The 71,870-nt window shown below is 36.5% G+C and overlaps 5 protein-coding genes across 11 annotated transcripts; 2 read left to right on the plus strand and 3 right to left on the minus strand.

Annotated features, from left to right (window-relative positions):
* Positions 1–4,385: 4,385 nt before the first annotated feature.
* LOC113072760 (testis development-related protein-like) lies at positions 4,386–14,589 on the plus strand. The gene is made up of 4 exons (XM_026245724.1): positions 4,386–4,714; positions 8,897–8,944; positions 10,672–10,787; positions 12,051–14,589. Exons 1-4 carry the CDS (start codon positions 4,628–4,630, stop codon positions 12,478–12,480), a joined length of 681 nt encoding a protein of 226 aa, XP_026101509.1. The 5' UTR covers positions 4,386–4,627; the 3' UTR covers positions 12,481–14,589.
* Positions 14,590–15,014: 425 nt separating this feature from the next.
* LOC113072761 (F-box only protein 25-like) lies at positions 15,015–23,491 on the minus strand. Of its 5 annotated transcripts, none has more exons than XM_026245726.1 (11): positions 23,343–23,491; positions 23,168–23,266; positions 22,460–22,560; positions 21,636–21,685; positions 21,376–21,468; positions 21,168–21,261; positions 20,859–21,043; positions 19,841–20,023; positions 19,425–19,568; positions 17,532–17,558; positions 15,015–15,940 (listed from the first exon to the last, which is right to left on the minus strand). In XM_026245726.1, exons 1-11 carry the CDS (start codon positions 23,468–23,470, stop codon positions 15,851–15,853), a joined length of 1,194 nt encoding a protein of 397 aa, XP_026101511.1. In that variant the 5' UTR covers positions 23,471–23,491; the 3' UTR covers positions 15,015–15,850. The 5 variants fall into 5 exon arrangements, with proteins under 5 accessions (XP_026101511.1, XP_026101514.1, XP_026101512.1 ...); XM_026245728.1 differs by having other exon boundaries at positions 15,887–15,940; positions 17,532–17,606; XM_026245729.1 differs by lacking the exon at positions 23,168–23,266.
* A 1,704-nt stretch (positions 23,492–25,195) lies between these two features.
* Positions 25,196–27,518, minus strand: LOC113072762 (protein FAM110C-like). Its single transcript, XM_026245731.1, has one exon. It carries the CDS (start codon positions 27,402–27,404, stop codon positions 26,415–26,417), a length of 990 nt encoding a protein of 329 aa, XP_026101516.1. The 5' UTR covers positions 27,405–27,518; the 3' UTR covers positions 25,196–26,414.
* Positions 27,519–39,950: 12,432 nt separating this feature from the next.
* Positions 39,951–51,910, plus strand: LOC113072763 (low molecular weight phosphotyrosine protein phosphatase-like). Of its 2 annotated transcripts, none has more exons than XM_026245733.1 (6): positions 39,951–40,077; positions 40,969–41,042; positions 41,685–41,798; positions 44,447–44,508; positions 47,715–47,820; positions 51,553–51,910. In XM_026245733.1, the coding sequence occupies exons 1-6, from the start codon at positions 40,035–40,037 to the stop codon at positions 51,628–51,630; spliced, it is 477 nt and encodes a 158-aa protein (XP_026101518.1). In that variant the 5' UTR covers positions 39,951–40,034; the 3' UTR covers positions 51,631–51,910. The 2 variants fall into 2 exon arrangements, with proteins under 2 accessions (XP_026101518.1, XP_026101517.1); XM_026245732.1 differs by lacking the exon at positions 41,685–41,798 and adding an exon at positions 41,859–41,972.
* Positions 51,911–51,941: 31 nt separating this feature from the next.
* Positions 51,942–55,714, minus strand: LOC113072765 (protein ALKAL-like). 2 transcript variants are annotated; one of them, XM_026245735.1, is made up of 5 exons: positions 55,235–55,714; positions 54,462–54,515; positions 54,296–54,376; positions 53,990–54,063; positions 51,942–53,058 (listed from the first exon to the last, which is right to left on the minus strand). In XM_026245735.1, exons 1-4 carry the CDS (start codon positions 55,458–55,460, stop codon positions 53,999–54,001), a joined length of 426 nt encoding a protein of 141 aa, XP_026101520.1. In that variant the 5' UTR covers positions 55,461–55,714; the 3' UTR covers positions 51,942–53,058; positions 53,990–53,998. The 2 variants fall into 2 exon arrangements, with proteins under 2 accessions (XP_026101520.1, XP_026101519.1); XM_026245734.1 differs by having other exon boundaries at positions 51,942–53,061.
* Positions 55,715–71,870: the final 16,156 nt, after the last annotated feature.

Genomic DNA, 71,870 nt, shown 5'->3' on the forward strand with positions numbered 1-71,870 from the left:
AAAAAATGCATTGAGAATGCATAACAGGCATAAGTGTCCTTCTGAATCATAAAATGACAAGTGGGATATTTTATGGTCTTGTGGACCTCAAGGATGCTTCAAAGTCTACTTCAATTAAACACTGAGTACAGGTGTCCACTTAGAACTGGATTATATTTTTGATATAATATGTAATTAAATTTTGGCAATCCCAAAAATAATTCTACTCTTCGTATACCTGAAGATCCTAAAGAAGACCAACAGAGTCTCCAAAGTCAATGCAAACCAGCCAACAACAAATCCAGCAGCCAATAAGACTAGCACAGCTGTCTCAGCTCAAACATCACGCTGAAGTATGTCTCCAGTTTTTATTGATTTTCTTAAAGAAATTTTAAGAGACATATTGCTCTAATGAATAGAGCCATTTAAGCAGGTCACCTTCATAGCTATGACTCACAGTCACTATTTACAGGACATGGATTCATCTTTAATATACATTTAGCATTTAATATCCCATTTGTCTATATATATATATATATATATATATATATATATATATATATATATATATATATATATATATATATATATTTGCTTTTATGTATTTAAAATATTTAGATTTTATTTTATTTTCTCATATAATTAATTAGATATTGTCATATTTGTGATTTTGTTTGTATAAAGTGTTTTTGAGTTTGAATGTACATATAATGTAAATAAGTTTATTTAATGCATATATTTTTATTTGATGTGTATTTATGTTTCGTAAATAACAAAGTGTGTATTTTGAAATTCTTTAGCTTTGAGAGTAGGGCAGTGTTTTTTGATGGGCCTCCATTTTACCATTCACAAGCATGAACAGAAATCCTCGTCTGGATTTTCTCTTCCAATTTGGGCTTGGTACTCTGGTTTGCCAACCTCGGTGTCACCCAGACTAAGCAGACTTAAATCTGTAACCCCCCAAAAAGCCCATGAAGGACACTGACCTATCCGAAACTCTCTCCTAACTAGACAACTGATCAATACGATCTCATAAAAGTGTTTATTTATTAAATATTGTGTGTTTTGGCATTGACGTATGTAATAAATGTCTCACCGACAGTTAAATGTCATTGGTTTTGTGAATGGGATGGGATCGATGTGAACTTGAGCGCTGAGTCATGTAATGATGTCATGACATCTCAGAGCAGACACTCAAGAAGAAGAAGAAGAAGAGCTTATGTTCTTATAACGGTCTAATCTGCTCATCCAATTACAGTTGGCTGCTAACATAAGGTCAAAGACCTTTATTTGGAGAACAGATGGCCAACTTGAATTGGGGAAAATGTGGTGTTTTCATCTTCTGTGGACGCTATGACTGATTTGCAGTGATTTTTGTTTTATTGTTCTTATTGTTGACATTATTGAGTATAATGATTGTTGCCATTGTGACCATTTTAGCACTTTATGGGAGGATTGATTGTATTTTCACAGCTCTTTTTGAATGAAGAGAGTATATGTCTTGTCTTGTAAATTGTGTATTTATTTACTAAATCAAATATTCCAGCATGTAAAGAGACTTAATTGCTTACATGGTCGTCTACATACCTATTGAAAGTCTACATACCTATTAACACAGTATACATTTCTATTGATTAAAAATTAGAACTTTAATTTCAGAGCTAAAAAAAAAACTTTTAGGATTTTTTGAATTGTTAATATTATTTTAAGTGTAAAGCAAACATATTCATACTTAATTTAAAAAATATAGCATGCACAAAATTTTAACTGATAAGCCAAATATTGTTTTAAAGTAATGCAGTAGGGGGCAGCACTACACTAAAACCTCTAAAAAAAGTAGCAATAACTTGAACTTTAAAAGTAAGCAGGAAACATTAGTCCACTAAAATCTGTTTACAGTCTACAAAACTGTTTATGTTTATGTAAGACAGAGATGCACTAAATAAGAGTTGTTATTGAATGTCTGATCTTCCGGACAATCACCTGTGGTTTTAGTAGCTGTGTTGTAAATGCACTGACTCACTTTAGTTACTAAACTCTGCAAATCCGAACCAGAACCAACCTGTCGAAATTACTTCTCCTTTATACATGCAACCACATACATTCATGCTGCAAATAAAGGGATATGCAAACCTATACATGTGTGCCCAAACAATATCTTTCGTCTTTGCACACACAGATTTGTTGTGTTAGGTTAGTGCAACTTTCACAAAGGCAATCTGATTATGTTTGCTTGCCTGTCGTTAAAGAGAATTGGTCTTTGCCAGCACTTTATGTGTGCACTGTAAGTGGTTGTGTATGCAGAGAGAGAGAATAGGGGTTATATCCTCAGGATGAGTCAGCGTGTGATCAGACTGTCTTATGTCTTTGACATGGATGTGGCCTGGAAAGAAGATTTAGAAATGAACTAAGCGCTTTCTCTCACGGCTCACTGCAGTTTTATACATTACGTTTAGAAGTCAATATGAATCTTAAAGCAACTGTATGTACTTTTTTGCCTTTTACTTTGATATATCAGTTTTAAAATCATTCTGATGCTTCTCTGAATTCTAATAAAGCAAAAGGCTTCTGTTTCAATCCCCAAACCTGTTCTGGGTAATTTGGTGAGCGGGTGCGAAATTCCTCAAAAGAGCGGATTGTTTTTGCAACAAATACACGTAAACAGCTATCCACTGTAATTATGACAGTTATATATATCCTAATGAATGAAATAAAATCCAATCCTTGTTTTGTTTGTGTGCGTGTGTGTGTGTGTGTGTGTGTGTGTGTGTGTTTCCTTGTTGAATACCTTGTTTCAAATTATGTAAAGAAAATGAATGAATGCAGTTTACTGACTTGAAATCAAAGAGTTTCAGAATTCAAAGTCCCATGGTCACAGAGGCTGCATTTATTAAAAAAAAATTATATATATATATATATATATATAAAAAAAAAAATACAAAACCATACATGCTGTATTTTTAACATTGTAAACTATTTATCTATTAAACTTAACTGTGTTCTATTTTAACATATTGTTAAATGTTAATTATTTATTAAATGTTAAATGTTTTTATAGTTGTTGTTAATAATGATGATGATGTTGAAAATGGTTGTGCTGCTTAATTTTTGTGAAGATGCGTTGTAATACTTTTTTTTTCAACAAAAAATCATCCTGTATTTGAAATACCATTTTTTTTTTGTAAGATTATAAATGTCATAATGTCAATTTTGATAAATGTAATATATCCTTGCTGAATAAAAGTATTGATTTCTTAAAATAATAATAATACAACTCGCAGATGATTTCTGTGCACATCTTAAATCAGACAGGACTCTTGTCACACCAACACAGGTTCTGTTTATGTATTTACTGTAAACATGCCTGTATAAAGATGATATCTGATGACCCTTCTGATCTGTAGATTGTGTGTGTGTGTACGTGTGTGTGTGTGTCTTCTCAGGTAAGGTCAGCTTTTCTGTCTTGTTTGTTGTGTTTGAATTGTAATATTATAGTGTAAGCTGCTGTTTCCAAGCTATTCTTGAAGTCTTCCGGAACCCACAGTGGTGAAACAGTCAACTTCTTAAACAGCTTCATAACCCTCATAAGTTCATAATCCCCTTAATGAAAACTTTAGAAATGCTCTGCATGTGTTACAATTCTTTAAACAGTTAACAAAGAGTATATTCTTTACAGTTAAAGCATGGGAACATTCACATAACATGAACAAATACATTATATATCCAGCTAATGACCTTTATACTGAAAGTCAAGTGGGCATGTTGCTTAGCTCTTCACAAAATAATGTATTCTTCACACTTACATAATTATAATACCTAAAAACATAAGATAAATTAATGTGCCCTATAAAAGCATTTGCCATTTCTCGAATATGAATTTTAAATTTTATGAATTTAAAAGTTTTATTCCAAAATATATTCACGTAATATATATAGGGAATAAATTAAATCCAATGTGATTTTTTAGTGCATGGATGAAATGAGTTCTCTTCAGGTTCACACAGGTTTGCAATGTAACCGTAGATGTAGCCTACTTTTTCAATATTTCTTTATTTCTTTACTTTAAAAGTGTACTTTTTGCCATTTGTTTTGAAATTTTGCATTTAGTCCTATGCCTACATTTTGAAAGGTGTGTGAAGTATTAAATTTTTCGGTCTGCTTAGAATTTAATTAAAAACGTATTTTTTTATTATTATATTCAAAAATAGGACATACAGTAGGAGAACACAAATTACAAATTACAAATAAGCCAAGGAGGTCAAGGGGTTAATTAATTAAAAACGTCTACCCTGACTGAACCTCCGTCTGATGACGTGATAAGACCTCCTGTCGGTGTGGGAGGGCACGAGGGGCGAACGCCACGCCCATGTTGACAGGACAACTAGCTGTTCAGCGGCAATCTGATCCACGATGGGAGGAGCGGCGGTCCAGGTGCTCCAGCCAACCGTGTGCCCCGACGTTCATCAAAGAAAGATAGTGTGCCGGAGGAAAGTGTGCGTGTGGGGGTATCGTGATCACAGACGAGTTATTGTTCTGATTTAACCGCTGCCTCCTCGCGATCTCCTCATCAAGAGTCTTCACTCGCGTCCCATGGACTGGGACAATCTCGTGCTTCTGAGATACAGCTGAACCCCGAGCGCGCATAATCATGTTCAAGAAGAGCAAGAGCAAAGTTCTGGTGGATGAAGCGTCGGAGGAGGACGAGGCGTCGTGGCATCACGAGCGCGCGAGTCAGGTGAGGTGTGATGTTGCCCGTGGCCTTCAAACCTGAGAGATCAGATGTGATCGAGTTTGGCTGGGTCACATTTCTGTCTGTACAGTGACTGTATTGTTTACAAAGCGGATGCTCCCCCGAGCGAGTCGTGAAGTAAGATTATACAAACACCAGCGAAATGATAAATATCATCTTCTATAATTTAACCCGCTTATTAATGTGTCACCTTACTTTTGAAATCGCTCTCGTTTGACATTTTAAATTTCAGGAGGGTATTTCAGTATGAAGCATATGGAACGTGATCAAGGGAACATTCTGAATATTCCGAATATGCAAATAAAGGATTCAGACAGTTTTTATTATTATGAAAGTATGAGAGTGGAATATAATATTAAAAGTACTAAGAGAGTGAAAATAACTGTTTACATGCTTTTTTCGGTTATTTAAATATAATTTGCATTAATCAAATTTCTGTGACTGGATAAAAAGGCCATATTTTGGTTTTGTAAATCAGCTGGCTTGTATTTCTTAGAATTTGGGCTCATGGAAATGATTTATTTGGAATTTACATAATAACTGAATGTTCCTTTGTTTTTGCTTATGTCATCGGCCTTTAATAATAAACCTGTATCTGTTGACCAATATGAGTATGGAATGTGAGAATAGGGCCATGATATACTACAGCAGAACAAAATGAATATAATGTAATATTCCAGCAGAATAAGAGTCTACAAGAATATGAGAAGATTCTCACATTTAAGTTTTGTTCATGATTCCCTGCATGTTTTTCTGAGCCAGTGCTGAGATATGAATGATCATGTCGTTTGTGTGTGTGTGTGTGTGTGTGTGTGTGTGTGTGGTTATGATCAAATGTATCTTAATTAAATGTTGCTCTGCTGTGGCTGAGTTTAAATACAGATTCATGGCATTTGCTGCCGTCCTTCTTTTCAGATCTAATGTTCTGTCAGCTGTTAGACTGCAGGAGTCAGATAAGGTCCTACAGTGTAACAGCAGGAGACGGTTGCAGATAAGCTTGCTTTCTCTCCCCCTCACACTTTTTTTTATATATATATATTTCAGAAGCTTGCAGTAAAAGAGTTCAAGCTTCCCACTGCATTCTGTGGCTAGTGTGATATTAGACGGCCTTGACTAAACCACGGTTATGTTCTTCCCAAGAGAATCTGTTCCACAAACAGATTTTTGGTCTCAGAGATGGGAAAGAGTCTAGTCAAAATCTCTGATATCCTCGTCTGATTATGAAAGACATTATGACAACTAGTCTAGCTGCTAGACCAAACTGTCTGCTGGGTTTTGATCTCAAATCCTGATTTATAAATCGTATATTCAGCAATCAAAGCTGTTACATGCTGCTTGTTAAATTAATTGATGTGCCAGAGTACCATGGTATTACCATTTGATACCATCACTGTACCATGTTGTCATATATCATGTACTTTGATATATATACACTCAACCCAAAGTTGGGTTGCTACTTTGCAGCTACTACTGAATTGCTATTTATACAATTACAAAAAAGAACAGAAAACATTTTTAAGACCATGGTAGTTTGCATAGCGGGACCTTCAGACTGACGACAGAAGGTCTGGAAACCTTGGCCGCTATGAATGGCCAAGGCCCGCCTTTTTGTATTTAAAGAGACAGGCACGAAAAAGAGCGTGTTGCGATGACAACTTCGAAACTCCCAAAGTGTTTCCCATTTTGTGAGCCGTATGCATTAAATGCATGTGGTCATGACATCTGAGGCTGAGACTAAGACCATGGTAATACCATGGTATGGTTCAAATACCGTCAAGTAAATACCATGTTAAATCCTGAATTTCAGAATCCTAATGTATATAAAAGTAAAATAGTATTAGCATTTGATACTGGACTGTGGTACTGTCGTGCAAGGCATAAAGAATACCATAGTACTCTCACAATACAAAAAAAAAAAAAAAAACACTATTATTGTGGTAAATAAAAAAATAGATATTATTTCCATTGTACCCTGCCCAAAACCATGGTAGTACAGCACCATGGTCATTTTAATAATAAAAATAAATAATAATAATTCATTGCATTAATATAACGCTTTTCTAGGCACTCAAAGCGCTTTACATTTTGAGGGGGTATCTCCTCATCCACCACCAGTGTGCAGCATCCACCTGGAAGATGTGACGGCAGAACGCTTACCACACACCAGCTTACTGGTGGAGAGGAGACGGAGTGATGAAGCCAATCAGCGGATATGGGGATTGTTAGGAGGCCATGGTGGTCAGAGGTCAATGGGCGAATTATGTTGGTGAAGCTCATGGCTCATTACAGTAGTGATACTACTAGGCTTGTGGACTGTATGTTGGAGAAGGAAAGGAATGGTCTTGTGTTGTTCAGTCTACAAAGGGATATTTCAGTGAGATCCGCTTCCTTCAGCTGCTAGACAGTTTGTTCACCCAGAACTTGGAATGTAGAGCAGGAAGCCCGACGGATGAGGCCAAGCGAACCTTCGCTTACAGTTAGCTCCAGTTCTATTCCGGTCCCGTCAGGACCTCAAATTTTATAGAAAGTTTCGATTTTCCTCTGATAAACAAGTTTTCATGGAGATGAATGTCCTCTCTGTTCCAGCAGTTTATATCGAGCTATTTTATGAGCATTGGTTTTATTTTAAACCATGTCAGGTTGCCAGTAGGTAAACATCAGTATTCAGAGGTACGGTTTTGTTGATACTGTGGTTAGGTCCTTCATAAATAAATTGAAGGCAGAATAAATTGACTCCTATGACCCTGTGTTCTTCAATCATACGCTTTTTTTTTTCTTTTTTCAGTGAAGTCAGGTCTGAGCTGTCCCCAATATGCCACAATCATAAGAAATGGCGGAGTCCAGAGGGTAAAGGACTTAAAATATCCGAAACATTCCTCTTTGCATCTTAGCTTCAATCTTTCATGTAGAAATGAGCACTTCACTGTAATCAGGCCAAGCGCTTCGGTAAGACGGGGTGGAGGTGTGTGGCAGTGATACAAGGAGTGAGAGGGAGTAGAAAAGGTGGAGGCAGAGGGAGGAATGACATGGACATTGCAGAACAGAGGTTGATCTTTCTCTCTCTCTTCATATGAATCAAATTCTGCCTTTGAGTCATGTCAGAATAATAGTGTTTGCCCTGGATTTGCCTGAAACGTTGTCTTATTGTGTTGGTGGAAGTGTTGGCCATAATCAAGGGTAAAGATATTACATTTTATATATGCATGTGTGTGTATGTATGTATGTATATATATATAAAATAAAACAAGTGTTGTGTGAAATCAAATCATGTTTTTTAAATAAGTCACCCAGGATGCATTTGTTTGTGCAAAATAAAGAAGAATATTATTTCAATTTTAAATGACCGTTTTATGTCTTAATATATATTCAAATAAATTTTTAGCATCATTATACCAGTGTGAAATGATGCTTCAGATATCATCCTTATATATGCTTATTTGGTGCTCACAAAACATTTAGTCTAATTATTATTCTTATTATTATTATTATTATTATTATTATTATTATTATCAATTGCCAGAACAGTTGTGTTGGTTAGTCACATGATACTTTTAGGTGTTTGGCTCAAACAGGTCCGAAGAGCAAAGATGGCAGATACATGTATCAGTTCTTGAGGGCGAAAGTTTTGTGTGACAGCTCCGTTTCCCATAATTCTCTGAGGCAGATAAAGCATCAGTTACACACCTAATGTGCATCCTTTGCTCTTCAGTTTGTTGCGCTAGGGCTAAAAGTCTCCTGCCTTTTTAGGGCAATGAAAAAGTGAAGTAAGAACTTTCCAAGAGGCAGCAATAGGTGGGGCAGGAAGGAAGGGGAAGAGGTCAGACACTTAACAGGAAGTTGAATGCCAGAGCAGTTATGATTGATCCCCCAAAATAGTCAGAATTAATTATAACATTAACTCTAATAGATTGGATTACACTTGAACCTAGTGGGATATCTATAAGAGGAGTGTTTTACTCCTTAACCACAGTCATGTTCTGACTCTTTGTCTTGACAGAAAACGATCATTTTCAGGTCCCTCCTTAAATGTGCAAGACCGTGTTTATGTAGCATGCTAAAAATATCCCTCACATTTTTCAGTGTCTGTTGTGTTCGCAGACATTAGCGTGTGTTTAAGTGTGTGCGTGTGTTCTCATTGTTTTGTTCTCCTTGGCATTTGCCCCTTAGGATAAAGACTCCGAGGGAACAGAGGAAGTTCTGAGCCCCTCAACAAAGGTAAACACGCCAACACACACATGCATAACGTTTTGTAATGTGTTGACAGTGTCCGAAACAATACCATAGCAGCATTGTTAGGATGTGACGAGAAAAGCCTGATATGAAAGAATTTTTATTTTTGTCAGTTGTGTGTGAATGAACGCGATGAATGGAGGGAATGCAGTGGATGGGAGAAAATGTGTGTGTGTGAGTGTGTTGTGGATAATCTGATAAACATGTAGAGAGGATGTGACATTCTTTCAGAACAATCTGGACAATAGCAAAAGTAGCAAACATTCAGTGCTGTGCTTTCCTACTGATGTCATGTCATATTTTAAATGATTAAACAAGTATCTGAACTGTTTCTGACCAGTAGAAATATATATATACGGCACAATGAACTCTTTTAATCTCAAAGGATCCTGAGAAATCAGTTTTCCTTGATTTGACTTCTTTATAGATGCTAACAGAGACTTCCAGAGAGTTCTGCTGTTTCCTCCAGGGATGGCAGGTGCTGAAGTGTAGTGCTTTCTTTGAGGTCAAAGACGAGTCCAATAGTAACATCTGTTTATCTGATGGATTGAATAATGTGCCCGAAGACTCCTAATGCTCATAATAACAGCTGGTCCCGACATAACAAGTGTTTATGTGCATAATCAGATGGCATGTTTTAGCACAGCGGAGTGATAGAACACAGAGGTCTTTGGTTTGAAATAAAACAGGGAGTGGCGAATAAAATTAATCTCGTGCTGTTACCTTTTTTAGTGTTTGGTACATTTTAATTCCTCCAGACATGTAGCAACAGCTACTAAATATCTGGAGGATACAGAAATGAATGCAATTTAACTTGTAAATGCAATATTCCTATATTTCAGTATGAAGCCTATTTTAGAACCGTTAAGATTATTTGCATATAAAGTAATTCTCTATATAAGCATAAACAAATCAAACATTAAAAAAACATTTAAGGAAGTTATAATTTTTAGTCAATTGCTAAAAGCTTCTCCTTTGGATGCTAGAATGATTTAGTTGTTTGAAATGTATGATTTACCACGTAAACATGTTTCACTTGTTTTTTAGGTGCTTAACAGAAAATCCCCAGAAATTCTCATTACCATAATTCAAAAATTATTCTCATTGCTGTAATTAAAATCATCCAGTGCAACAAAACTACTATGAAGTGCTTACAAAATAATAATAATAATAAAAATTTAAATTCTAAATTTTGGAAGGAAATATGATACTTTTTTCAGTCGAGGGAAGAACATTCTGTACAAGGCCAGTCAGAAAAAACTGAACAACTTGTGAAAGTGAGCGAGAAATTGTGTCAAAGGTACTTTTCTATATAATAAGCTGCAAAGCCGGGTCGGTATTTCAAATCCTGAGGGTCATACTGGAAGCAGGCAGGAAGGAGTCTGAAGGAATGCGTCAGATTGCAGAATGACCCAAAACACACACACACACACACACACGTCTGCTCAGATGTCTGGCCTTCTGTCCGTCAGACACCGCTTTCTGCTCCTGCATCCAAGATGAAGTGTGTCTTTGTGATTAGCTGTCTCTGTGCCAGGCTTAAACCTGCAATCATCTCTTACCATCTGTATTTCTGTCTCGCTGAGAAACCAAAGCTGAGCCTTTCTGACACATAACACACCAACAGTCGCTTTACTCTGCCCAGAGTCCTATTGTATGAATAAACGAGCAATTTCTGCATGGTTTGTGACTCTGTTTTTGACCTTTTGTAGGATTCGAAGTCAAAGAAGGTAAAAACAAAGCGAGAAAAAGGAGACAAGAAGTTGTTTCCGTCTCAGGACGATGAACACTTCTTGCTGACAGGAGTCACCGTCTCTCACAGAAGAGGGTAAGCTAAAGCTAAATTAAGTATGTTTCGCAAGTCCCAAAATTCCCATATGTATTTTTGAGATGATTGCAATAAATTTAGATGATTGTACATAGTTAACAGGGATGGGTAACCTAAATTGGTTTTTATATTGCATAACCATTTATTGATGCATTTTTTCTATTCTTATTCTTATTTGTGAGGTTTCATTTCATTACAGCTTCCAAATGAAAATGTAGACATTATTTTTTTTTTCTTCTAGTCATTTCAGGAGCTTGAACATTCTATTTTTTGATGTTTAAGAAATAGAATGTACATCAATCAAATGTTTTTGAGATGATTATCGGATGTTTGTACATACACACAGACACAAAAGATGTTTAAAATAGAATACAATGATTTATGTGCTTCTTTACAGGCGTCTCTGCATTGGATGAGCTTGGTGGGAAAATTCAAAACCACATTGTTCAAATCTTTTGGTCTGCCTCAAACTCACACCATTAGTTGAGCCAGAAATTGACATGTTGGGCTTCTGAATCCAACAAAGCCATGTTGTAAAACCAGCACAGAGCCGCGGTGTTTACAGTCAGTCTGTGGGGGAAATGAACTAGTGGCTTGTTTAGAGGTGACTCTGCATATTAAAGTTGGATTAGGAAAAAGTATTTTACCAGCAGAGACGTACAAACGGCACATTTGAGTGCCTAGAAATGAAGATACGGCTACTGTATGCAGTAAAAATAGAGATAAATATATCTTTACATAGCAATGGAAAATCTAACATATATGTTTTTGGACATAAATATAGTCTTACGTTAAACTGAACCATCAAGTAAGTGTCTGAAATGGAAACCGCACCCTGTGGCCCGGCATCTGTCCTTTCTGCTGAAGCATACTGTACAGTATGTGGCTGCTTGTGCCATTATGACACATAACCAAACATCATACTGTACATACAGCATAATATACTCACTGTTGATCCCTTTACACTTTCATATAAGCAAATATTAAGATTGAGTGTGTGTGTGTGTATTATATATATATATATATATATATATATAGATAGAGAGAGAGAGAGAGAGAGAGAGAGAGAGAGAGGGAGAGAAAGAGAGAGTTAGTAGTAGTAGCAAAAACAATAATAATTGCTGAAATTTCTTTGAATTCAATTAATTTGTTTAATTTATGATTTTTTTTTCAGCTATGCAAGCAGTACAAGTGGTTTTAATCATTTTTGAGGGTAGAACATTTTCATCTTACAATAAATCCTGCTGCTTCATTCTCTCCCAGGTCTGCTAAGAAAAACTGGGAGGACGACAAGAGTAAAGCCCACTCGGAAAAAGACAAAGCGCACTGTCTGTGGGACAGCATCACCATGACGATGAAGCAAATCACACCTACGAGGAAGATTGACAAGATTGAGGGCTGGGAGCCGCCTCAGCTGAACGACGGGGTGGAGGAGGGAATAAATGAGCCGGAGAAGAAGAGTGACTCGTCCCCGCTGTCTTCCCCGTTGTCACTGTCTCTGCCGCACTCTCTGGGCTTGCCGTCCTGGGTTGGCTTGGGTTCAGAGGAGGACTCGTCTCGTTACGCTAGTCTGACTGAATCACAGACCGGTGGCCCTGCCCAGTGGGCGGCTCGGGCGCGAGATAAATTAGCCGCAGTTCGTCGCCGAAGTCCAGCCAGCCTATCAGAGAATAACTGGGAGGGGCTAAAATAATTTCCATATCAATGTCTAAACGGATGGCCACACCCCCTTGTAAACTAGCTCTGATTGGACAGCCCACTGATATGAAGATGTGAAGAGTAGGACCCTCAGACCAAGAGTGCCTGCTTCCAGTGCCTGTCAACTTTCCCATTTGATATAAAATGCGCTTCCAATTTTTGAATGAAGCCTCCTCGTTTGAAATCACTGGATGTACTCCTAGTTGGTGTCTGACATCACCATGGCGTTTTGTAAATTACTTTTAAAGGTTAAATGACATTTAAACACTCAAAGAGAGAGTTCAACCAAAAATGAAAATCTTGTCATTGTTTATTCCCCCTCTTTTCAAACCTGTTTGTTTTTATCTCTTTCTTCTGTGGAGCACAAAAGATGTAGATTAGCCGAATGTCCCAAGAACCATAATAGACTTAGTCAGGCTAGAAGCATAAACCTCAGTCAGACGCCATATTGAATAATGATAATGAGGCTGTGGACAGTGGTACGTACTGTATACAGGTCCTAGATCACATAATTTTTACAACTTTCAAAACTGCTTTATTTCGTTTTTTTATCTTTTTATCTTCTGAAAGCTTTTCAGAAAGACATTTTGTCAGCTTAACACTCAGCATGTTTTAAACCCAGTGCAGAAGTACTTCTGTACTTCTATCCCCTATAACCTCGTTTTCATCCCTGCCCCAAAAAAAATGGTGCTGCCCAGACCAAGACTTAACAGCTGCTAAAATGACAATAAAATTATAGTAAATACAGTCCAAATGACTGTATTATGAGTTTTTTTACGCAATAAAGTTATCTGAGAAACAGCCTAAAAATAAGTCCTTGTTTACAGCAATAATTCTCCATTCATTGTATGAAAAGTCAGTCATTCAGTCATTTAGCTAAACTTCTCTTTTTCACAGAATAAAATCAAACAGGTTTTAGATGACATAAGGGTGAATAAATGATGACGGAATATCTAATTTGTATGTAAACTCTGTCTCTTTAAATCTACATTTTATCAGCGCCGATTAATCTCAGTGAGATTCTCAGTCGCGATAATCACTCGTGACGAGAGATCGACGCTTTGTGTGTAATGCTCGAATCTTCGATTCAGCTGTGGTTAATTTATTCCGCTGTGTAAATCAAGAATGAATGTGAAATGATGTAGAAACACCTTCATTCGCAGATTTACAGTCGCTACTGCCTGCTGATTCACAATCGTAATGTCCTCTAATTACTCTATGCAGTCATTTCCTTGCTATAATCCCAAACTACTCGCTATATTGATCATGCTAGCAATATATTCAGTGCCACTTTTCAGTAACAAAGAAGAGTTTACTGCGGCTTTAGACTTTAACAGGGAACAGTTTTCAGTTGTATGTGCTCGGTCCTGTCGCTGGAGATTTTGAGCTTTAATCAAACTGCTAATTATAATCATTGGACTCATTTGGGGGGGAAAAACACAGTCTTCTAGGGTTGAAACGAAGTTCTAAACTGGTTGGTTTTTCAGGAAAGGAATGAGCATCCAGGTCTCATTAATAATGCTTAATAGTAACGATTGTTACAAACATTATTAGTTGAAGCCTTCCAAAGACCTCAAGAGCTGTGCTGTTTTATCATGAAGTGTTTTTCTTGCAGTGCCTCGACTTAAAATTCATTTTTTAGTGATCACATGACAATTAGTTATTCTCTTCCAACACCCTGAACATGATAAAAATGACAATCATCATTTATAAGACTGATGTAAAATGTATTGTGTATAAACCTTTGGCCGATCCCATTGAAGCGCCTCTAAGATCTTTGGTTTGCTAGAAGAACATGACTGAGTGTCTTGTTGCAGATTTCAGGAGATTATTTTTAAGCAGATTCTGAACGTAAGTGGGTTTGCTGCTCTTAGTTGTTCATAGTAGCTTTATATAATTAGTATCGTACAAATATGTGTTTGAACTTTGAACGATGATTACAAATTGTTAGTTTCAGATTTTGCTCTTTATATTTAGGGACTTTGATTTTACTACTGAATGTTTTTTTTTTTTGTATTATGATTTAAATATAAACAATAAGATGCTGTAGTTCCAGGGGTTCAGATAAATTGGTGAATCTGAATAAAATTTACTTTATAAACAAGCACCCCCTCCCTCCCATTTTTTTATGTTTATGAAAAATGTGTTTATAATAAAACAAATCCATCATTTAGGCTATTTAACTTTAAACCTTTTAGCTTCAGATGAAATCCACATTTTATTTAGAACTGCTTTTTAAATGTTTTCGCTTGTAAATGTTGCATGATCTGTGTATGTTGCTCTCCCGATTCATACGAGATGATTTTATACTGAAGAAAGCAGTATTACAGATAGATAAGTAATGGTTTAAGGTTAAAACATCTTGATGGATTTGTTTCTTACAAACATGCAACTTCTTTTGACAAGAAAATAACTGCTTGATTGGAGTTGCATGGATTATTGTGATGTTTTTATCAGCTGTTTAGACTCTCATTCTGACGGCACCCATTCACTGCAGAGGATCCATTGGTGAACAAGTTTGAGACCATACCAATACAACAAGACTTTTAATTATTTTAGGTAACTTTGTTTCTTGCAAATGCTTGATAGTACCAAACACATCATACACAACCATTTCAGTGACATTTAAATTATTGGGATAGTAACGGAATATTACAAAGTTCAGAAAAAGGATATAAAATACATTTGTTCATAAATAGCAAGGCTTACATTGGATTTTCCATCTGCCCTCACGACAGATTTGACAAAAGTGTATCGTAAAAAGTTGTCTTGTGCAGTAAATGTACACTTTAGTGTTGACGCATCAAATATATACACGCAGCATGACAAAACAACACGAGAGCTCACGTAAACATTACCTAGGACTACTTCTGACGTGCATTTCATTGGTATAGAAATGAAAATACATACATGAAAAGACAATATAATCTCTGCTTAGGATCTCTTTTCACTTCAGTTTGTCTTTCCCAAAATCAAGTTTTTCTTTTTTCCCACAAACACTCTTAACTTCACATATCCCGCCTTTTCTTGCTGTTCATCTCCCATCTTTCTGTGCTTAAAGAACAGATGAATTGTCTAAGAACACAACGAGGAAAAAAAAAAAGTGGACAAATATGTAAGGAACATTAATATTATGACATCTTTCCATAAGCCCTTAAAGTTTGGGTGAGGCAACAGAAAAGTCAGTCATTGGTTACACTGTTAGACATTTGACATATTAATCACAGTACAACTGTCTGGGAAACCTAAAAGAGGAGAGGAAAAGGAGTTGAAAAGTTGAAAATGTTCTATGAGTGTTCGAGGTCTTTGTTTGCAGGTGATCCAAAGGAGATCGCAAGACGAGAGGTCCAACAACATTCTGGATTTCAGAACTTGAAGAGGTCTATAAAGTGCTGGGGAGAGACGGGGGTGAGGCAGCTGTCTGGATCATTTGCTGTGCAAGGATGTCCCGAGTCCTGCGATGGAAAGAGAAAGCATTCAAAATCAGATTGAAGCATTTTCTGATTCAAATGTGTGTGTTTTTGTCCATGCAAAAGCTGCAACTACATAGGTTGGTTGCTAGGGTCCCTTCCCAGTGAAAAACATTTTTAATAATCTAAAGAAATGTTTTTCACTATAAAGACTTTAGTGCACAAGAAAGATTCAATGGATAATAAAAGGCCTTCATGGAACCATCGTGGCCAATACATAACATATTTTTAAAAGTGTATGGGATTTACCCTTCTTATAATCCACCTGGCAAAAATTGTAAGTCTGATGGCACAAAAAAGTTCTAACACAACTCTCCTCTACTAGCCGTATTAGTTGTGGTATTATTAATGTCTGAAGCACAAACAATGTAAGATGAATTACAGTACCAGAGCTGAGTCGGTTAATTATCAACTGTAGACTGTTACTGATTTGTAGTTGGCAAATTATTATTTAACCAAATCTATTAGAATACACATTTTAGGTAATGCATTTTGACTTCTTTTTGATTACTTTTACTTTTGACTTAAACCATTTATCACATAATTTAGATGATTATTTTGTATCATACTCATTTTCAAAAATATATTCTATGGAAGCCCGTTTCCGCCACTAAATATGAAAGAAAACAAGGTAATTGCAACTTTTTATAAAATAAAGTCGAATTGCAAGTTATTACATCAGAATTCTGAGAAAATCGGAATCGCAATTACAAATTAAAAGTATTCTTTTTTATTCAGTGGCAAAAATGGGCTTCTATAATATTTTCTATCATAAAAATATTATATATATATATATATATATATATATATATATATATATATATATATATATATATATATATATATATATATATATATATAATAAAATACTAAAACAGGAAATTAAATATATATATTTTTTTTAAATATATATTTTTTGTTTACCTACATGTCATGTGATCATTAACCTACATCAGAGAATCAATAAATTATGAATAATTTACTGCCGTTGTGTGAATAATATGTAATCATTCAAAAAATAAAATGATGCATAAGTACATGCAATAATCCTACACCAGACACTAATCCTAACCCTACAGCAAGTACTTGTTGTTAATTAATATTATTTTAGTACTTAAATGCACAATTATATATAATGTATAACCTAAACTACATTAAAAATATTAAGTTACTACCCAGCACTGCAAGTTACACACCAAGTGTAATACTCAGGGTTAGGGGTGTATTTAAATCCCTAGCAAATATAATGATCACTGTATGCATGTTCATGTGATCAGTCGAGAGATGCAATAGTGTATAACGGTGATGTGAAACATACTGACAACATAAACCAAATGAGGAAAAATAAGACATTCAGAAAAATATATCCAATCAAATACTGAAATTAATACAAACATTACAGATCAATCCTACTGATTCAAATGGAAGTGCAAGACAAAATGATGGGCAGAAAAATAATAAGTTGACGGAGGTTAGGAGAAAAAGAAAAAAAATGACAGATGAAGCAAAACTAATTTTATTTACAGACACTACTTTCAAAACAAGTGCACACTCATTAAAAAAAGTGAACATGTACCTTAAAGATTAAAGCCAGGTGTCTGTCCTTTAGGAGTTAAGGGACCAGGAGGAGAACAGGGAGAGAATAAAAAAGCTAAAGGTCAAAGGGTAGACAAAGATATTACAGAGGGCAAATTGAATAGATATAACCTGAAGCTAGGTATTTATTTATAAAAATATATATATATTTTCCAGAAATCAGTTTATAACAATAATTAGACAATATTTTGCTGAGTGCGTTATTGTTTTGGTACTTTGGCAGGTTTAGGACTTCTGTTGACGGCTGACCCCCAAAGCTTTCGATATTCTTCATATTCTTTGCAGTGATTAGTTTGCTGAAATGTAACTTTTCCAATAAGTTTAGGTTGATTTGTACCTTTCACAAGCATTTTTACCTTTATCAGGCCAATTCTTTTCCTAAACTAATAACAATTTCAAATTCTTAAATGTAATCAATAAATTAAAATAGCAAGACATTACAGCGCTGTTACCAATCAAATTAAATCAGCATCAACAGAATTTGTGTTTGTAATGCAGAGGTGGCACAGAATCTAATAAAAAATTATTATAATCTAAAATTGATGTTGTGATGTTTAATACTGATGATTTAATACTGAGAGCTTTAATACTGATCTTTGTTAATACTGATATTTGAAATTATTTTTGAAGAGAAAAGGGAAAATATACTTTAAATATAAACCTAGAATCGGCAGTAGGTTGCAACAAATCACTGCATAAAAAAGTCATTGAGTCATTTATTCAACTGATTTATTCAAACCGCTGACTGATTCAGTAAGAGACACTGTTGTGTGTTTCTCAGAGAGGAAAAACACTTCTACTGTGGCTTTGTTTGGAACTATTTTCGTTAATTTTAAGTCACTTAAAATTAACTTCTTGTTAATTGAACTGTTCATCAAATCAGTATCACATTTGCAATCGTTCCGATATTTGGGGAAAATACGGCGCTGTTCGTGTGATATTAACGATATCAGATGATAAAAATATAAAATACATAAACATTATACAGGGGCATTTTTGCCCCCTTATCTTGAATGTTCGGGGAATGTAAATGTGAACTATTCCTTTAAAAACACTACTGTTAAAAAATGTGGGGTCAGTAAAAATACTTTCTTTAATAAATGTATACTTTTTTCCAACAAAAATGCATTAAAATGATCAAGTGACAGTAAAGACATTTATAATGTTACAAAACATTACCGTTTAAAATAAATGTTTTTTTAACTTTCTATCCATTCAAAGAATCTTGAAAAATGTATCAGTTTAAATAAAACTACTAAGAAAGGCCCACTGTTTTCAACATGTATATGAAATGTTTCTTAAACAGCAAATCAGAATGATTTCTGAAGGATCATGTGACACTGAAAAAAAACAATAATAATGCTGAAAACATTACATTTGAAAATATATTAAAACAATTATTTAGAAATGTTCACCATTTTTCCAATTATTTCGAACACTGCTCAATATCTTTTTTACTTTCTTTTCTTTCTTTTTTAGTAAAATTAATGTTGCTTTAGTGAGAAACATTGAACAAATCTTACTGACCCCAAACATTTTAACAAAGGAGCATATGCTAATACTGGTCGCCTATTAAGATCAATGGAACAAACTGATGCTTGTCTATCGATAATTGTGTCTATAAGGAGTTCCTAACCACAAACTGCCATTATAGAAGATCTTTACACACACACACACACACACACACACACACAAACAAAAAAACGGCATGTTAGGGTTGTTTGTTTAGGAGCAATCAAGTGTGGCACATACTGTACTGGGCTTCAACATTAGAAACGTTTGAGAAAAGCACTTACATCTAAATAGTGACAAAATCCGAAGGGATGTTGTACTGTCTATTCACAGACCAGACATTTAAAAAAGGATTTCTTACATTCCAGAAGAGGATGCTACAGTGCCTGCAGAACTGCAGAGTGTCTCCGTACTGTTCTTTCACAGGGTAGTATTTCTGAAGTGTAAAAAACATCAGCTTCCAGTCCACATGGCCCTTCTCTGACAGACTCAAGTGCCTGCAGAACTGAACACAAAGGAACAGAGAGCTCTGTGAGGAACAGAGGCCTGTCTCACACGCTTGTGTGCATGACTGCTATCTTGTGGCCAAATTAAGTCACTGACCCAACTTTCAGCAATTTTGAATTTCCAAAAAGACTCACATTAAAGAATCTCAAATAAAACCTCATTCAATCTTTGACCTTTGACTTTGAATCTGTATGTGTATGTGAGTATGTGTGAATTTGTGTGTGATGGTAATGGCCTTTATGACTGACTTAATAAATTCTTATTCCTCACCTGTTTCTCGGCGAAATGAAACAGACACAGTTTTTTCCACAGTTGCCGGTCCTCACTGAGCATTTGCAGTGTTGGTGTGGTTTGTCCCAGATTGATGATGTCACAGGCATCACTAAACTTGAACAGGATGTTGTTTTGCATGTGCAAAGGAAGGTCGCTCAGTGTCATGCCATTTGAAACTTGCTGCAACAAGACATATTTAGCATTATATAAATATAAAAGAAAGATTGTTTGCTGCTACACTCACAAGAAATACAAGATGATGGTCATGCACAAAAAGCGCTTTTTATTATGGATGGATGCACTTTATTGGACTTCTTTTGGACTATTGTACAGAAACATCCACCCACTGCCATGATAAAGCTTGGAACAGCCAAAATACAAGATACAAGAACAGCTGACTTTAGTCCTAAAGGCTTATTAATTTGTTCGATAAGCAAAGCATCTCTGTTACATATGGAAGTCTATGGAGACCACTGATTATTATTTATTAGCATTTTTATATTTAGTAATATGGTTTTAATATTAAAATACATATTTTTAAATATATTTATTTTATATTAATTATTTATTATCATTTGTATTAATTAATTATTTATTATTTAATAATGTTTAATTATTAATTAGTTTAATGATTTATCAAAATTGGTAAGTAAATAAATAAATAAAATAACTTATATATTGTTTTAATCCAAATGAAAAAAATTATAAAATACAGAGATATATGCCATATATCGCAAATCAGCCAAAAAATACTGAGATATTGTGTTTTTTCTTTTTGTTTTTGTTTTTTGGCCATGTGGCCCAGATCTATAATGTAAAAGTTAAAAATTATACGATATAAAATATTAATATAATCATTTTATTTATTAATCAACCCACTAGTCACAAATAGATTTTGACTGACCTGTGCATTTTTTTGGGGTGCTTTAAAGGGGGTTAGATAACTCTTTCAATAAACCCAGTGACAAACTGCTTTGTGCTTATGCTTAACCCATGAGACTGTGAAAAAGACTACCTTTGGAATTTGCAAATTGTTGAGCTGCTGCTGCCAGTTTAAGATGGTTTCTAAACGGCAGACCCAAATGTTGATGTTACCAATCAGCACACACTTCCCAACTTCTCGGATGAGGATGCAGAGCGTGGAGCTTAGATCATCCAGCAACGCCTTGATCAGACGTGGGTTATGATGGTCATCCAGAACTGTGAGATTAAAAAAACAAAAACATATATACATTTGTATATGTACTTATATTGGTACAATTGTCTTCTGCATTTATTATGTAACTGGATAAAGTCTGTGAATAATTCTGAATGATCAGCTCACCTTTTCTCACAATCTTCTCCAGGACATTGAAATAGTTTTTCTGAGCAGCTCCACTCAAAGACGTCAGCTGGGACTTGGCAATCAACTGCAGAAGCTAGGAGAAGTAAACAAGAGTGGATAAAGTGAGAGACGATACAGAAGCAGAGTAAGTAAATCAAACGGAGAGAGGTATTCTAGTGACTGTCCAGCAGAGAACAGAGCATCTTACTTTGACCACATAGTTGAATCGCCGCACATCCTGAATGGCGCTGGAAAAGTCCAGTCGATTGAAGGCCTCACCAAGCGTACAGTACCCATGCCTCTGCAACAACAAACACACGGTTCCCATTCGACAAAAGTTAGAAAAGTCTTCCGATGGGAGAACTGTGAAATCTAAACAATGACATCAAATTATTCTATGACTTCAGTTGTTTGTTTGCTACTCCTCGAGTCTTGTACATGTGGTTGGTATGACATAATTTCTCTCACCTCTCGCGTACTCTCCTTCTGAACATAGATCCACCGCTCCTGGAAAAAAACTGAGAAAAAGATTCAAGTACATTTAATCTATATACTACTATATTATATGCGTTACATCAATTCTGTCACTATTTACTCACCCACATGATGTTCCAAACTTGTATATCATTCTCTCTTCTGTGGAACATATCAGAAGATATTTTGAAAAAAGGTTCCGTTCCCATTGACTTCCATTTTATGGATAAAAATTCTAATAGAAAACAAAGGGATCTGAAACTGTTGGGTTACCAGTTTTCCTTCAGAATATGTTCTTTTGTGTTCCACAGAAGAAAGAAATGCATAGAAGTTTGGAACAATTTGAGGATAAGTAAAATAATGTTCAACTGCTTAGGCTTATATGTGAATTTATCTGTGATTGGTTAAGATTACAGAGCTCTCTAGAAAACTTGATTTTGATTGGTCAACTGTAGCATTCTGTGGTCATAGATTTTTGCACAATAAAAAAAAAAAATATGATTGTTCCAAAAAAATTAACAAAGAAACAATCTGTTTTATATAAAGCACTACATAATTAAATCTATCTAGACTTGTAATTTATCATGATGTAAAAAACAACAACAACATATTAAATGATTAATAAATACAAAGCTCCAATGAAAAATTAATTCTGAATGCCCAACTGCAGCATTCTGTGGACTTATATTTTTTTTATATAATGACCGCTAAAAAACATAACTGCCCATTTTCCGAAAAAAACTATAATTTACAGTTCAATTTGACATCATTGTTGTGATTTTCAAGTGTGATGTAATAAAATATCATAGTTTATTTACACTGTGACTTAGTGTTGTTGTTGAAGAAATCCTTTTTTCTCTTCTTGGCAGCTACTTCACAGACATCTCCCATGTAGATGTTCTCCTTGTCAATGTCCAATCTAGAGAGTTAATAAGTTAAAGCTAACTATGACTATACCAAAATATACTTTAGACAATACATTTCCATTTAACAATCCTATTCAGAGTGACCTACAAAAAATATATGATTGTGATAAACAGATACATGCAATTTAGACTGTTATCTGCTAGGAGCACTTACTACTACACATAACTTGACACATAATGCAATAAAACATAGTGCAGATCAACAAACCAATGCAAGTTCTTATTAATTATTAATCAAGGTATTGCTAAATGAGTTCTGAAGATCTGAAGACGTGTAAGCTCAAACAGGTGAGTGTGCGGTCTATCGTCTAGTGAAATTTAACATGTGATGCAGGTGTACACTAAAACTATCCAAACAACTACTTGTGTCCTCACACAGCCAGATGGATTCAAATGTTCATATTTCCTTATAGTCTGTCTGACCGACCTCAGGTCTGTTGTTCCCATGAAAGCATGGTCAGAGTAAGGTGTTTTTAGCTCAGTCAGTTTACCGCTGTCTGAATATATTCAAAAACCAGTTCACGGCTGTCTGTTCTATGCTGTTCCAGACAATGACCACAGACGGTTAAAATAACAAACACCAGTTCTAAACACGGAAACCTGACTTCCCACACGCCACAAACACACTTCCAGTTTAGTCGGTTCCTCAGTGCTTTTCTGAGGGGGTGTAGCTTTGTGGTTAAAGATCGGAGGTGGTGACTGAAAGGTTGAAGGTAAGGTTATCACCCTTGAACGATCACTACATTAAACTGACATAATTCAAAGCATCTCTTACTCTTCCAAGGTAAGTTCATTGATATTGTCTCCCAGCTTGTGGCTCAAATATTCAAAGCGTTTCCAGCCGTCCTCAGTTTTGATCCAGCTCCAGCCTGGTGATCTCCAATCTTGGCCCAAGAACGGCATGTTCTTCCACCTGCTCCAGACAGAGACCGGAATACAAGAGATTATTATCTCAAACCATTATAACAGAGCAAAGGCTTGACACATATCACATGATCAAACAATATCATCATGATCTGATCAGACAAGACATATAATAACAGTCATTCAAATCAAGGCTTTAAAAGACTTATTTCACTTTCTTTATGTAAACCATTATTTTGTAAAAACAAAAATTACGCATTTTGATGTTCATTTGTAAACTGTAGATGATTGTTGAACAACTAACTTACTGCCAATTCATTTTCTCAAATGTAAAGCCTGCCAAGAGGCTTATCTTTTTTTTTAACGCCGACAAAACACTACAGACAGCTCAAATCTCTACCTCTTTTGTTGTTTTACTTGCAAAAGCGTGTTTGTATTGGTAACGGACGAATATTTAATTTTACTTACAGCTAGTCCTTTGTTATGTTGATGATTTTCTACTTTTCTTTGAATATTGACGGAAGTAAACAGTCAGAAAAGCGGAGTGTATGGCACGCCTCCCGTCGTTTGTGATTGGCCTTCGAGTTTGTATTTATTTTGTTGCTACCCGGGATTCCACAGCTGATTGGCTCTCGGTCCTGTCGATCACTGACGAGTTTATGCCAAGCTCCCAGTCGCTGCAATTTCTTACACGTGACACGCAAGATGCACATGTTGACATGTTTTGATTTTGTGATGGGGAAGGGAAATTAAGATAATAAACGATGGAATAAACTAACCAAGCATATTGGATCATGCGGCATCACAAAGTAAACATTTCATTGCTTGGTTTTTGATACAAGGAATAAATAGGCTTAAGCCCCTCAGCCTGCTGAAAAGCAGCTAGAAAATGTAAAGATGTTCATTCTTAATTCTAATGGAAGTCAGTGGTTACTGTCAAATGTTTGGTTACCAACATTCTTTAAAAAATATTTTTTTGTGTGTTTAATACTTATACAACTAGATCATCTAATTATATTTCCTTGGCTATCCCTAGAAAGAAAACTACGTTTGGTTCTGGTTTTGAATTTGCAGCCCCAAATGATTGGAATGTGCTACAAAAGTTATTGATATTAGAGGCACGTATTCCAGTATGTACATTTAAAAAAAAAAAAGTGCTCTGACCTCGACCTGTAAACGTTTTAACTGGATTTTATTTTTATTTTATGTGTTTTATGCATTGTAACATGTTTGTATGTAACTCATGAGATATTAATTCTCCTGCCAGGCTGTTATTGAAAATAAGAACTTGTTCTTAATTAATTTGCCTGGTTAAATAAGGTTAAATCAAATTAACTCTTTTAAGTGTGGAGAGTGAGTAAATGATAACCTTTCATTTTAGGGTGAACTATCCCAAAAATGAAAATTAGCCCATAATTTGCTCTGCCTCAAGCCATCCTAGGTGTATATGACTTTCTTCTTTCAGATTAATCCAACCAGAGTTACATTAAAAATTTATTAAACATATGTTTATTTTTTTTTTTAATCACTACAGGAGGCCTTTATTCACCCTCAGAGCCTTGTGAGGCACTTTTTATTATGGATGAATGCACTTTTTTGGACTTTTTCGACTGACTCTATAACTGTGATTGGATTCTTCTGAAAGAAGAAAGTCATATACACATAGGATGGCTTGAGGGTAAATCATGGGCTTACACAAAAAACATGCTAAAAGTTACATGCATGCTGTGAACATAAATACAAGCATTTATGGTAACTTAGATGTGTGTTTATTGCCAATAATGTGCAAGTAAGTCTTCTTGACACCTGAAACTATCTGTATTTTATACTATCTGTAAAGAATGGACATCAGCATTAAATTGTTTCTTACTTCATAATTATCATAAGAAACAAATGCCAAAAACTCATAAGACCGTAAAAATTAGAAATATTTTGACATGCGTCCACAGCTGGAGGCTAAAAAAGCTTGCATTTCCAAAAATTTACTTAAAGTAGTGTAAAGGCCACGAGCACTCCCTCTGCGAGATCTAACCTGCCACAGTCTGCATTTGAGAGGCCAGAGGGGCAAGTTTTTGTGCGCATGTGAAAACACTGCATTCAATGAAAAAATTACAAATATATGGCAGTTGCTAAATCTTCAGTCATGTGCAACTTGATGAAAATAAGCACCAAGTTAAGTTAAGTAATATCTGAGTTCTTTTTTATTATTGTAAATATGCATATATGGTCATATATATTTGGGCCATTGTCTGCGTCTTGATCTATCTTGATCTATCTATCACAAATTGTAAACTGCATACACTCTTAGGTAACAGTAAAAGAGTTAGAAAGGTAAGATGATTTTGACTGATACATAAATCACATTTAAATAGTATTTTGGCATAGAATGCCTAGTTGTTTGATTCAACAATGCACACAATTTATCAAGTTATTTAAAATACCATTTCATATTTGCAAGGAACAATGAGTCAGAGAAGATATGGCTAGACAGTCAGCAGTCAGTCTGAATAAACAGACACCTTTGCACTTATGTGACAGTAGTGACACAAATTAAATACACCCAGACTGGGTGTGAATACTTGCACTTTGTTCACAGCTTCTGCTGTTGTGCAACAATGGACAGAAGTGTTTGTTTGAAGCCATATCTTTCCATCTCTCAGGACCAGGTGCTACCTTCTGCATTCCATGATGATCTGTTTGGCTCGAACATCATTTGTCTCTCTAAACTATACTGTATTCATAAATTCAAGCGCAAAGGCAGCTTTCCCATAACACAACAACAACAAAAATGAAAGCAACTAAATGCTATTTTTTAAAAATCTGACTTTTAATATATTGTCAAATCAAGTAACACGATATTTAGGTAGATAATAGTGGAATACGTATCCAGGTGAATAGCCTAGTTAGATGGTGACTGTGTCAATAGTAGCCTACTGATTTTTTTCAGTGCATATCTGTAACAGCACTTTTAACATGACCATAGTTAATCCAGATCTCGAAGCGTCTTTCCCGACTCCGCGGCATTTCTGCAACTGTAGAGCCACTTGATGATCCGAGCGTTGCGCTCGACAACTGACGACCCTTGACGCACGGTCTCCTGCAATTCCCCCTCCTGCAGGCCGTCGCTGCTCCTCGAGATTCCGCCGTCTGACGTCGAGACGCTGATACTCCGGGTTTGGGAGCTGAGGTCGTCCGAGCGCGCGGAGAACTTCTCTCTGCCCAGGGACTCGATGACGTCACCCTCGAGGCCGCAGAATTTGAAGAACGCGTCGAAGTCCGCGAAGTTTTTCGAGTAGCGCGAACTGATGTCAGACCTGGAGCGCGCCACCCCCCTCCGGCTCTTGCGATCCTGCTCCTGGATTTCTGCGACTATCCTGTGAGGAGGTCCTCTCGGTACATCACTAGTCTCGTCCTTGTGACCGTGTGAGAACGGTACATTTACCCGAGTGGCCTCTTTCCCGCAGTCCCTGCGTGTGGCGCATGCACCACCACGCGCCTCAGAAAACGCGTTTGTCTTGTCTTTAATAGTGAATAACGACTTTTTCATTAATCTCCTACTCCCGCCAGGCGATCCTCTCAAGAGTTCACACTTCTGTCTGTATAATAAAATCGAGTCTCGTTTCTTCGAGCTGCTCCGTCTCACCACATTATTATCTTCTTCAGGCGACTGTATATCCTCAACCTCAACATGAGCGGCGTTATTAACGGAACCGTGCCCGTTTGAGGACCCTCGGCTGCTCACGGAGGCAGACCCGATGCTGACAACTTGTTGGCTTTTTACATATTGAGGTTTAGTGGCTGCCAGTCTCTCCACCGCACTGACACGTCCTTTAATCGCCTCGCTTTCTCGCTCCATCTGTCTCCTCAAATACTCGGGCCCCTTCACAAGAATGCGCGACGCGTCCACGTTGGCCGATCCTTGCGTTTTCTTCAACATGATCCTGTCTGGATCAGTATTTCGTGTTAAATCCATAACAGATGTGTTGCAAAATATGTTGAGGGGTCCGAAGGTTAGTGCATAGTAGACTAGATGAGAACGCACTGACGCACACCTTTACCTGTGTGTATTACTCATCCACTCCACCCACTAACAGGTCAAGACAATGCGAGCTCTTGCACGAGGCAAAGGTATAAGGAAACGTTGATTGTGACTTAACGTTTTCAAAACAGAGCTTGCAAATACTTTTAAATCTCTAAAGCATTTTTTATAAGTTTTTTATATATATGTAAATCTTATGTTCCCTTCATTTAGACCCATATAGGATTTTATTTTTTCCTGAAAATAAATGTTAACTTATTAACTATAATCACACAATGTATAACAAAATTCCAGGAAAATTTGGATAATTTTAGTACTTTTTTAGGATGTCTTTCCCACCTTGTTGTTATGTTCTGGGTCGAAAATAACATGCCTAAAAAAATGTTTATAAATTTCTCATATTATCATTTGTATTATTTATTTAGTCAACTTGCTCTCTTTTAGGTATAGCACAGGTTTTGTTTTTCTTTTTGAAACTTATTTTTTGTCAATTTAACTAAAAAACTGAGGTGCGTCAGCTCAGATCTTTGAGGCCTATAGTACAATCAATTAGTTTAAAAAAATAAAAACAAAACCTGTGCTAACTGAAAGAAAATAAGCTGACAAAAGGATCCAAGATTTGGTGGTAATATAGCATATGAGAGATTTTGATTTTGATTGGGAACACCAAATAAGGAGCTTCAGCACATCACAAGGGTTAAACAGTAAAGGAAACTAAGGCAGGCTGGGCGTATTGTGAAACCTGTATAATCCAGCTAATATTTCTCAGATTGTGAAATACAGTTCATTGATATTTTGTAATAACAGATACATTTTTAAAAGGATTTCATTCGTGACCTGATTTTTTCTCAACATCTGTTTATGCATCATGTGGCCTGATTCAGTAATATTTCTCCCTTTGTGCAGGGTTGTAATGTCAAACAACTTATATAAAAAGGCAAAAATCTTATCTTTTGACATCTCACCTGCTAAATGTTTGTATGTTGTATCCTTGTGCATATGGGACTACCAAAATTGGTAATTCCATAAGTGTTATCATGGGTGTGTACTTAATAAAAAGAAGCAAAGCATATGCACTACACACACAACTTAATTGGGTTACACTCCTACTCTAATTAAAACCATTCTTAAGATTTAGATTAATATCAGATAGACATCTAGATGAATGCAGGATCTCCATGAAACCAGTAGATGGCAGCAGACTTGAGAAGTTGATGTTACTGTTTGTGTATGAGAACGAAAGTACATGATGAGCAGTTACTTTATAACATCTAAATACGTTATACTTCATTTCTGATCAGCAAAATAGTTTAGAATTTATCTGGCTTTTCTCAGACATATTCTTATTTTTATTTGGTGATTAATAAAATGACCAAAACAACTCTAGCAATTAAGCATCCACAAGAACACCCTAGCAACTGCATAGCCACACATCAAATACCACTGTAACAACTCCCTATCAACACCCTGGCAAGACTTTTTCCAGACTGGATTCCTGTGGAGTGTGTATGCATTGCGCAATGTGCAAAATGCACTAAATTGCAGACTTCATAAAGCAACGGTCCACTTAGCGTAACCCAGAATTGATTTTTTCGCTCAACCCAGAGTCAAAACCAGGAATTTGTGCAGATGTAATTTATATGTTTCAAAGTGCCTGCTGTGCAGTTAGCTGGAAATTATCCAAGGCAATAGCAGTACACTAAAACCAATATCTGGCTTCTCTGACCTCAGAGCTTCCAGAATTGTATGTAGATCCAGATGAGATATAGGGTGAGACTCATTATTTTGTCAGTCTGGTCTGAAACATGAGAATATCTTGAAACCTTCAGCATCCCGCATCACACTTATACATCACTAAATAACTATAATTGTGCACAGATTGTATCAACACACTTATGTTGGTATTAAACAGTAAGCCAAATCCTGAAGGCCACATTGAGCTTTTCTCCAAAATTCAGAGCCCTCTTCATTGCATGTGAACTATAACATGAAACCACAGCATGACAAATTACAACTAAAACCATGACCTTCCCTTAACCTTGTTTACACATCTCACAAAGCAAATGGTTGTGATGTCCATTCCAAAACTTAGAATGAGCATGTAAGGTCTTTCTGAACAAATAATTCCAAACATGATATCTGACAGAAGACATCAATGCGATTGCATGACCTTCAAGTATAAATCATTTAAGTCTGGAGTGAGGTATGATTATGTCAGACTCAACACACAACTTCTACTAGATTGGCAATGGAATTAAGGTCTTGAATAAAGCGTCACCGATGTCCACAGGACCAAATGATCATCTTTGTTTTTTTGGGGGTTTTTTTAACTAAAAAAAAACAACCTTGGTAGAATTTACTGAAGATTTAAAGGAATAGTTCATCTAAAATGAAAATGATCTGATAATGTTTTCCCCCTTAGGCATTCCAAGATGTAGATTAGTTTGTTTCTTTATTTGAACAGATTTGGAGAAATTTAGCATTACATTTCTTGCTCACTAATGAATCATTTGCAGTGAATGGGTGCCATCAGAATGAAAGTACAAACATCTGATAAAAACATCACAATAATCCACACCTCTTCAGTCCATCCATAAATGTCTTGTGAAGTGATAATATGTGTTTTTTTAACAAATAAAATCAATCATTAAGGCATTTTAACATTAAAGTGACACTTCTGAGGCCATAATCTATAAAATTTCCTCTATTGAAGAAGTTAATTCCCTGTCGTCTTCTCACATCAAAATTCATCAGTATATTTGTTTAGAGCAGGGGTGCCCAAACTGAATCCTGGATTGCGGTGTCCTGCAGAGTTTAGTCCCAGCCTCAATTAGACACACCTGAACCAGCTAATCAAGCTCTTACCAGGCAGACTAGAAACTTCCCAGCAGGTGTGTTGAGGAAAGATGGAGCTAAACTCGGCAGGATTGAGTTTGGGCACCCCTGGGGCCTGTACCATGATGGTAGCTGAACAAATTCAGAGTTACAGGATTAGTTTTGAGTTGACAAAACCAAACCTCTCCAATCCTGCTTTGTTGGTACCTTGATGCTGTTCATCAACTCTCTTTGTCAATTCAGGCTTTGATCCTGAGTTTGTGGAGCGCGTGCACATGAATGTGTGACATCACTGGTGAACAGCCAATCAGGAGCCTTGCAACACAAAGCAAGTTTGATTTACTTCTCGTGAGAGACCCAGCGAGATTCAAAACTAAAGGTTAAAGGTTTTGCTAAAGATTAAGAGATTGAAGATTATGACAAATTTAAATGTCATGTGAAAAATGAAGGAGGACTAATAAAATAAATGATCTTGCTCCATCAGTGTAGTCACAAGTGGAACTTGTTAACATATTTTATACATTTGAAAATATATAGTGATAGAGACTTGAACATGTAAGTTTTTTTACATTTGTAATTTTTAAAATAGTGAAATCCTTTGATACTACAGCTTATTAGCTTATTTATATTACGTGATCTGTATACATTAATATTTATTTAAAACTAAAACTAAACTAAAATTGCTTGTGTGTAAGAGATAAATAATAATATGAATCACAATAATTATAAAAATCATAAAATGACTCAATTATTATCATTAAAGCCAGACATCTATTTTTTTTAATATTTGTATATATTTTTATATTTTTTCTATTTTTTTTAAGCATAAGTGACCTTTAATTTGAAGCAAGATAAACTGGAGTGACTTTGTGTCAGACATGTGTCACTTCTCTCACATCTGATCAGTTTGAGTTTGAGAACTCTAATCCAGAACATAACCTGCCCCGGAGCAGGTTAGCCGTGCAGCGTAAGATACCATGGCAACGAACACCGATTAAAGCTGAGCTATACTTTCATAGTACCTAAAATCCAGAGTTGGCGGAAACTAAGATGAAACATAGCTGGCTAGCCACCTAATCCAGCTTCATGGTACAGGCCCCTGGTTTAGAGCTATTTTGGATTGTTGGATTGGATTGTTTTTGCTTGTAAACAGTGCTTGATCTGTAAATATTTTCCTCCTGATTCAGATGATATGACATTTTCACTGGTGAAAGAAATATTGTATATAGAGTACTCATATTTTAACTGGAAGCAATATAAAGATGTCTTACTGTTGGATTTGTTTATTAAAAACACAGCACTAATGGATTATTTATTTTTTTAGCAGCTGTTTGGACTCTCATTCTGGTGGCACACATTCACTGCAGAGGATCCACTGGCGCCAGTGGCGGTTCTACACGGAGGCCTAGGGAGGCCCGTGCCTCTGTAGACATGTCCCTGGCCACCCCTGTGGCCACCCGCGTGCTTAAAAAAAGTAATATGATTTTACTTTTACTGTCAATATGATTTTACACGCGAGCGCCAAAAGTGGAACTAATGTGACGCAACGTTCTACACGGGTAAATTAGTGCACTTATCTATAATATAGATCATAATATAGATAATATAATATAATATAGATATATAATATATATATATAATATAGATCAGTGACTTAATCATATTCAGGGATGCAAACATCCCGCTTTTCGGAATAAAATGACTTTTATTTTGTGTATTTGTATTTTGTTTGTTGCTTTTTTTTAAAAGACTCGCCTGTGCCTGTTAGATAAAACACGTTTTAAAAGCCGTAAACTTTTAACATCACTTTGTGAGCTCAGTTTTGAAGCGTTTCATATTATCATTGTTTTGTGCAATGAAAGATTGTCTCAAATGATTCGCGAACCCGCTCTGAAGTCGCGATATGACTCAAATGACTCAAATGATTCGCGAACCCGCTCTGAAGTCGCGATATGACTCAAATGATTCGCGAACCCGCTCTGAAGTCGCGATATGACTCAAATGACTCAAATTATTCGCGAACCCGCTCTGAAGTCGCGATATGACTCAAATGATTCGCGAACCTGCTCTGAAGTCACGATCTGACTCAAATGACGCAAATGATTCAAGAATCTGCTCTGAAGTCGCGATCTGAATCAAATGACGCAAATGATTCAGAAGACGCAAATGATTCGCGAACCCGCTCTGTCTGAAGTCGCGATTTGACTCAAATGACGCAAATGATTCAGATGACTCAAATGAACCCGCTCTGAAGTCCCGATCTGACTCAAATGGCGCAAATGATTCGCGAACCCGCTGTGAAGTCGCGATCTGACTGAAATGAACCTGCTCTGAAGTCCCGATCTGACTCAAATGATTCAGATGACTCAAATGATTCGCAAAACCGCTCTGAAGTCCCGATCTGACTCAAAAGATTCGCGAACCCGTTCTGAAGTCGCGATCTGACTCAAATGAAGCAAATGATTCGCGAACCCGCTATGAAGTCGCGATCTGACTCAAATGATTCGCGAACCCACTCTGAAGTAGCGATCTGACTCAAATGATTCAAATGATTCGTAAACCCGCTCTGAAGTCGCGATCTGACTCAAATGATTCGCGAACCCGCTCTGAAGTCGGGATGTGGTATAGTTTCCACATACTTGTCTAAGTCCAATTTGAATAAAGAAAAAAGAGGTTTATAGCCAGTAAACTTTTGTTTATAAATGTGAAATTTAGCTAACAGGAAACATAAATTATGTAATATTTTCCAGTATTCTCTTTGAATGGTCAAACAATCCAAATGAAAACAAAAAGAGAAGTCACTTACAAAATAACACTGAATAAATGCCAAAAAGTCTGACCAAAATTTTTCAGTGTAGGAGCATTGCTAAAATAAATGAATGAAGACATCTTCAGAAGAATGACAAAAACAGCAACTCACATCAATGTCTAACTTTAGTTGGGTAACATTTGTCAATTAACTTAAATTTTATTTATTTTACTTTGTTGGTAAGCAGATATCTATGAGGCAAGGTCCATACTGTCTCCCAAGGTATGTTGTCCTTCAGTCGTGGAGCAAAAAGCCCAACTCATCTGGTTCAACGTGTCGAGGACTTTATATTATCATGGTTTTGCGCACTGAAAGATTATTAAAAGCTTATTATATTTTTAGCCTGCACAATACATTTAAAATAAGCATAATTTAATTGTATATTATTTCTGTGTAGTGTAGTGTAAGCATTATAAATGTATACACTTCTGAAATCTTGACATTCATATATAAATATTAAATTGTGAAATGTATGATTGCCTGAATGAATTTTATATGAGTACTAATAGTAATTTGTTTTTATTAACATGTTTAGATTGTGTAAAATTACTGTGTAGATTTTTTTCTAGAATTACTTTTTGTATTTATTTGCATTATATTTAAATAAAATATGTTGCCATTTTTAATGTGCCCCTCTGGTTAAACGCTGGCCCCCCCTTGGCCCCCCTAGTAAAATTTGTCTAGAACCGCCACTGATTGGTGCACAAGTGATGTAATGATACATTTTTTCAAATCTGTTGTGATCTTGATCTTGGATGGCCTGAGGGTGAGTCAATTCTCAGCAAATGTTCATTTTTGGATGAACTGTTCCTCTTAAGAAAAATTCAGATTAGGAAAGAAGTTTAGCATTCACTCAAATCTGATTGGTATTTTCTGCAAACAGCATATTGTGTCTGTATGCAAGGCTAAGAACGTTAACATAATTAAAGTACACAGATTTGCTCATTACTAAGAAGATTTGTGTGCGGAGCAGCTGCAAACCAGCTGAATATTTTTGTGAATACAGCATGTATGTGCACAGATCAAGTCATATAGATCAATTCTGTTGTGTTGCATAACCCTGTCAGTCAAAACCAATAAAATGACTGTGTCAATGAATATCAGTTTTGTTGTGGTACAGAGAAGCTATTCTTCATCTCTTAGTAAGTTGGATTCATACAACACCTCCCTTGAAGTTTGGCACTGTTTTAGTCACTGACCCTGCAATATGGTTTTCATTATATCTCTCACTGGTCATTCCCTTTGACAGGTTATGCATCACCGCCAAAACAGGAAAACCTATTATATATAGAGTGGAATTATTTACCTACAAATAACGAAATTTTTCTTTGGAAATCGCCAGATTATTAACATGCATAGGAATCCCTTTGTGCCATACTCTAGTCTTCAGCGTCACATGATCCTTCAGAAATCATTCTAATATTCAAGCCCGGCCCCTTTAATTGCCAGTGCTAAAGTGCCCTTTCAGTCCTATCGAGGTGCCCCCAGAACACGATTTCTACTGAGGGTGATCCCTCCTACCCTGGGAATGTAATTTCCTCCCTTGCCCCACGGAGGTATGTGTAGGCCACAATCTGTGAACGGTCTGTGAAGTTTAATCTGGTTTCATAAGAGAGCAAGTATGGCTAAGCAGGCCGGGCAGCTGACTGAATTATACTGCAATCTAAACTTGTTCTAAATATGGTCTGGAAAACAGGACTTTCCCACAACCTGACCACCTAGATCTGTACATGCAATTGTGCTCTTGGGATTTTATTTTTTTGGTATGTTGGTGGAACAGATGCCTGTTGTCTCAGGGACAGTACTGACAGTTGTGTAGAAATATGTCTTATAATGTGTGAGAGAGAATGAGGATGAAAATGTGAGTCAGGCTTTCACTTTATTTATGTTATGATATACTGTCAGCTACGGAAGTCTTGAGGCAATGGATTAGTAATATTTTTTTTAATAATTTTTATTATAGTTTGGTTTTCTCGTGATCATGACTTTATTATCTCGTAATCTCAACAAAAGTTGTGTTTTTTTGTGATTACAACTTAATTATCCTGTGATCTCAACATTTAATGTTTTCTCTGATCGTGACTTAATTATCTTGTGATCTTTAGATAAGTTGTTTTCTTGTGATTGAAACTTAAAGGGCTGGTTCACCCAAAACTGTTTTACTTGCCCTCGAAGCATCGTTGGTGTATATGACTTTCTTCTTTCAGACGAATCCAGTTGGAGTTATTTAAATAACTGTTGAGGCTATTTCAAGCTCTATCATTGCGGACAGTGGGTGTTGCAGTTGAACAGTCCACAAGTCTTCAAATAAAACTCACGCATTCAAAATAACACGAGCTGGAGATGGCTCCTGGAGACCCTTCTAGCGAATCCATGAGTTTTTGTAATAAACACTTTTCTCTCCCTTCCACTGACTGTCATACACTGGATTTGTCTGAAAGAAGATCATTATCATTATCATTATCACAACAGAGCTGGTGGCTCACATATCCCTGCTCCTCAACCACCTAGAGTATTTGGGGGTCAGGATAAATTTTTTTCAAGAGCTCGTTGTCTCCCAGCCAGTGTATCATGTTCCTGGGGACAATTATCGACTCGACCCGTATGAGGGCTTTAGTCTTGCCACAGCATGCTCTGGTCATTCGGCAGCTCGTGGAAACCTTTACGCTGGGAAAGGCTCTGCCGCTCAAGAGGTTTCAAAAGATGCTAGGTATCATGAGGCGAATGCCATCCGACCTTTGGCGTCTGGATGAGTACAGAAAGCAAACTCCATATCAACCACCTGGAATGCTGGCTGTATGTCAAGCTCTCTACGCTTTCTTACCAGTCCTGGCAGGGAACCACGTTCTAGTCCGGTACGGACAAAATGACAGTGGTGTCCTTCATAAATTGCCAAGGCAGGCTCTCTTTAAAAACCATATTCCAACCATGGCTCTCGGACCTGTCGCAAGCAACACCATGGCCAATCCCCTTGAGACGGGACCTCCTCTCTCAAGCGAACAGAACGATATGGCACCCTAGACCTGAGCTGTGGGCTCTCCATTTATGGCCTCTCAACGGGAGTCGGTGGACCTCCCAGAGAGCATCCTGAATACCATATTATAGGCTTGAACTCCATCGACAAGGCGCCTCTATAGCCTTAAATGGTCGGTTTTCACCACCTGGTGCACACCCAGGGGTGTAGATCCGTTCAATTGTGACATATCTCAGATATTGTCTCCACTCCGTACAGAGACCAGATTGTAAGTAAGTTAAGTTTATTTATAGAGCGCTTTTCACAGATACAATCACAAAGTGCTTTACAAGGTACAACCACATTAATATACTAATAAAATTAAAACAAATAAAAAGTCCAAAGTAAACTTAAGCCCAATCAACTAAAAGCTTGTTTAAATAACAGTGTTTTGAGTTGCCTTTTAAAGGACTCAACAGAATCAGCCACACGGAGGAACAAAGGCAAGGCGTTCCACAGTCTGGGGGCTACAGCCTCGAAGGACAGATCTCCCTGGGTTTTATAACGAGTCTTTGGGACTATTAAAAGATTTTGGCCTGCTGATCGAAGGGAACGACCTGGGGAGTATGTGCATAGCAAGTCAGTGATGTTATTTGAAAGACAATACACAGAAGTGAACACACCATGAACACATACCCAGAGCAGTGGGCAGCTATAGATCCAGCTCCTGGGGAGCAACTGGGGGTTCAGTGCTTTGCTCAAGGGCACCTCAGTCATGTTATTGCCGGCCCGAGACTTGAAAACACAACCCAGGGTTAGGAGTCAAACTCTCTAACCACTAGGCCACGACCCCCCCACCCCCCCCCCCACCCCCCCCACTAGTGGATGCGATAGCTTGCACTTACTTATCCTCCGGGCTTCAATGTCCAATAGGAGTTAGAGCACACTCCACAAGGGACATGGCCTCCTCATGGGTGTGGTCTAGTGCCGTGTCCTGTCAGCATAAGCCCACAATCATGGTCGGTTTTTGCTTGTTGGGCAGCCTTACCTGGGATTAGCTTTGTCCACTACACATTCTCAGGCCCCTTGGTGCCTGAACTGTAGGAGGTTAACAAGATGACTGGTGTAATTACATCCCGACTGGTCTGGGATATTTTAAGTATTACTTTCAAGCCCTTCTTAGTGCTCTGGGTGATTACTCGGTCATCGTTCCTGATAGCACGGCATGATTGTATTTTACCCATAGCCTCTCAGCCTAAAGGCTTACAATGCAGTATGAGTGCAGTATCAAAATGAACGTACTCCGTTACTAATGGAATCTTGGTTCCCTTAGATACGAAACAAATTCTGCGTACTATGCCATGCTATATGCAAAGACACCTCATGTCGTCACTTCAGTCAAATTAAATCAGTTTGCCTGGGTGAGATGGCCGCTTAGGGTGTACTCACACTAGGCACGGTTGCCATGAACCAGGCCCGGGTACGATTGTCCCCCTCCCCACTCCCCCTCTGGCCTGCACTCACATAGGGTTTCAGGAGAACGCTTACGTCATTATGGTGCGACGGTTTCTGGATAAACAGGAAGAGCAGCGCTCTCTGAACACAATGGAGTCCATCGCTCTGTTATCTTTGTGGATAATTTTGTGTCGTTTGGTCCACGGTGGTCCACAGCCCTCTCACAGCCTGTTGTTAAACAGATGTGTCGCCTTAGTGGCGCGAAAATTTTCACGTAATCGTGCTGCTCGTATGAGGATGTTTGCAAGGTACCAGCTGAAGTGCAGCAAGGACTTTGCAGTTTTGAGTTTTTATGCGTTTTGCACCTCTGCTGTAGACCAAAGCGACCCTTTCCCTGCCATGTTGGTTTTGGAGCGTCGCAATGCGTCCTTTTCCGTGCTCCGTCACGGTTAGCGCTCACACTGCATGCGAACCGTGCCCGAGTCCAACTGAACTGTGCTCTTGCCCACCTCTTCCAAGCAGGCCAGGGCCAGCTAATCGAGCCGCGCCCGGGCACGGTTCGGAGCACTCACACTAGCTCACCATAGGTTCGCCACTATTGGTTCGTTTCTATTGAATCCCATGAACCAATGGTCATGCAGTTTCACTGCGTGATTGAAAAAAACTTCAGAAATCTGAGAAAAAGGACTTTTCCCCATAGCGTCTCGGTATAATGGCTTACGACGCGGTACTCGTTCCATATCTAAAGGAACCAGGGTTACGTTAGTAACTGAGTACGTTTTCTCGTGATTGCAACTTAACTATTTTGTGATGAGAGTCATGTAGGATATACTGTGAGCCTGTGACTGATTTCCTGTGATTTACCAGCTTGGGAACAAAAGTTGTTCTCTAAGTTACACAACTGCGGCAACAGGTGGCAGTATAGAACTGGACATAACAGATGGTGTCTTGCATATTTTATATCCACTTTACTGTATGCATTTAGGACAGAATTAGGACCTTAGTGATCACAATGTGTGCAGTATTATTCATCACTGTCATTTAATTAACTCAAAAATGTTAAATGCTTGAATCAATATGATTCTTTATTTTTAATCTGTTATAGTTAAATTCTTGCTAAATGCGTGACTCATCTCAGTTTCACCACCGCAATTGGCATTCCTTGTGATAAAAACTGACTTATATGATCTCTATTACAGGCTAGATCAGTGGTGGTAAGCTAACTGCTTACTTAAACCAAGACTGACATCACTGCATAGTATTATGTTTGCACCTATATCTTTATCTGTGCATCTTTGAAGTATAGCTACATGATTGTTAGTTATAAACTGGTATGTTGTGTTTATCTAGGATGCGCTTTGACGTATTTGTAGTGTGCGTCTTTATCCTCATTATTTATCTTTATTGTTAATCATTATTATTATATAAGAAATGTGATTAATATATGTAAAATGTGTATAGGTTAATTTAGTGAAGTTATACAGTGTTTTCTACCTTTCTTTGTAGGAAACCACACACACACACACACACATACATACATACACAGTCTGGTTTACTAGTGGGGACCTCCCCACAGGCATAATGATTTTATATTGTACAAAGTTTATTTTTTATCAACCTCTACCTAATCCTACTCCTCACAGAAAACTTTGTGCATTTTTACAATCTCAAAAAAAAAGAAAAAAAAAAAACTCATTCTGCAGGCCTATAATATAAGCTTCTGTACCCATGGGGGTCAATTTAGGCACATACGGTGAGACAAGTCCCCATGAGCTGGTGTGTATTCAGGTTTAAGTCCCCACCAGTGTAGAAAAATGTACTCACACAAAAACACTCTTTTCTAGCAGATCCTCAAGCTTGTAAACCACATCATATCAGTCACGGCATTTCCTACATGACTAATAAAAGTCACAAACAAATTATATAATTTATTTCAAATTTTAAAAAATAAAGTGAGTTGAATCCAAACAGCTCAAAGATTTTAGAATAGGTCTCTGCATCCTTCTAAAGGCGTCTTCGCCGGTTGTCTTTTTTTTTTTTTTTTTTTTTTGGTAGTCCTATTGATCTTTTGACTATTTTAACAGTTTTAATTACACACAAAATGTTTAGCATATTCTCTGGAAGAAAATTATCAGTGAATGATTAGCCTATATTAATTTTATTCTAGACGTATTACTAAAAGCAAAATTGGCTGTAATATCCATAGACCGTAAAAGAAATGGACACAGCGACCCCATTGGAGTCAATGGAGTCAAGCATAGACAAGATGCGCATCAAAGTTGCGTTCGTTTCTGTAGCAACAGTAGACTCACGACGTATTTTAAAAAATCATTGGGGAAAAAACGTATGTAATGTCGAGATCACGAGAAAACAAGAAAAAAATAATAAACATAAACCATTGCATTTTAGGACTTCTGTAGGCCACCAATCTGCCTAATCTTGATGAATTTGGAACAGGCGGTAATTTGGACAACCCTCAGCTGTGGCGCGGGGACCTTTAATAGTGACCAATATGGCGACTCCCCGTGGAAAGTCGGTATTGTTCGTGTGCTTGGGTAAGGAAGTTTATAAAATACCGCCATACCTTTAATTTGATGTGTGTGTTAAGGCAAGATTACAAAACGGTCAAACTATAATTACTGTTTTAGTCAACGATCACTGTTTCACCGGCCTCATTCTGTGAATGAAAGCTATCATCTTGAGCGCACATACTGACACTTTATCAATCACGCGTATCTCATCCAGTCCTGCATCAGTTAACACATCGCGTTAATAGTTGCCCTAGAGACTAGTATCATAACCTATATGTATATGTTTTTTATTATTTTTTACTAATTCTCTAGTTTGGACTTTTTCCACTTGCCTCATTCGAGTCCTGCTGCTGAACACAAACTAACCACGTTTTTATTTTCATAATGCCATTCGGATACATTTTGATATTCCCGCTGCAGCTAACTTAATTTTTTATGCTCTATAGTTTGTAGAATTGTTTTTGTTTTGTTGTGTTCCGCGTAAAAACATCAAAACCATATTCGTACGTGTGTAAAATGTACAAGTAAAAGCTAATTTTCAAAAGTTTGGAGTCAGTAAATTTTATTATTATTATTATTATTAATGAAGAAAACCGTGCTTTCATTCAGTAAGGATGTGTTAAATTGATCAAAAATGACAGTAAGGATGTTTACAGTGGACAAAAAACCCCTTCAATTCCTGTTTTTTTACATTTTCTATTCAATGAAGAATCCTGGGGGAAAATGTATCACATTTTCCTAAAAAGAAAAATCTCTAATAATTTTCATTATTGAATAAGAATAAGAAATCTTACTTAAGCATATAATTATGTTGTGTATATGTTTTTGCATATGGCATTTACTTAATAATTAGGTCAGATATAATCCTTACCTACTAAAATAATAAATGTTTTCTTCACTTTCCTCAATGCCCAGGGAATATCTGCAGATCCCCGATCGCTGAGGCTGTTTTCCGGAAAATGGCCACAGACAATGGGGAGGTGGACCAGGTAAGTCGCATCTTTTACTGAATGAGGTATACATCAGTATGTGCTCCTGGATTATGAAGACTCACAACTAATCACGCAATTGCTTTAGTGAACTGATTGTGACAATGGATCATCTTATGGATGAGATTTATTGGCTGGTCTTTAAGTTTGTTAATATTAAGTAATATAGCAGGTATACGACATCTGCACTCCAGAGCAAAAGCATTTCATAAATATTTTGATGTCCTTTTAGCCTTGCACCTCATGTACCCTTTGTTTGCGAGTATCAGTGTCATGATCATGCCTATTTGCCAGGAACGCTTGCTCTTCTGGACATTTGACTTTATTTCTAAGGTTGCACAAGAGACAAACATATAATCATTTAAAAAATGCTGTTCAAAAAGTTTGACAAGGAGAATAAAACCCAAAACCTTAAACTCATGAGGCAAAAACACAAAGAACCGGTGTCAGATTTTTTTCCAGCCTCAAAGTTTACAGCCAGAAATATTCAAATTTGAGAACTTGGCCACCATTTTCCCATTGAACATGCATAACTTGCTTTTTATGGTAACATAGTTCTTACAAAAATTCAGTTTGTGTATTAATGCATATTTATGTGTATTGCTGTTATTATCATAATGCCTTATGTGTGTGTGTCTTCAGTGGAGAATAGACAGTGCTGCCACGTCCACCTATGAGATCGGAAACCCCCCGGATCACCGTGGCCAGACCTGCATGAAGCGACATGGCGTGTCTATGAGGCACGTGGCGCGGCAGGTACGGTGGGGTCCTAATTAGCACTCAAAGCTAGAACCGTGTTCTCTGTGTGTGTTACAGTGGGTTATAGACTCTGGTGCCACCTCAGATTGGAATACTGGCAGCGCTCCTGATGCCCGTGGTCTGGCCTGCCTCAGGAAACATGTCATAGAGACAGATCACAGGGCACGACAGGTACTGCAGATGTGGGATTTTGTGTACGTGTGTTATAGAATGAGTGCAAGAAGCTTTCAGCGAAGTAGACGACACATTTATTATAATGTGTCAATTGTACAAAACTAAAGCCAATTTTGGCAGTAGAGCTTATGTTAGCATCATCTAATCACAATTTAAAGCCAAAGGCACTTCATCTTTGTCACACATCATAGATTTGTTTATCTTTTTCCTTATTTTTAAATTCTTGCTTATAAATGGATTCTGACAGGCAACCATTGACAGGCATCGCCATTTTTCATCTTTCTTGTACATTTCCTGAGGAAAATTCTCCATAGAGATTGTTGTTTTGAATTGGCTTCCAAGTAGCATTCAACATATCCTTTATAGCACATACATAATCATAAAGATATCATTTTAAGAGAAAACCTTATTCCCAGAGAAGCCGTACTGGTTCTGCTACTGGACAGAAAACACAACTGTCCCGCAAACAAACTTTTTTTTTTTTTTTAAAGCCTGTTCGATAACTAACAATAAGAATATTACCCTCTGCACCAATGCACAATAACTTTGTTTATCATAAGTGCGCACTGCTGTTATGTCGCTTTAATTGTTTATGCACTTTAAAGTTGGTGGATTCTGATTGGCTATAAATGTTTTTTATCATTCATCAGCTGGAAAGTGATTCCAATGCTATGTCTCCTCTGTGTTGTCCTTCATATAGCTGTGCTGTGGACTTTCTTATTCTGATAGATTTAGAACAATTATTTAAACTTTATTGTAGTTAATGTCCTGAGTTGTCAGAGTGCATAGTTATGCCAGTAGGTGGCGACAAGTGATTCTATTTTTGAGTGAGTCATTGAATCATTCATTCAAAACACTGGTTTGGTCAAGTGGGTGCCAAAATTGTTCAGTTTGTGAAAAAAAAAACAGACAAAGTAACTGAAAATGGTCTCTCTAAAACTTAAGTTTCTTAACTTATTTACTGAACTGGTTTTTAAAAACATCACCTTTGCAGGGTTGCTGTTGATATGAGTATATACAATTTTGCAATCATGGGAAAAAGTGAAATTTGTGAGATAAAATGTCACATATATATATATATATATATATATATATATATATATATATATATATATATATATATATATATATATATATATATATATATATATATATATATATATATATAAAAAACTGAATTGCGAAATTTAAAGTCAGAATGTGAGATGTAAACTCAGAATTTCAAAATAAAAAAAAACAAAAACAAAGAAATTGTAAGAAGTTGCAATTACCTTTAAAAAATATTTTTTTGTTACATTATCGTGACTGCAGTACGCAAACACAAAACAACTTTGATGTTACCCAAATTCACTCTGGTGATGTCTGAACTTTTATTTCCTAGAAAGCTTTTTCGTTGATGTGAACAGCTACATGCATATGCCAAGGTCACAAAATCTGACGAGGTCGCATTGAAGGTTTTCTGAAATCAATTTCCTTTGAATTACAATGTTTAATCATATGGGAATAAAATGTTTTGCTCAATCTCGTTGATACAAGACTTCAGCTGCTCATCCTTGGTAAAAAAAATTTATCATAATGATAAACAACTTGTCTAAAAAGATTGTTTCGTGAAGTAAATGAACCTGTTTTAACCCACCGCTTATTTGACAAAATTCATATATATATAGATAATTATTATTATTTATTATTATTATTTTTTTTTTTTTAAGTAAATCACAACCTGTATGGCATATGCAATAACATTGCAGCTTCATTGAAACTTGTCAAACGTTAAGTTGGCCGCTGCATCACCTTACATTGTTTGACCTATTACTGTCAGACTAAGAGAAACTCCTAACTCCCATGCTTTCCGCCCAGATATTCCAACCGTCAGTCAGATATTCCAGTCATGTGGGCAGGCTTTACTTCGGCCTTTAGGGGTCAGGTTCACACGAGGCTGTATAGAGCTGAGCTCACGCTAAAGACATCTTTGTCCCGTTGACCTCACACAAATCAACAGCCCCCAATTATTCAAGAAAGCCCTTGTGGCCAGGCAGGCATTCCTTGTTTTTCCCCTTCGCGTATGTGTCCAGTTTTTGTGCTTTGTTGTTTTTGTAAATTGGAAACATGTATTCCTATTATGACTGGCTCTGCACGGTAACGTCCCAAATGAATCATGTGTTCTTGCTCAATATATGCATACACTTACATGCAGCCACAGATGTGCTTTGATCCGTTTCTTAACTCTGTGTCTCAAGTGAGGGGAGTGAATGTTCGAACAGACAAAGACAGCACATCTACTCGCTCTCTGGCCCTTTGCTCATGTTCCCTGGTGCTTGTCCAAGCCAGCGCTGTGCTCTTTTGGCAGCATGTTTGCCTCTTTCAGAGAAAGACAGGAAGAATTAGAGAGGAAAATGGTGAGGGGGGTGAATGTGGGCCGAAATGTGAATGAAGTGTTACAAGCGTTACTCATACGGTCTTTCTGTTGTTAGGTCACCAAAGAAGACTTCATGACTTTTGATCACATCCTCTGCATGGACGAAAGCAACCTGAGGTACGTGCAGGGGTCAATTGGTGTTTTGGGGTGGGAAAACAATAAATCATTTTTTTCTGGTGCCTTATGTGAGATAAAACACTTTCGCTTAACCCCAACATCATTACCTTAAAATTTGTATTCTACAATTATTTTTTTTTCTTTTTTCTTTTTTTGTATAAACAGTTTTCAACCTTGATGATGAAAATTCAGCTTTGCATCACCTGAGATCAATTATATTTTAAAGTATATTAAAATAGAAAACAGTTACTTTTAAAATTGTAATACTATTTCACAATGTTGCTGTTTTATTTTGTATTTGATATAAATAAATGCAGCCTTGACGAGCAGAAGAAATTTCTTTTAAAAACATTAAATTCTTACTGATCCCAAACTTTTGAAGGCCAAACAGATGGATAAATGCTACCCTTCACAGAAATTAATACTTTTGTTCAGTAGGTACACATTAAATTGATCAAAAGTGACAGTTAACACATTTTTCCATCTATACAAAAGATTTCTATTTCAAATAAATGGTGTTCTTGTGAACTTTTTACTCCTCAAAGAATCTTGAAAAAAGTGTGTCTTGGTTTCCACTAAAATATTAAGCAGCACAACTGTTTTCAAAATTGATAAGAAGAAATGTTTCTTGGGAAGCAAATCAGCATCACATTACATTGTAAAATATATTAAAATAGAAAAGTTAATTATTTTATTGTAATAGAGTATATCAAGGTTATACCATTTAACTGTGTGTTTATTTATTTATTTTACACTTTTAAAATTCACGTTTTTGAAATCTTATCCCAAGATCCATTTATTATTAAATATTATAAGGCTATTCGTCTCTTATCTATATGACTCGCTGACTTCTACCATGATGTGTTTCTGGCACGGTCTTGGTTTATCCTCCTCAAAGGGATATTTTGAGGAGACCTTTGCTGAGAATTTGAGAAACGTGGGACTGCGTTTGCTTCTCATGGTGTTTATTTCTGTCTGATTTGGGGTAAGAAAATGAAGTAAAGGGGGCAGGATGTGGGGGGATATTGTTGGAGTCACAAGTTCCTGCTAGATCCGGCGATATTAAGAAGATTACGGAGTTCTTTAGATTCCTTGTCTTTGCTCCGTGGTTCTAGGTCTCTTTTCTTCTCCAATGCTCAGCACAATGAACTGACACAATGTCATCTCGCAGTCACACTTAGCAATGATTGTCAGTCTTGGGTTAATCAGGGTTGAGAATATACACAGGAGGTCATCAATTCTTGTATTTTTCCTTCTGTATTGTGACATTACGTGTGTAGGAGTAAATGGTTAAAGGTCTGAGACGTTAGTTGTTAAGGTCATAGGTTCAGACCTTGAAGGGATGATCCCTGAACTGGAGAGTTAATGAGACCCCCTCATGGTCAAGATGACGGACCCCCAGCACAAGCACAACTTTTTTTTTTTTCAGGATTCTTTGTAAAATAAAACACTCAAAAGTGCAGTATTAACTTGAAAAATAAATTTTAAAACAAATGTCTAAAAATCTAAATTTTAGTTTAGTTGTTAAGTTTAGGTATGAGGTAGGATTAAGGGATTTAAAGATATAGTGATGAAGAATGAGGCATTAATATGTGCTTTATAAGTGGGTAAAAAACAGCCAATATGCTATTAATATGTGTGCTAGTTATTAGTGAGAATTGCTCCTTAAAATGTGTTACCATTTATCTGTACCATTTGTCTATATTATAAAAAATTTCACACAATTTTTCTCTAGTTTGAAAAGAGGATCTGTGAAAGCGGATTATTTCATTTCCAGGGCAGAAAGAAACCTCTATAAGAATTCATTAATACCTGCAGTAATTGGATCTCTGAATCAAAACACTGTCTTTTTAATATTTGTGTGGTTAAAATATTATGTTCAGTACAGACCAAAAGTTTGGAAACATGACTATTTTTAATGTTTTTGAAAGAAGCTTCTTCTGCTCATCAAGCCTGCATTTATTTGATCAAAAATACAGAAAAAAAATTAATATTGTGATATATTACAATTTAAAATAACAGTTTTTAAAATTATTATACTTTAAATTATAATTTATTTCTGTGATGCAAAGCTGGATTTTTAGGATCATTATCACATGATCCTTTAGAAATCATTCTAATATGATGATTCATTATCAAAGTTGGAAACAGTTCTGCTGCTTAATATTTTTTCAGAACATGTGATACTTTTTAGGATACTTTTGATGAATAAAAAGTAAAAAAAAAAAAAAAAAAGTTATGTTTTTAAAATATAAATATTTTGTAATAACAATATATACTACTGGTCAGTAATTTGGGGTCAGTTTTTTAATAAAATTAATACTTTTATTCAGCAAGGATGTGTTAAATTGATAAAAAGTGATAGAAAAGAAAATATATTATTAGAATATATATATATATTTTTTTTTTTTTGAATAAATGCAGTTCTTTTTAACCTTTTATTCATCAAATATATTAGACAGCAGAACTGTTTCCAGCACTCATAATAAATCAGAATAATTTCTAAATGATCATGTGATCGACTGGATGTTACACGTGACACTGAAGGCTGGAGGAATGATGCTGAAAATTCAGCTTTGCATCATAGGAATGAATTATTTTTTTTAAGTATATTCAAATAGAAAACTATTATTTTAAGTTGTAATAATATTTCAAATTACTACAGTTTTGTCTGTATTTTTGATCAAATAAATGCAGGCTTGATGAGCAGAAGAAACTTCTTTCAAAAACATTAAAAATAGTACTGTTTCCAAACTTGGTCTGTACTGTATGTCTGATGTCAATGGTGTGGTCAAAGACAATTTACAACCATTCAACCAATAAAGTAGTATTGTATTGTATCTGTGTGTTCAGACAACCCATGAATCCTTTGAAGATGTGGTGTTTTGCACATCCTTAGCAGTAATTGTTTGTATTTAATATCCTAGTTCATGATCAGTCACACCAGCTATCGCTACCTAGGCACTGTTATGCGTGTTATAATTAATTTATATTTTTCAGCTGTTAAGTGTGTGTTGCAACGTCTTGCTCCTGTGAGACTGTTGCAAAAAAAAAAGTCTGATCCTGTCAAATTTCATTGCTGCTTAAATCATGTTCCCGAATTAGCCTGAAAGAATGGAGATTGCACCACTGATAGGAATCAGATTATGAATCAGTATGTTGGCTGCACAGGATCTAAAGTGTATGTATGTGCGTTTTTTTTACAGAGATCTGAACAAGAAGGCAAGCAGCGTGAAAAACAGCAAAGCCAAGATTGAGCTGCTCGGCTCCTACGATCCTGAAAAACAGCTTATTATCCAAGACCCGTACTATGTAAGTGTACACACATGCACACAGCAGGATCAGCCCCAACCCCTGGTCGTTTATTGGCAAATACTCAATCAAAGTGGCAAAAAGCCCAAAATAAAATTTATATGTCTTGGGATTCATCTGACACTCACTATTCCAGCTCAGTCCGACTCCAGCTGTTAACTAGTGTGGGAACCACTTTGGATCAACCTTACATTAGTAGATTAGTTCGATTTGTTTTTTTTTTTTTTTTCTTTTTTTTTTCCCACAGCAATCACTCCCTCTTAACATTTATTCTTGTATGATTCATAATGATTCTTTTTTTTTCACATTTTGGATATTACTTATTTGGATGTTGAAATACTGCTATCCAAGCTTAATGTGGCAACTGTAGGTAAGGTTGGTTTTCTCAAACACTGGAGCATCCTGACTAGTATGATTTCGACAAACAGCATTGACTCGACCAGTGGTGCGAGTTTGTGGGCAGGACGTTTATTTCACCAGTGGTCGTTTCTTTTTGCATTTTCATGCTAGTAGCGCATGCTAGTAGGGTTACTCCTGTCAATAAAGCCTTTATGACTAGCTTTCTAGACAAAAAGAGGATTCGTTTAGAGAACGGTTCTGTCTTGTCCATGCAGTTACAGTGAATTGGGCTTTCAAACCTCACAGAGGACCCCCCCACCACCACCACCACCACCACCAAATCATCAAAGTAGTCAGTATGAGTCTTAAGTCGATATGCACTGCTAATCTAGTGCTTCAACACAACAAGCTGAACTGTAGAACCAGATCACAATGTGTTCAAGTGATTTCTGAAAGGTCAGCACATGAGTGGCACCACAAAGATGTAATTATGAGTGGGGAACTTTATTTAAGCCCCACTCATTTCCGAATTGGGGGTGTATCAGCGAGAAAATATTGTAGATTCATTAAATGCAGTCCTGTTAAATTTGATGAAATTAATGAAATCATATAAATATATAGAATAATATTAATAAATCGAAATCTTTAGTCCTTCAAGCATTCCGAATAAATCTAGATTTTATTTTTTGCCATATTGCATAGCCCTAGCTTTACCCCTCCTTCTATAGTTATTGCATGGAAAAGGACGTCCACATTATTCAGTACATCGCCTTTTGCATTTCATGGAGGACAGTCATGGGTTTAAAACATCAAGGTGAATAAATGATGCCAAAATTGTCATTTTTGGATGCACCTTCTACAAGTAGGTCAAAAACTCTGGATGAATCTGTGGTTTTTCTACGTTTGTAAATGTGAAGCCAATGTAAGCTTATTATTTAGTGTTTAAACAGAGGGGTTTAGTGTCACAAACACTCAGTTATGACAGAACAGTTGATTTAGCCAACATATAAAACCACAAAATGATGTTTGGAGGGAAGCATTGTCAGTTCTGAGAGATGATGGGGAGTGACGGGCGAGTGTGTTGAGAAATAGAAACTGGAAAGAACCTGATGGGCCTGATATCAGGTCATTCCTCTCACACCACCAGCTCTCCAAGACACATCTGTGAAGATCATCAAAATCGTTTTTCAGTGAGAGGATGTCTAAGGACTGTTTCAGGGCACATTTTGAAGATGTTTCGCTAGGCTGAAGGCTTCCAGCACAGTTGTCACAGTCACACTATGATAATCCTGGAAGGTGTCACGTTGGATGTTTCCCTCGTGTGTTTCTTCATGGCTGACAGCCAGCTGGCTGAAGTAGGTAGGCCTTTCAACCATGACAGAATAGGAAACTGGCCTCTTCGTCGGACAGTTCGCCAACCAGATGCTCTTGTGGTGATGATCACTCTTGAGATAGCTGAGATTTCCTGTTTAGTCCCCCAAGACTCAAGTGTAAGAGGAAGTGTGGTCCTCAAGTGTGGAGTGCAGTTTCTTTTGATGGTGGTGATGGTACATTGTGTGTCCAAAGAGGAGATCCATGGCTATTTTAGCATTTGAACTTCACAAACTGAGCTAATAGAAGAGCCTGAAGGTTAACGGTTATTGTTAACAAAAATGAAAACATTAAACATTGATTTTGATAACTGAAAAAAAATTAAAATATTAGATGACAAAAGTTAAAATTAAAAATATAAACCAAAATGAGAAATGTTAAGAATAAGATAAGTTGAAGAAGTAAAATTACTAAAACGGAGATAAGATAAAGCTTAACAGACATTTAAAAAATAAAATGGGAAAAGTACATAAATGTAAATTCAAATTGAAGCTGAACATATAAAAAATAAAAGCTACTTCAGAATAGGAATAAATACTATATTATCAGTTAATAAGTAATGTTAAAATAACACTTGAGCAAAGCCTTTATTATATTTTTAGTGTGCTCTGTCTTATTTTTATTCTTCCATATTGCAGTTTATGGCAGTCTACTTTTAAGATTTAGATTTACCTTTAACATCATATAATACTGACTTAAAGGGGTCATATGATGTTGCTAAAAAGAACATTTATGTTGTGTATTTGGTGTAATGAAATGTGTTTTATGCGGTTTAAGTTTAAAAAAAAAAAAACACATTATTTTCCACATACTGTATGTTATTGTTTCTCCTCTATGCCCTGCCTTCTGAAACGCGTAGATTTTTACAAAGCTCATCATTCTGAGAAGTGAGGTGTGCTCTGATTGGCTAGCTATCCAGTGCATTGTGATTGGCTTATTTTTTGTTGGCAAATAAGTTTCACCCTGGTTTCACCCCGGGGTTTGCAGATGATGTTCACGTCACGTAATTACGTCACTTCATAAAGTTCCCATGGCAATAGGGGGAATATGGCGCTTTACTTGTGTGAAGTAACGCAACATTTTTCAACTTTCTGCTAATATACATGTGAGTTTTTTGCAACGAAAATACAGGGATTATGAAATCATGCTAGCCCCGCATATTTTGCTTTCTGAAATCGGCAATTTATGAGGCAAAACAGCGGCGTATTTGAAAAAACTGTGACCCCCCCCATAAATATGCGGCCTTTGGCTGATTAAATCAGGCGATCGCATAATCGCATTTCTCTGTAGGGACTGAAAGTTAGCCTTCTTTCTTTGCGTGAATATTTGGCCGGCGTTATGCAAATCTTCCCACATTGTGACATACACTTGTCCGGGCCTTTTAGGAGAGCGTGGATGAGTCTAAACTTATTAAGAATATTTCTTTGGGTTTGAGACTTTAGTCTTTGCAGTTTTAGGGATCTTATCTATTCGCGAACAGCTTATAACACTCCAAAGAGAAAGAAAAACTTGAAATCGTATCATATGACCCCTTTTAAGTTAATCTGTACACCAATCCTTTTTCAGACTCATCCTCTTTCAGACAATGTAAATCTTTTTACCTTTTTAATTGCAAATAAAACAACTATTGGAGAACTTTTACAAGGAAAGAGTAATTCAGTCTTTCTACCTCAGAATCTATTATAGTAAATACAACAACAACAAAAATGTGTGCTTGATGCCTAAATTCACTTGTAGCATTTAAAATAACTGATTTTAGTTTTTTGGTGTTGCTGTTGATTCTTTAGCTCAAATTAGGCAAAAAAAAAAAAAGGATTGTTTTGGTCCAGTAATGCTAAGGCATAAGCATTCTAGAAAAAAGGTAAGGCTGTAAATTAGAGATACTTTGAATCTATTACCAAAATATTTCGGCTCTACTGTCTTTTGATCATTCTTAAGTTCACGTGTCTGTTGCTGCTATGCTTGGCTGCGTAATTTCTGTTTACGGTTACATTTTAATGGTTTGTTTGTTTTTGCCTGCAGGGGAGTGATAAAGACTTTGAGACGGTGTATGAACAATGTGTGAGGTGCTGCAAAGCCTTCCTGGAGCAGCACTCATAACACACACACACACACATACTGACCATCTCCTGAAACCTGCGACACCTCATCATGAGCTGCTCGGACTTAAATAATAACTGATTGAAATATTGATCAAGTGTCTTACGCAAAACACACAAAACTATTATCGCAGTGTATAGAGAAGCACTTTGTCTTTAAATGTAAAATAAGTTGTAATGTCTTTAGTAAGGTTGTTTGAGCAGCTGCAAACTGCTTTTGTTGACCATATCCTCTGAAGAGAGTAAATTCACCAAAATAAATGAAAATGAAAATGCTGAAATTAGTTTTTTTGCAGTTTTTTTTTCTTTTCGCTAATTTCTTTGAATATGACTGTTGTTGTTCCAGTTCTGATTACTTTCCCTTTCCTCTCATTCATCCACTTCATCTTTTGGGAATATCTTTAGATTTTTCCCCCATTACTAAGATGTTTATTTATTAACAGAAGTTGACTGTTAACTTTGGTGTGGTCACAAAAAAAATCAATATCTCTGAACCATCCAGAGCATCCACCAGGAGTGATGAGAGATCTTGAACTTCCTTAAAAATATATATATTTTCTGATGCCAAGATAAGCTGTTAAACTAGATCGAGACTGTTTTAGGCTGCAGAAGATTAACCTTTACATTCTTTGGTGTCTTTTACCACATTAAAGACCACAGTGCTTAAACAATCATAATTTATTTAAATATATTTTCTTTTAAATATACATATCCCATCATACGTCAGACGCTTATGTTTGTTATAGGGATTTTAAAGTCTCATTTGTACAACATTTACATATCAAAATATACTGAATATATTCCACGGTCGCACACTCATAGTCTCACACGAAAACAAAAAGCTTTTGGTCACAGATATACTGCAAAAATCTACCTGTCTGCTGGCAAACAAAAGCAAAAGGAAACTTTCATGCAATTAACTGATTTTCAGTTCGAGCTCAGAGAAAAGCAAAGCTCTCTCGTTGCAGCGAACTAACTCGATTTGTCATCACGGCTCTGAATTGTAACCCCATCAAGGCATGTCGAACAAAACATCAGCACTGACTGACGGGTCTCGATAATCTGATATCAAAACATGGCAATCCCTTTTTCATAATGAAATGATTTTTTTTTTGGCAGACAGATTCAGAACGCACTACGCCAAAAGCGTTTTCTGTTTTGTTTCTCTGTCGTCCTGTGTTTTAACATTGGCTCTATGTTGAGTCCATCAGACCATCCTTGGGCAAGTGCATCCCATTATTCCGTGTCCGTTTACTGCTCTGTCAATACTTTCCCACATCTATTCTCCAGAGAGGCAGAGCAGTGTTCTGGACGCGTTGTGCTGATTATGTGGAATGTTGCGTGTTGGTTTAAATTCTCTTCTCTTGTCCAAAGGCACTTTGACTGCTGTTTTTTTTTTTTACTTGGGTCATTCTGGTTTGGCTTCAACCTGCTTGATAAAGGAAGATAAATTTAGTTCTGTTTCAGACTTGGCTGTGTTCACATACATGTGTGCACTTGGATGCATCTGAATTTTTTCCCTCTGTGAGAAATTGGGAGACAGGTTTTGTTACATGTACTTCTCTGAAGTTGTCTTTGGGAGAAGAAAAAAAACCTTAAAGCATTGACTTAAGGTTGTTTACCTGCTTAAATCACATCCTAATTGCTAAGACACACAGGTTTATCTGTAATAGCTTGGATAAGTTATCTAATCCTGGAATATGTGTTGTCAAAAAAAGCTTAGAGTAAATGTGTCCTCTGAATCTTGTGTACAACATCTAAATATTAAATATCTTTCTTAGCGTCATATCCAGTTTTGGACATTTTTCATAAATTCTAATCCAATCTAGATTTTTTAATTTACACACACTGTAGTTATAAGGAGCGCAGTGCATATATATATATATATATATATATATATATACTTTTTAAAATTAGTGTATATATATATATATATATATATATTTATATATATATATATATATATACACACTTTTTTAAAATTAGTGTGTATATATATATATATATATATATATATATTTTTTTTTTTTGTTTTTTTTTTCTTTTTTTTAAATCACTTGTACAATATGTAAAGATTATATTATATATATATATATATATATATATACACACACACACACACACATATATATATATATATATATATATATATATATATATATATATATTATAACATATATATATTAAAAAAAATTGATTTTAGAAATGTCATATATTTTTGCAATCTTATTAATTTTAATGATTTTTCTAGGGCCATGGGATTCCTGAATATTCCTTTCTTCTGGTCTTCTCCCATTTCTTGTTGAATTACCTACATTCAAAAAAATAAACAAATAAAAGTGTTTTAAAAAGTGTCTTACCTGGTACAGTTAACCCTCTTGACATCTCGGACTCTCTGCCAGTCGCACCAAGAGTCTTGCACACCTTCTGTAGTCTGAGGATAGGAGTAAAGCTGGATGAGTTGGATAATCAGCTGGATGAATCCTGAATTTGTAGCCTATACTGTTTCTGTGTTAAAACTCCATGTGCAGGGGTAAATCATGGGAACCTAGCCGACATGAGACTGTCATGAATATAAAGAGTTTGTAGAGGGTCGTGATGCATGTGGGCAGAGATGTGATCTGTTGGCGGGGTCTGAAGAGATAGGAATGCATGACTTTACTCACATGCAGGGATGGTGCAGTCTCTGGTGTTATGATAAAGCCTGTAGACGTACTTCCTGCATTTTGGACTGAAATAAAGAGGACCTGGTGGACGGAAAACAGCCAGGTTAAAATTCTCAAACACCATTTTGGTTTCAAGGTCACAGAAAACTCTTGAGTCTCTATCTACCTGTTAAGATTTTGATAACCTTCTCTTTGTTTCGGAGGTCTCTGGGAAAGATTTCTGTGAAAAGAAAGAAACATTCAAAGGTCAAATCCTGGATATCCACCGATGCTTCAAGAGGGATGATTCTGAAGCACTGATTAATCACTCAGCTCAACATTCCTCAGCAATGAACATGCTCCGACTAAGAGGTTTAGACCGAAAAACAAGCTTTCTATTAACATTATGATCACTTACGCTAATATTGTAACTATTCTAGTGACCTAATTGGGAATTGCTGACCACCAATAACATGTGTCTGACTTGGTACACAACAGGTGCAATGCAAAACTATTTCACCTAATGCTTTGAGAGTTAAGACTTTGGCTCGTGCCCTAGTGGGTAAGTCACATTCCTCTTAAATATAGGTCAAAGAGAAAGAAGGCACATAGACTTTAATTGCATCAAGTTACATCAAATGATGCAAGAGCTTTTCTCTTGACTAGCCTCACTTTTATAAATCATTTTACGATGACTTTTATATGGTTTTAAGGTGATGCATGAAGTCAGTTTCTCAGTAGGAAAATGGACATGTTTCACAACTAGAAAGAGACATTTTGGCTTAACGTTTTAGCCTTTAAAAACTTTTCTTTCTTTTTTTTACATTTGGCTTAAAAATATTTTTGTGCTTATTTCAGTTACATTTTTAATTAACTTTCCAATTAATGTAATTTGCCACGTTTTGCTATCCAGTGTATTAACATTCCTAAATTTTTATGTTCATTGAATGCTCTGCTTACTTAAAATAGTTTCCCCGGTTTCCGTTTTGAGACGATGAGTGTCCTTAGGCGCGCTCTCTTTCTTTTGCGCGCTCGCGTCGTCAACGCTGTTTTCCGCCAGTCTCATGATGTCCATTATCCGTCTGAACGTTTTCTCGACCTTGTTCACGCTGGCGTCGCTTTGTGCAGTAGTGCAGATAATCATGACGAGCCCCATTACTAGAACCGGAGCCCGCAGCGCGCGCATCGCTCCCGCGACCAGAGTGCGCGCAAGTCCCGCACTGCCCAAGTCCTGGATCACGCAGTCTGGTGAAGAAGTCACAGGGTTTATAAGATGCAAAAGTCCACTTTATGTTAAAAATAAACTTTGGAAGCTTTTACGATTTCTTAAGAAAAGAAAAGAAAGAAGTGCTATTAACACTTTCACTACCAGACAGCATGGACACACCTACTCGTTCGTTTTTACTGTAATAGTAAGTCATCAAATCTATTCAAACCGTAAACTCACCACGTATTTTCTTCATTAAATACTGTGGTGCTTTCGAACACCACTGAATGACATCACATGTATGCTCAACACTTGTTGACTGATTTTCCTTCACTAACGTGCTCCAACTCGTTTAAAAATAAACCAGTTAAAACGTAGCTAAGCTTTATATATTGATAAGAAAGCACATTTTATATTAGTCCACAAGTCTATTTCTCCTCGACAGCAGTAACACAATGAAGAGCAAACGAAAGACGAAAGTGTCCTGCTCCTCAGAAACTAGTTTGAAGCCCATGAAGAGCGCACGTGTCTCTCAGTTACAGATTATAACAATGTTTTCAACTGTGCTCACATTTGCAAAGATACCCACACCTACAATCAAAAGTCTCAATATGAACCCAACAAAATAATCTGAGATGGACATGGATTTTATAGTTATGTTTCCTTGGAGTTGTATTGAGAAATAAACAAGATATTCTATATAAATGATCACATCATTAATGTTGGTTGTGCGGTGAACTTAATCATGAACGGGAAATCTAAATTCAGTTGTGACCGTCCAAACTTTGACTCGTATTGTAGATCAGTTAACTGGTTAATCTGCAAAACTAAACTAAGCATCACATCCCATAGAAGCGCACTGATTATCTGCTAATATACAATCCACTTTTTATATAAAGAAAACAGTTCCCGCTGAAAAATCTTATAAAGTTAGGAGTAAAATAAAAAATAAAATAAAAAAGGATCCTCATAGGTCATAAATGCCTCTAGTGAACCTACCTGAGGACGCCGCGTTTTTTTCCCTCAGTCGACACAACCTGAGGCGACTGAACGTCCGTTGTCTATTTAACCCACGCGAGGCTCGCAGAACGCGCCACGAAAGAGAGAGAGCGCGCTATCCTTTAAAGCGAATCGTCCTTAAAAGTGCTCAAGCGTGGGAAGTTGGAATGGTCAGACTTCCTTACGTCTCCGAGACTTGAGAAAACTCCAGTCAAAGCTCCTGAGGACAATGAGCGCGCGCGTCTTCAACGCCTCAAAACATTCGCCGTCGATTCTCGCCAATTTATTGAGGCTCTCGGACGGAAGCAGTCGTCCCTTGAGGCCTTACATCGCCGTGTCTTTAATTATAAACTCGTTACACATACGCCGCACATCTTCATATTCCCGTTTGTCACATGCAGCATCCCATGGACCTTTTTTTCTTGTCCACTATCTCATTAGAGCACTTAGAAAGCTGCGCTTGCAGGAAGAGATGCAGCTATACCAGGAACTGTCCGACCATTCTACAGACTGGAACTCCTATGGTGCCTGAAAGTCAGGTTTTTCCCCTCACACTCCACCATAGATCACCATTTCATCCCCTTGTGCCTCCAGAGGATTGATTCGAGTTACAGATCGATGCCTGGAAGTGGCTGCAGCTGATGTAATTATTCTGCGTAATGGTAATGATAGTACAAGAGAAACAGTGAGCCCAACAGGGAAACAAACAGGAGAAAAGAGTGAGTTCGGATTAGTTTGTGTTTGCTTTCGTTCATACCACTCCCTCAAAGCAAAAGAGAACATTTAGCAATCTGGCTCCCATCCCGGACACGAATGGTGATCTGCATGGGCGGACTCAGTGTCAGCGTTAGGCAAAGGTAGGCAGCTGTCTAGGGCCCCTCGAAGTCAATTAGACTAACACCTAACACCATAAGGGTCTTAAGCAAAATTAAACCTGGACACTGAGGAGAACATGTTTAGGAAAACACGAGGAGGGTCCTGTTTGCTTGAGGTCTCTGAATTGGTGTGCTTTTTATAACAACATAACATTATCCAGTTAAAAACTTCTGCCTTGTCTTCTGCTGTTTGGGAATGTTTACATGGAAACAGCTTAATGTGTGTGGTTATCTTATCAGTGAAGTGCTCGTAAAGGCAGGTATACCTGATGGTATAAAGCGATTACACTACAGATATCATAAAACCCTTTTTTCTGTATACTGAAACCTAGAATATCGGTCAGCTTAGTGGTTGAAGATCTAGCCTGGTATCTGAAAGATTTTATAGGTTCATTCCATTCAAAAAGACATTTAAAACATAGTTCACTCATAAATCAAAATGCATTTGTCCTCATTTACTTAAGTCTTCATTTACTTTCCCCCATGTTGTTCTAAACCTGTGGGACCCTATATATGATGTGAAACAACAAAAAGAGATATTTAGCAGATTGCTGATGCTGCTTTACATAGCATTATAAAGTAAGCAGAGGATGCCAAGCTCCAAAAATCGGCATAAAAGCAGTTCATGCAACAAAATCTAACAATTTGTTTGAGGTTTTAATGTGCCAGGTTAAAACATGTTCATTCGCAAACTATATTTGTGAATTACAGTAGAAATTATAAGTTGGGTTAAACACTTAAATGCACATAACTTTGCATTGCAAACAACATAACTAACAACAAGCATAACGAGCAAATTCTGAAAAGTGAAAATGACATGACATACAGCCAAGTATGGTAACCCATACTCAGAGTTTGTGCTCTGCATTTAACCCATCCAAAGTGCACACAAACAGCAGTGTACACACACACACACACACACACTGTGAACACACACACCCGGAGCAGTGGGCAGCCATTTATGCTGCGGCCGGGGAGCAGTTGGGGGTTCGTTGCCTTGCTCAAGGGCACCTCAGTCGTGGTATTGCCTGCCCAAGACTTGAACCCACAACCTTAGGGTTAGGAGTCAAACTTTCATAGTAATATGTTACTGTTACATTGCAATTTATATTACTTGATATGCTATATGATAAATTACAGTTAAATAAATACTTTTATAAATGTATAATTTAGTAATTATTATTTGGAAATAGTAAATAAATCTTAAATAATTGTAAGATTGTATCATTTTAAAAAAATCTATTCATTTACTATTTTGGGGTGAACGGTTCCCTTAAGCTGCCGAAGGGATGCTGTTAGAAACTATATTTAGAAATTTTAGATACAGTCCCAATTAGTATTTTAGGAACAGGAATTGATTGAAACTATGCTTCCTTTATATAATTTTGTTCTCAACTCTTCTTGACCTGCACTAAAAAATAAATAAAAGATTAAACTTGAGAGAACTGTAAATATCTGTAAATTTGTATAATTCAAACATGCCACTCAAAGGATTACCCCATCAATCATTGAAATGTTTTGAAGAGCAAACACCAGGCCTCCTCAGAATAGATTTAACTTTAAGCAAACAAAGCAAGAGAAAATAGTTCATCTTAAAGGGCAAGCTTGCTGATTTTCAACCAGCTTTGTATTGTTACAGTGTTGGCTGCAGAAATAAAAAATGAACGATGTGTATAGTTTTTCAATGTTACCGGCACCAAGATCCTGTTTATTAGTCAGCAAAAGTTTGTAAAATAATGTAATATGTGGCTTTTTTGAAGACTACTGGATTTTTGTATCCTCACTCATGGATAGTCTGATCGAGTCCAGTGCATTTTTTCTCCATTTGTGTAAAACCAGTTTTTAAAAAAATCAATTGTTTCTATTTTGCATAAGTTTGTTTGCACTGCAGTGTGCCAAACGTTCCTTTTTTCTTAATCTGAAATTTCCAAATTTCATCATAGCAGATGGAATAAGGCTTTGTCGATGAAAAGTGTTCAATCTAATAACAGAGACATTCACCGTAGGAGTTTTCTCTTCATTGCATCTCCTAGTCTTTCTCAGACTGCCCATCTGGTTTGTCTGTTTATCTTCATTTGTCCTCTCGGCTCTGAAATAGACAACAGCTTCTTCTGCTAGAATCTGGATGCTGAAGTTTTTTTTTCTCTCTCTCTCTTTTGTGACCACTTGGGATTCTGTTAAGTCCATATATATATATATATATATATATATATATATATATATATATATATATATATATATGTGTGTGTGTGTGTGTGTGTGTGTGTGTTCTTTTATTTCATGTTGGCTGAACTTCTTTGTGAAGTCCATAGATATATCTGCAATATACACAGCTCTGTTGATAAAGTTGACATACATTTCTTTTCTTTTTTTAATGGTTGATATTTTAAAGTAACAAATATATGACAAGCTATCTTTCCTATATTTTACTTTCCTTTCCTCCAAGGAAACCACTGCATGTAGACAATGGGCAGAGTTAGCCTGGCAGACACTCTTGACAATCTGCTTTTTATTTTGGGCTTTATTCACTTAGCCCTACACCTCTTGGAAGCTCTTTTACAAGACAAATTATGCTATGTTTAGGTTAAATGGATGCCGGTGAAGATGTTTGGGTTTTTGTTTGCTAATTTGTTTATCTCCACAATGCAAGCCTTTTTGTGACCAATACACTGGCGTCAAAAAATACATGTCCTTTGAACAAAATGGATTAATCCATTTCATTGCATTTGATTGCTTCTATAATAACCTTTAAACTGTTAATAATAGAATCAAATATGTAAGCCCATTTCCTGTCAGAATTACAGGAAAAAGGTCAGAATTTTAAGATCAAAACGCAAAAAAAAAAAAAAAAAAATCGCGATTAATCTATGATTGTCTGTGATTAATCACAATTAATTGCATTGTTATGCACAACATCAATAATGCATTCAAAAGTAATGTATTGTGCACATTTTTCATTTAAAAATGCTATTTTTAGATAAAAAGTTAAAGGGGGGGTGAAATGCTATTTCATGCATACTGAGTTTTTTACACTGTTAAAGAGTTGGATTCCCATGCTAAACATGGACAAAGTTTAAAAAATTAAGTTGTACGTTTGAAGGAGTATTTCTGTTCCAAAAATACTACTTCCGGTTTGTCACAAGTTTCGGAAAGTTTTTTTCCGAGTATGGCTCTGTGTGACGTTAGATGGAGCGGAATTTCCTTATATGGTTCCTGAGGGCGCGTCTGCCGGAAGAGCGCACGCTCCCGTCTAGCAGAGCACTGAGAGCACAACAGACTTCACTGATCAGAGCGAGAGCGTCGCAAAATGTCACAAAAGGAGTGTGTTTTTGGTTGCCAGGGCAAGACAACCCTGCACAGATTACCAAAAGAGAAACAGCATTAAGGGACCAGTGGATGGAGTTTATTTTTACAGAGCATCAACGGAGTTGTGCAAGTGTTTGTGTTTGTTCCCCTGCATTTCGAAGATGCTTGTTTTACAAACAAGGCCCAGTTTGACGCCGGATTTGCAAATCGTTTATTTCTTAAGGATAATGCAGTCCCAACGAAAAAGGGTCACGATCGTGTGTTGGATCCGCATGCGGTGAGTAAAACTGCTTCAAATATCTCTGTGTTGTTAACTTAGCTATCGGCGCATAAGCACATCAAGTAAACAACATGCGATGTTGTCATCAAACTGCACGAGTAAAACTGCTTAAAATATCTCTGTGTTGTTAACTTAGCTATCCGCGCGTAAGCACATCAAGTAAACAGCATGCGATGTTGTCATCAAACTGCACTTTCCACATGTACAGCTTAAAAAAAAAAAAAAGACGACAAAGTGGAACTTGGTCATTTTCCAAAACCGCTAAGCAAATATATACAGTTTCAGTACATACCACATAGAGACTGATTGCTGATGCTGCTCTTGTTCAATTTCAGCCTCTGGATCTGATTCTGGATCATAAATATACGCTGAATCTGACTGTTAGTCGTGGTTTGTTTTGGTTGGTTTTGTCTTCACGGTAATGTCACAGCTTCCAGACGCACTCAACCCAAAAGCCTACTGGCGCTCGTGATTCTTTAGCTCCGCCCACACGTCACGCCTCCAGCCACTCGTGTTTTTCCAGGAAAAATCGGTACAGACTATCTTTCTCTTATGAATATAATAAAACTAAAGACTTTTTGGAGTTATGAAGGATGCAGTACTACTCTATAGGTACTCAAGATTAACAAGATATTGAGTGAAAACGAGCATTTCACCCCCCCTTTAAAATTACCTTTTTAATATTTTATTTCATGGCAGAAATGAGCTTCCTAATAAAACTGTATTGAGGATATATTTCAAAACAAAAATGTAAATACAACCTGTCTAAATAAACAGCAACATCTACATCACATGATAACGCACGCATGTATTTTGTATTGTTATTTTTTTTTTACAAGTTGAGCCCTTAGTCTTATTTACAGATGGATTTAAACTCCGTGCAAAGTGCCTATAGGCGTGGCTCCCCGGGGACTCAGGTGTTTTAGTTACATAGGTGTTTAAAGTATTTGTGAAAGGCATGCGTGATCCTGCTGATTATTTACATGCATTATGAAATTGTCATATGACATGGAATAACAGTTATGACTGATTACGTGTCAAAGGAGTCTTTTGTAAGACTCTGAGTTATAATCCAGCAGATATACAGATTGAAGGATTGTTGAATGATGTCACACTGTCAGTTCAGCCTTTATCTGTCAATTGTTTTCGTGCAATGCCAAGTGACAAGATGAAATACGTGCTGTTTGCAGTTTTAACAGGGTTTTTCTTTGTAACATATTTTAAACAACACTGCCAAATGTTTTGTAAAATGTGTGTGCGCGCATGGTTTCCAGTGGGTCTGAGCATCAGGGGAGGGCGAAGCACATTCCCCATCAAAAAGAAAATAGTTATGATATGAAATGATGGAGCTGAGTGTAGAGGTCTTGTTTGCATACACTCGCTGAGATGTTGTTGTAAGGCTGGGAAACAGCAGCCACGCCGTGCATGGGAAGCTTCTGGACCTGTCAGGGATCTTTCTCTCTTTTTCTGAAAAGTCTGTAAAGGGTATATTAGGACAAAAGCTACAAGCCAAAATCAGCAAGCAAGAGAAACTAGTATCAGATAGCCACCTGTGGAGGAGAGGTGTTGAAGATGAGCAGATCTCAGGCATATCAGTCTCTTTCTCACTGTCTCTCCATCTCTCATGTGTGCATCGGACACCTTTCACAAATAGGGTAAAAACAGGGACAGACATTTTTAAAAACATTAATGAATAGTTGTTGCTTTTTCAACTGAAATTTATTTTACTTAAAAATAAAACAATGTATTATAATTTCATGTAATTTATATATTACAAAGAATATTAACATTGTGCATATTACAATTCTATATAAATAATAGATATAGTATGCTTCTGGCTTCCTTTAGAAAAATGGTAGAAATAGGGACTGCAATTAATTGCTTTTTTTAACAAATGGTCATATATATATATATATATATATATATATATATATATATATATATATATATATAGTATTTATAGTATATATAATATAAATATTAAAAATAAAGTAAAAAAGTATGTTTTATATATTAATGTAATATACACATACATATAAATATATATACACATATAATTATTCATACACACACAGGAAGACTGCTGATCTGACAGCTGTCCAGAGGACAATCATTGACACCCTTCAAAAACATTCATTGCCAAAGAAGCTTGCTGTTCACAGAGTGCTGTATCCAAGCATGATAACAGAAAGTTGTGTGGAAGAAAAAGATGCACAACCAACTGAGAGAACGGCAGCCTTATGAGGATTGTCAAGCAAAATCGATTCAAGAATTTGAGTGAACTTCACAAGGAATAGACTGAGGCTGGAGTCAAGGCATCAAGAGCCACCACACACGAATGTGTCAATGAATTTGACTACAGTTGTCGTATTCCTCTTGTTAAGCCACTCCTGGACCACAGACAATGTCAGAGTCGTCTTATCTGGGTTAAGGAGAAGAACTGGACTGTTGCCAGTGGTCCAAAGTCCTCTTTTCAGATGAGAGCAAGGTTTGTATTTCAATTGGAAACCAAGGGCCTAGAGTCTGGAGGAAGGGTGGAGAAGCTCATAGCCCAAGTTGCTTGAAGTCCAGTGTTAAGTTTCCACAGTCTGTGATGATTTGGGGTGTAATGTCATCTGCCAAAAAATGCAGATGAGCTGAAGGCCACTGTCAAAGAAAGCTGGGCTTCCACACCACCTCAGCAGTGCCACAAACTGATCACCTCCATGCCATGCCGAATTGAAAGTATTGATTACATGTACAGTAAATGAACATACTTTCCAGAAATAAAATGTTTTTTTTATTGGTCTTATCAAGTATTCTAATTTGTTGAGGTAGTGAATTGGTGGGTTTTTCTTAAAAGGGGCGTGAAATGCTATTTCATGCATACTGAGTTTTTTACACTGTTAAAGAGTTGGATTCCCATGCTAAACATGGACAAAGTTTAAAAAATTAAGTTGTACGTTTGAAGGAGTATTTCTGTTCCAAAAATACTCCTTCCGGTTTGTCACAAGTTTCGTAATGGGTCATATGGGTCCTGAGGGTACATTTGCCGGAAGAGCACGCGCTCGTGTAGAGCAGAGCACAGAGAGCACAGACGTTCACTGATCAGAGCGAGAGCGTCACAAAATGTCACAAAAGGAGTGTGATTTTGGTTGCCAGGGCAAGACAACCCTGCACAGATTACCAAAAAAAAAAACAGTATTAAGGGACCAGTGGATGGAGTTTATTTTTACAGAGCATCAACGGAGTTGTGCAAGTGTTTGTGTTTGTTCCCTGCATTTTGAAGATGCTTGTTTTACAAACAAGGCCCAGTTTGACGCCGGATTTGCACATCGTTTATTTCTTAAGGATAATGCAGTCCCAACGAAAAAGTCCAACGTGTGTTGAAACCGCATGTGAGTAAAACTGCTTCAAATATCTCTGTGTTGTTAACTTAGCTATCGGCGCGTAAGCACATCAAGTAAACAACATGCGATGTTGTCATCAAACTGTACTTTCCACATGTACAGCTTAAAAAAAAAAAAAAAGACGACATAAAGTAGAACTTAGTCCTTTTCCAAAACCGCTAAGCAAATATATACAGTTTCAGTACATACCACATAGAGACTGATTGCTGATGCTGCTCTTGTTCAATTTCAGCCTCGGGATCTGATTGTGGATCATAAATATACGCTGAATCTGACCGTTAGCCATGGTTTGTTTTGGATGTTTTTTTTTCCTCACGGTAATGTCACAGCTTCCAAACGCTCTCAACTCAAAAGCCTACTGGCGCTCGTGATTCTTTAGCTCCGCCCACACGTCTCGCCTCCAGGCGCTCGTGTTTTTCCAGGAAAAATCGGTACAGACTATCTTTCTCTTATGAATATAATAAAACTAAAAAAATTTTGGAGTTATGAAGGATTTAGTACTACTCTATAGGTACTCAAGATTAACAGGATATTGAGTGAAAACGAGCATTTCACCCCCCCTTTAAATGTGTGGCAAAATCATCACAATTAAAAGAACCAAAGACTTAAACTACTTCAGTCTGTGTGCACTGAATTTATTTAATACACCAGTTTCACAATTTGAATTGAATTAATGAAACAAACTTTTCAACGACATTCTAATTTATTGAGACACACCTGTGTGTGTGTGTGTGTGTGTGTGTATGTATATATATATATATATATATATATATATATATATATATATATATATATATATATATATATATAATAAAATGTAAGAGTTTGGACATTAAAATTATATATAAATAATAGATTAAAAATTATAAATGCAACATACGTAATATGTATTATATATTTGGTCATTGTGTGTTTATTTTAGGAGTGAATCTACTAATGCATTTAAGGTTGTAAAGATGCATTTTTAAATATCCAAAATATTTAATAACATTAAATGTTGAGTGACTTTCTGCAGGGCACCAAGATTTAAGATGTTGTGCAAGAATAAATACACTGATCTGCAAGAATGTTAATCAATGCATAACCAGCATAATGAATCTGAATGATGAAAACATATAAAAATCCAAAATGTTGTCAGAGGAAAGTATGCAGGAAACCATCAAACTGGGTCATCTGCTCTTCAGCAAGCTAATTATTTCCAATTAGGGGTGGAATGGTTCAACTTGTTCACAGTTCGGTTTCTAGCACAGTTTTAGATTCATGGTTTCGGTATGGTTCGGTATGTGCAATATTAAGGAAAAACGAAACTGTCAAATAAAAATAAATAAAATAAGAATAATCTATCCAACTACAAGCAACAGCAGAAATAAATACAATAGATTAAAGATAGAAATAAAATAAACAGTGATTTTCATTTGTTGTTTTTTTAAGGTAGGTCTAACATTAGTTTTTAGATTCAGACATTTTAATAAAGTAATTAAATGTAAAACTGCATTGCATATTTTACAGTATAAATTAAAGACTAATCTTTATTAAAGTTAAAGCTGAGTGGTTTCTTAGTTGTTGCCGTTTGATTCACGAGTTCACACTTACATATAATTAGCTGAAGTATTATAGTGCATATTTGGCGTGCTGTCCGGGGAAGGGGCTCCGAGCTCGGGAATGGCCCGAACCTAGAGTACCCCCCCGTATATGTAAAAGTGTAAAATGAACTCTAGTGGAGGAGATGGGGATGGAGGGGGGATGCTGACAAACCATCAATGGAGACAGGTAGGCTAATTCAGCTGTATTTATACCCTAAGGTTGATTATATTAAGTGGCTCCACCTGTGTTAATTAGGCTAAGTATCTGACGTGCTCCTCCCGAACCTTGTTATGAAACTGCATTTAATATTAAGAAAGTGCTGTCACTTTAAGATGACTATTCTGACGATTTTTTTTTATACTTTTCTGGACTTTGACAGTGTAATTTACTGGGCAGTGAATGGTACAGTTACAATCCTCCGGGATTTCATCCAAAACATGGGGGTAAATGATTAATGACAAAATTTTAATTTTAGGGTGGAGGATCCTTTAATATACAGTCTGAGCCAGAAATAGAATTAATTAGGTTTTTTTTTTTTTGGATAGAGAGATTAGGTAATTTACAAACTTATTTACAAACTGGTGTATAGTTATTATAATAATTATTATTATTATCATTATTACCATTATTATTTACTCTTACAGTTACGTGATGCATTTCTGGTCTCAAATTATAGCTTTTTATTTCTTATAGTTTATAAATATGTCACTCCCTCCAGAAAAACGCTGACTTTTTTTTGTGATTGTTGCGGGCAAAAATCCTTGATTTCGCGGCACATTTTCTTAAAAAATGGGAAAATTCTCCTTTGTTATCAGTAAACTCCTTATTTGTTCCAGATCCTCATCTCGCACTTTGTTTTACGTTTAGCACTACCATAATTTGTAACAATTGATGGTTGTTCATATCTATGCAATTTCACGTAATGCTGTAAACTTGGGATTTCACGTATTAATTCTCTTAAACTCATTCTTTCCTAACTTTCTCTCTTCCTGCAACTTGTGTGAATGTGTGAGTGTGTGTGCTTATGTGTTAGATCAGTTTATATTTAAAAGTCTTATTCATATTGAAAAGAGAAGTATCTGGTGTTTTGTGCTTACAAGTTAATGTCCTAAAATGCCAATCTTATTAATGTGCTAATTAATAGTGTTTTCATTATACTTTGGATATTAATATCCATTACAGAGTACAGAGATGTTATATGGCTCGTTCAATGAATCACTGGCCGTTTCAGAGATCAGCCGTAAAACAGTTATTTTGTCCAAATTCCCTTTAAAATCTTAAGTGATTCCCTTTGAGCTAAATTGACCTGTTTCCCTTACAGCTAAATATTAAGTTTTGGGCATTATGTGTTTATATTTTTATATAGCTATATTTTTGATAATTTAATAAAATTTTGTATAAATGAAATTATATATAGTGTAAACATTATATATAAATATGAATGTGTTTTATATATATATATATATATATATAACAGGCAGGTGAGTTTTTATGAGGGCTGAAGCTAAACTCTGCAGGATAGTGGCCCTCCAGGACAGGAGTTGTCTATCCCTGGTGTAGTGCCATGTAATATACAGTTTGTACAGTATAAAAACCATTACACCTATGGGATGTCCCCACTTTTCACAAAAACAAACAAACGTGTGCGTGTGCGAGTATGCGTGTGTGTAAATGTCTGTGTGTGTATGTGTGTGTGTGTGTTTATTTTTGGTGTGAATCTGCAGAATACATTTAAATGCATTCATAGTCAATACTTAAAAGATCCAATAAATTGTGATACACATATTCTTAACAATTAGTTTCTGGATGCCACATTGTCAACATATTTATTTTTGTTCTCATAATAATTTGTTCTTTTAATTTCAGTAGATAGATGGTTCCCTGAAGAACTAAGTTGTTTGAGGAAGCTAAAATAAAATCAAAATTGACTATGTTGTTTGCTTATCAAGAATTGTACCTATTGTGAATAATTCATCATTGTACATTATTCCAAAATGTAAAAAAAAAAAGCTAGTATACTTGCCAGTTTGAAATAAACCCTTCCCTTCAACCACTTATACACTGATGACCTGTCAAACTGTGAAGCCCTTTTAGTTCTTATTGGAAAGATTATTTTTAAGACTGTATATATAATGAATTGGACTATATATGTCACGCTAAATAGGTGATTCTATGGGAAACGAGCACTTTTGAAGTCAAACCTTGGCCACTGGCCTCTGATGGCGCATTTGTGGGCATGCGTGTACTTATTTGTATAATTTTCATTGTGTGTGGTATTTGTGATTGCATGTCTGGTATGTCTTTAAGTGAGTGATCGCACATGTGCATCTCTGTAATGACTTAAACTGTTTGATCTGATGCATCTGTGGTCCTTGCTGTCGGACTCATTACTATCAATAGTGATGAGATCATCTGACTCGTCTCGACATAATTCGTGCGCTCGATTCATCTTCCACTCCCACTGTCACAGCTCTGTTTCTCTTCCTGAGCAAATGTCCTCTGATAGAACTTAATGTCCTATGACCACCATTTAGGCTATCAGGAGAGGAAGGGCTGACGTCCGAGTGGTTGTGTCGGTGGTTGGAGTTATTAGTGTTTTGGTGGTCTTCATAAGTGTGCGTGAGTTTGCCGGGTGAGGAAATGGAGGCAGAAACATAAAGAGAGCTCTGTGATCCGTTTCTGATGAGGCACATCTGGTTGAGGTGAGAACATCTCTTGTGTCACAATCTAGGGTTTGATTACAGCAAATTAGACGGCTAAATAAAAGCCCCTGCAGTTGCTCCAGTTTTTTGCTATTTGCATAATAACAAAGAATTATGAGAACAAAAACATGGCAGAATTGCTTGTTTCTCCACAGCCAAAAGCCACAGTCCTGATGGAGGGTTAAACATTTACTGTAACACCAATCAAATGCACATTCACACACCAGTTGTGTAATCCATCATTCTGCCTAATTTTGTACGATTAAAACTTTCTATTTAAGCTGACAATCACCCGTTCTGTCAGACCTCCAGTGCTTGTTTAGGCAAGTATTAAACTTTAGAGCATAACTAATCTCACAATTGCTACAAGAATGAATGAGACCTTAAATCCTGTTGACTTTGTTTAAGGTCGGATGTGCTGTTAATTTTGTAATTGATCTAGACGACAATAAAGTGGGCGGAAATCCCACAGACTTTTGGGCTTAGTGTGAATTTTTAGCTGCATTTGTTTGATTAAAAATACATTAAAAACAGTGAGTTGTGAGTTTTATTTTAATTATAATTTTTTTCTGTGATGCAAAGTTGAATTTTCAGCATACATTATTCCAATCTTCAGGGTCATGTGATCTTTCAGAAATCATTCCAATATGCTGATTTCCTGTTCGGGAAACATTTAGAAAGAAATATTATTGTTGTTGAAAATAGTTACATTAAAGAGGTCATGTGATGCGATTTCAAGTTTTCCTTTCTCTTTGGAGTGTTACAAGCTCTTGGTGCACAAAGAAGATCAATTTGCAAAGATTAAAGTCTCAAATCCAAAGAGATATTCTTTACAAAATCAACCACGCCCTCCTAAAATGGCTCATTCTAACACGTCCCCACATGTCTACTGTCACTTGTATGTTCCTGTTTTCCTTATTTGGTCCTTCCTGTTCCTGTCCTAATTGTTTCCAATGTGTTCCAGGGGTGTCTATTCATTACGGTGTTTCCCTGGTTATTTAAGTTTGCGTCTGTGCAGTCTTTCTTTGTCTGGAATTGAACGCAAACCCCCGTCGAATCTGTGAGTTTCTGTCAAATAAAAGACTGTTTCATGATAATGTTCTTCATCACCTCACTCCTTCATCTCCTCCACAGTAGGCGGACCGTTACAGAATTCTAGACCAAAACTGAAAGTAAGCGGTGCCCCTTCTACCCATGTTTGTTTTTGTTTCTTTAATTTTTTTGAATGTTCGTTTCTCCCCACTCTAAATGGAGGAACGAGCGAAGCTCATCGCCATGGCTCAGGCGAGCCCCAACCCCATCGTCTTTACCCTCACAGCTCCCTCAAGGGGGAAACCCTCTTGACGCTGTTCCAGATTGGGATTACTTAACATCTCCCTGCAGAGCTCCCAGACACCACCAACCTCAATTGGAAGGAAGCAATCATCCGGTGTCTTGAGAGTCAAGTCAAGTAAAGTCCCCTTTATTTATATAGCGCTTATTTATATAGGAAAATAATGTGTCAATAAAGCAAAAAGGCAGCTCATCATTGAATTAAATTATGTTATCATCCAGCTCCGTTCAGTTTAAATAGTATCTGTGCAATCAAGTCAATGATATCGCTGTACATGAGGCGACAGCAGCAAGAAACCAAAACTCCATCAGTGATGGAATGGAGAAAAAACCTTTGGAGAAACCAGGCTCAGTTGGGGGCCACTTCTCCTCTGACCAGACGAAACCAGTAGTTCAATTCCAGGCTGCAGCAAAGTCAGACTGTGCAGAAGAATCATCTGTTTCCTGTGGTCTTCTCCCGATGGCTGTCTAGGAGACATTCAATTCAATTCAATTCAATTTATTTGTATAGCGCTTTTTACAAAATAAATCGTTACAAAGCAACTTTACAGAAAATTATGTTTCTACAATATTTAGTAGTAGCTAGTAGTTTTTGCACATTTGACAGGATTTTAGAAAAAATTAAAATAATAACAATAATAATATAAGACGTAGTCAGCTAGACGATGAACTATCAATATTATTAATTAAGTTATTATATGATTCAGTGACACATTTAGCAATAATTGTTAGTTCTGTTTGTTGATTCAAGGTAGCATCATCTGGGGTCCTCTGAGGGTCAGCATCATCTCTTCTCAGGTGTTCTGGATCCAGACTGGAGCTTGTTTAAATCCTAGTTACCACGGGATGTAAATCCCGTGGCGAAACATAGAAACAAAATACAGACATCATTAGCATAGCTGCTGATCCAACAAAGTAAAATTAGTTTAACCCAAGTTAATGAATAAAAATGCACCTTTGAACAGATGCAACTACACTAACAGTTAAAAAGATATATTATTCGAATGCTTGGTGAAAGAGATGTGTTTTTAATCTAGATTTAAACAGAGAGAGTGTGTCTGAACCCCGAACATTATCAGGAAGGCTATTCCAGAGTTTGGGAGCCAAATGTGAGAAAGCTCTACCTCCTTTAGTGGATTTTGCTATCCTAGGAACGACCAAAAGTCCAGCGTTTTGTGACCTTAGGGTGCGTGATGGGTTGTAACGTGGTAGAAGGCTAGTTAGGTACGCTGGAGCTAAACCATTTAGGGCCTTATAGGTAAGTAATGATAATTTGTAACTGATACGGAACTTAATAGGTAGCCAGTGCAGAGACTGTAAAATTGGGGTAATATGATCATATTTTCTTGACCTGGTAAGGACTCTAGCTGCTGCATTTTGGACGACCTGTAGCTTGTTTAATGACGAAGCAGGACAACCACCTAGAAGTGCATTACAATAGTCCAGTCTAGAGGTCATGAATGCATGAACTAGCTTTTCTGCATCAGAAACAGATAACATGTTTCGTAGCTTGGCAATGTTTCTAAGATGGAAGAATGCAGTTTTTGTAACACTGGAAATATGATTTTCAAAAGACAAATTGCTGTCTAATATAACACCCAGATTTCTGACTGTAGAGGAAGTAACAGTACATCCGTCTAGTTTCAGATTGTAATCTACAAGATTCTGTGTAGTGTTTTTTGGTCCAATAATTAGTATCTCTGTCTTATCCGAATTTAATTGGAGAAAATTGTGTGTCATCCAATCTTTTACATTTTTAACACACTCTGTTAGCTTAGATAATTGGGAAGTTTCATCTGGTCTCGTTGAGATATATAGCTGAGTATCATCAGCATAACAGTGGAAGCTAATTCCGTATTTTCTAATAATATTACCAAGGGGCAACATATATATTGAAAATAGAAGGGGACCTAGGACGGATC

This window comes from Carassius auratus, unplaced genomic scaffold (assembly GCF_003368295.1).
Source record: "Carassius auratus strain Wakin unplaced genomic scaffold, ASM336829v1 scaf_tig00010126, whole genome shotgun sequence".
Lineage (NCBI taxonomy): Eukaryota > Metazoa > Chordata > Actinopteri > Cypriniformes > Cyprinidae > Carassius > Carassius auratus.

Coding starts and splice junctions, on each gene's coding strand:
- LOC113072760 (XM_026245724.1), top strand. CDS start 4,628: ATGTTCAAGAAGAGCAAGAGCAAAGTTCTGGTGGATGAAGCGTCGGAG. Junction 8,945..10,671: donor TTCTGAGCCCCTCAACAAAG/GTAAACACGCCA, acceptor GACCTTTTGTAG/GATTCGAAGTCAAAGAAGGT. Junction 10,788..12,050: donor ACCGTCTCTCACAGAAGAGG/GTAAGCTAAAGC, acceptor ATTCTCTCCCAG/GTCTGCTAAGAAAAACTGGG.
- LOC113072761 (XM_026245726.1), bottom strand. CDS start 23,470: ATGCCGTTCTTGGGCCAAGATTGGAGATCACCAGGCTGGAGCTGGATC. Junction 21,686..22,459: donor CAACAACACTAAGTCACAGT/GTAAATAAACTA, acceptor TCTTTTTCTCAG/TTTTTTTCCAGGAGCGGTGG. Junction 20,024..20,858: donor ACAATTTGCAAATTCCAAAG/GTAGTCTTTTTC, acceptor GTCTTGTTGCAG/CAAGTTTCAAATGGCATGAC.
- LOC113072762 (XM_026245731.1), bottom strand. CDS start 27,404: ATGGATTTAACACGAAATACTGATCCAGACAGGATCATGTTGAAGAAA.
- LOC113072763 (XM_026245733.1), top strand. CDS start 40,035: ATGGCGACTCCCCGTGGAAAGTCGGTATTGTTCGTGTGCTTGG. Junction 40,078..40,968: donor GGTATTGTTCGTGTGCTTGG/GTAAGGAAGTTT, acceptor CTCAATGCCCAG/GGAATATCTGCAGATCCCCG. Junction 41,799..44,446: donor TGAGGCACGTGGCGCGGCAG/GTACGGTGGGGT, acceptor TTCTGTTGTTAG/GTCACCAAAGAAGACTTCAT.
- LOC113072765 (XM_026245735.1), bottom strand. CDS start 55,460: ATGCGCGCGCTGCGGGCTCCGGTTCTAGTAATGGGGCTCGTCATGATT. Junction 54,377..54,461: donor GGTTATCAAAATCTTAACAG/GTAGATAGAGAC, acceptor TCCGTCCACCAG/GTCCTCTTTATTTCAGTCCA. Junction 54,064..54,295: donor AGACTGCACCATCCCTGCAT/GTGAGTAAAGTC, acceptor TCCTATCCTCAG/ACTACAGAAGGTGTGCAAGA.